This window comes from Ambystoma mexicanum, chromosome 3q (genome assembly GCF_040938575.1).
Source record: "Ambystoma mexicanum isolate Mex_15411 chromosome 3q, UKY_AmexF1_1, whole genome shotgun sequence".
In the NCBI taxonomy this organism is placed as follows: domain Eukaryota; kingdom Metazoa; phylum Chordata; class Amphibia; order Caudata; family Ambystomatidae; genus Ambystoma; species Ambystoma mexicanum.
Window position 1 is genome coordinate 436,739,197 of NC_090926.1, and position 72,089 is coordinate 436,811,285.

A 72,089-nucleotide genomic window follows, 5' to 3' on the forward strand; every position below is an offset into this window, starting at 1 on the left:
CCAGAAGGGCCTTTGACGAACTGAATGGAGGAAGGGGAGAGAATTACCAAATTCCTCTCACCTCTCTTCCTGGACAACTGCAGAACTTTGACGGGAAGGAAATTCCCGTTGAGGGGACTGCAGACTTGGACATTAAGATCGGGCGACACAAGGTGAAACACCCGGTCATAGTAGTGACTCCAGAGGGCACCCCTTGTTTACTGGGGAATGACCTCCTGAGGAGGTTGTCACCCTTAATAGATTGCGTAAACAAGGTCCTCTGGACCCATACTAGCCGACCAATAAAATTAAAACAGAGTGTCAACCATGTTAGTTTAAATGGCACCTGCCACATGGTTGAACAAAAATCTGACCAAGTAGAATTTCACTTCCAGAACAACCAAATTCCAGACGTGACAGTAATAGAGGTAGGACAACAGACTGGTGATGGGGGGTCCTCTCTATTTCTGAAAATCAACCTTCCTTCCAGTTTAAGGTGGTATTCCACACTGGAAGGAAACACCCTGAAATTCTTTACTAATCCACAATCAGAAACTCCCACTCCTATAGTCCAGAAAGATGTGAAATCAGCTCAGAGCCTGGCTGAGATTCAGCAAATTGGAGAGCAGTTGTTCATCCCTGTTCAGTTAAATGATGGAAAGGACTCTGTTCTCGCTCGAGTGTGTGTGAACAACGGTAAGAGCTTCATCAGCGAATCTATGTTCCGCCAACTCCCAAAAGATCCAGCCATTCCCACATTCAAACTGATAGACAAATGGGAAATGGACCTGGAAGCACCCAATTCCAAACATCTCCTGCCAAGGAGGTGTATGCTCAAAATCTCCATTGGCAACAGGAGCATAGTCCACAATTGTTGGGTCGTGCGAGACGTCACTGCCACTTTTTACTTAGGCAGTGACATTCTCAATCGCTTTGCCATTAGTTTGGACCTAATAAACTTCAAAGCTTGGTCCCGATTAGCGGATAATCCCATGGGCTTTGATGATCCAGAAAAAGCATTTAGGTCAGCTCAATTGCTACCTTATGCAGTTGAGATTCAGATCAAAGAGGAAGTCACCATCCCAGAAAGGACCCGGCAATTCTCCCTGGAAGTGAAAGCTAAAAGAGGACAACATTTGAAAAACCCTGATGCTTATATACAACTAAATGCTTCTCTCCAACAGCAAGGGTTGGGGGTAAACCCAACTCCATTAGTCAACATAGAACATGACACCATTCTAATAGAGGTGGATAACAGCGACTTAAAGAGTATTACTCTAGCCGCAGGCACCATTATTGGAATGGCGGTTGATGACCGACATTTTTCCATCGATTTAGGTAATGAACTGTTAGGGCCAATCCCCAAGGACTGCGTTGACAGTGACAGTGATGACAATACAACACCAGACAGGATGTTCACCCGGCATGGGGGGAACTTCCTGGTGTACACTTCCTGCCCTTATGGTAAGGAAGATGTGACTTGTGACTTCAGGAGGGATGAGGTGATTTTCCAGGTCCATGAGGGTTGCCTTTCCCACCTGAAGCCTCCAGTCCAAATCAGCACTCTGACCAGGGACTTCTCGACCCAGCTGGAGGAGGCCGCTGAGATAGCCAAACCAGAAGTCTTTCCAGGCTTCAGGCAGATGGTGGAAGAGAGAGTCAACCTAGCTGATGCCTGTGTGACTCTGGAACAAAAGCAAAAGTTGAAACAAGTTTTCTTGGATTTCCAAGATCTCTTTGCGGTAGACTCATATGACTGTGGCCGTACCGACATCCACACAACAACAATCCCCACGGACCCTGGCATGACTCCTGTGTTTGTGAAGCAATATCGCTTGCCTCTCGCATCAATGGAGTCCCTTACTGAAATAATTAAGAACCTTGAGTCCCGGGGAATAATCTGTCCAGTCCACAGCACCTTCAATAACCCAGTGCTGGGAATATTGAAGCCAAACGGCCAGTGGAGACTCTGCGCCGACCTCAGGGAGCTCAACAAACGGGTCCATACTTCCCGATGGCCTCTTCCCTACATTGACCAAGGGCTGGCCCAGATTCAGGGGTCACAGGTATTCACTGCAATAGACCTGACCAATGGATACTGGACCGTGCCTGTCAGTAGGGAGGACCAATACAAGCTGCCTTTTACCTTTGGGGGACAGCAGTACACATGGACCCGGACTCCCTTCGGATACCTTAACTCCGGTAATGAGTTCAATATTTTCCTACATAAGGTCATGCCCGACCTGGGTGCGAGGGGTAACCTGGCTTATGTAGATGATGTCCTCATCAAAAGTTCATCTGTGGAGGAACACATAGCGGAGATCCGTTATGTTCTGACACAGTTGAGGGCCGCCGGAGCAAAACTCACAGTGGTGTAGAACCCGTGTTAATTTCTTGGGGCATGAGATTACTCCTCAGGGTCTCTGTCCCCAGGAAAAGAAGGTGGAAGCACTCCAAAAACTGAAAGACCCCACAACTCTGCGGGAACTAAGGAGCTTCCTTGGACTGACTAATTACAGCAGAAAGTTCATTGAGGGCTACGCAGAGATCACCAGACCCCTGATTCATCTCCTGAAGGGGGGGGTCAAGTGGGAATGGGGTCCAGAACAAGCCGAGGCGGTATAACAACTCAAAAGAAGCCTCTCAAAAGCGCCTTGCCTAGCTTACCCTGTCAGAAACAAGGAGTTCTTCCTGGAGACGGGGTTCTCTAATACGTGCTTGACGGCAGTATTATACCAAAATCATGACAAGGTCAATAAAGTAATCTCCTATGCGAGCAAAACTTTATCCTCTGTGGAGGAAAAATTCAACGATTGTGAGAAGGCACTCCTGGCAACGGTGTGGGCATTGAAGAATTACCGCCCGTTTATCCAGGGGGGAACACATCATAGTGGAGACTCCACACCAGCCTCTGCAATATCTCCAAAGTGACAGAATCCGGGCCGGAAATGTTAGTAATTCCCAAATTACTTCCTGGATTCTGTCAATGCAAGGCTTTCCTGTGGAGGTCAGATATGGCCAAAACAAGAAGAGTCCCCTCGCGCAAGGTCTGGCTGACTTGCATGATTGTGCCAGAGAAAACTGTCTCGAGGACCAAAGTCTAAAAATAAAGGACAACATGGAGGCATACCTTAATTCCCCCCACAAAGTCTTTGAAGAAGACAAGTGTGAGGGAATGCCCACTGTGTATGTGGATGGATGCTCTTACCATGTTGACAACGACGGGGAGAAAGAACTGGTGGCCGGCGTAGGGAATGCATGGGTGAATGAGTCCCCAGAACCCTCCGCTGGATACAAAATTGGTCCCCGAAGTAGTCAGGTGGCAGAATTGATGGCTGTGCATCAGGCCATCCTCACTGCTGTCCAGCATCAACTCCACAAACTGGTCATAATCACAGATTCGGATTATGTACGGAACGGGTTCGTGGAGCACCTGGTTAATTGGAAAACCAGAGGCATGTTATGTGCTAACAACAAACCCTTGAAACTTGGGAAGTTGATCCAAAACATTGATGATCTGGTCACCTCGAAAGAAATGACCATCTATTGGAAGAAGATCAAGGGTCATTCCAAAGTAGAGGGACAAGACAAAACTGGAAATGACTTAGCTGATCAGCTGGCCAAAACCGGGGCCATCCAAGGGGATCTAATTGAGATTGAGTCCCTGTTGGGGGAAATCCAGGTCACTGCTATCACTAGGTCCCAGACAAATGCTCACAACGACCTTTCAATTGCACAATGGAGTAAGGAGACCCCTGATGCTGATTTGATTACCGCTCAGAAGGGGGATCCAATTATTGGTAAGTTTTACCAACACCTTGAGGACCCTGAGAACTTTCCCCTGACGAATACCGATTATATTGGGAAAGAGGACCTAAGAGTGTTGATGAAATGTCCAAAAATGTTCCGAATCCAAGACGGTTTGCTGGTAAGGAAATCCAAAGCTGGCCACGATCAGTGGGTGGTTCCTACCTCATTCCGAAGCCTGATGTTAAGTCACGCCCATGATGCGGCCACCGCCGGTCATAGGGGGTTTCACACAACACTGGAAATCTTAAGAGAGGTTGCATACTGGCCACACATGGGGCAGGACCTTGACCAATACTTGAAGGGGTGTCTTGTGTGTGCGTAATTTCAGCCGACGTCCCTCACACACCGCGGGCCTCTCCAAAAGCGGGGGATGACACTGCCATGGTCAGATTTGCAAATCGACTTTGTAGGCCCTGTGATTCGCTCGTCTAGAGGAAAAAAGTACATGTTGACTGTTACATGCTTGTTTACCAAGTGGGTGGAATGTCTCCCAGCCCCAAATTGCAAGGCAGAAACTGCAGCTGCCCTGATGATTAACCACATCTTTTCCCGTTTCGGTCTACCTCAAAGGATTGAGTCAGACAGGGGTAGCCACTTCACCAGTGAAGTAATGACAAAGATGTGGGAGATACTGGGGGTCAAAAGGAAGTTGCATATTGCTTACCGGCCAGCTTCTTCTGGGGCAGCAGAGATATAACCGAACCATTGTGAGCATATTAAAGAAGTTTGTGGCAGATTCTGGGCCAAGTTGGGATATCCGATTACCTCTGGTCCTAATGGCCATCAGATCTACCCCTTCATCTGCAACCAAAATGTCACCATTTGAGTTGATGACTGGGCGCAAGATGGTGCTTCCTCAGCATTTGCTCTACAGGACCCAAGAGCAGACACTAATAAATGCCTCCACAACTCATGAGTATGTGGAGAATTTAAGGAAACACCTTCAACATGCTTTTGCTTATGCTCAGCGGAATCTAGAAAGATCAGCTGATAGCATGAAGACCCACTATGACCTGAAAACTTCCAGGAAGGAATATCAGGTGGGGGACCGGGTCTATCTATACAACTTCCAAAGAAACTAGGCAAAACAGCGAAAATTCTTGCCTACATGGAAGGGACCCTTTGAGATTATAGACAAGATCTCCCCTGTGGCCTACAAGATCCTCATCCCCAAAGGCGGTTTGGCAGAGGGGGAAGACAAGTGGGTCCACATTAACCAGTTGAAGTGTTGCCATCCCAGGCACACTCTGCAACAACGGGAGGAATCCTCTGGAATCCTAGAGGGTACTGTCTCAGATTAATTCAGTTCTAACTTAAAATATCCTACATATCGCCTATCAAATTCTGAGTTTCTCAATGTGGGTGTTTTTGTTTTTGAATGCAAAAAGAAATGTGCATGTTCATATGTTTTGACTATAAATTTATATGCCACACAACTATATCAATGGTGGGGGAGAAATGTCCATGAATAGGTATTGCCGCTCTTCCTTTGTCGTCCTAGGAGAAGGAAAACCTGCAGGCTGGCCAAGGAGGACGATCCGGAGACCGGGAGCAGAGACGCAAGGGGCCCAGTGTACCGCCCAATATTCCCATCAGGACCGGCAAGGAGAACCGATCGATCCAACCGGATGGAGGAAAAGATGCTGAACTGTGCCATCTATTGGAAGAAGATAAGGAAACATCCCAGGTCTTGCGAGTTCCATCAGTGAAACAGAATGGCCATCGCAAGAGGGGGGCTTGTGGGATGTTTTTACCCATGCATCCGAGCCCTACCTCAAAAACTGTGCAGTACTGGCATTGAAAACATCATGATGGCCAGAGCTTCCCAGAAAATGCCCAGGGAAAGGCATGAAGAATAGGCTGCCACCCATTTTTGCCGATGTTATGGGCACAGAAGGGCACTGCCTTAAACCACCATTGGACTACCCACACAGTAGCCTGAAACCATTGGGAATGGCAATGCTGATTGCCAAAAGCAACCTAGAATTGTGGGGAATTAATTTTCTTAAATCCCAAAAATGGGTGCATTACCAGTACTCACCACTATCAGAAAGCCGGCGTTTTAAAACAACACCAGACTTTTTTTTTGTGTAAAACTGAATAAATGAACCCAAAGCAGGCCAAAGAAAGACTTACTGAGAGGTGGATCCAATGTAAAGTTATATTCTGAAGTGACTTGAAGGTTTATAACAAGACTGGCTGAGCTGTGGATTTCAGCAGTTTAAGTAAATTTGGTCTGAAAGACACTAAAAATCTAAATGTTTAAACGAAATGAGTGACCTACTTTTGAGTGTCACATAGGTTTCAATTGTTTAAATGTCATAGTTTTAAACATAGAATCAGCATTCTAGCTGCATATGTAAAAATGGTTAGTTTTATTTGAATGCAGAAAACTGGGTAACTAAAAGTGACATTAGCTGGGGCCTGGCTTAAGGAACTGAATTCTGCCCACCAGCTAACCCCGACAGGAGTTGAGACTTAAACAACAGCTGTGTTCCCAGGCATAGCTGCCTTTTGCTGTTCCCACCAAAAGGGATATGACACTTCTCTGATTGAATTACCAAGGGACTGCTAGAGACTAAACATAGGACCCAGGCAGAGGGTTTATTGGGGGGAGGCCATAAATGGCTTCCTCTTGAACAATGGGCCTTCCAGGACCCAGGCAGATGCTTTATTGGGGGGACCGTAAAACAGCTTCCTCTTGGCAGAAACTGGGAGGGGAAGGTCTCTGAGCTTGGCAGAACTGGAAAAACCAGAAATTCAACCTTGTGCTGGGGGGAAACCACACCCCTTTGGGGCCAGAACATAACTCTAAAAAGATGGATCATTCATAGAGCGGACTTGTGAAAATTTTATAAATGATACCATAATTCTTGTGATTTTTCTGCCCACATTTTAAGAGGTTTTTAGAACCGGTGGTATGATCTGGGGGCAAGCTAGCAGTTAAGAGGGTATTACTTAAAATGTATGCATGTTAAAAATCTGACACTTCATCAATTAATGTCCATACTCCTTGCGCACATGTGTGTAAATTTGGGTTAATGTCCGATATTGCAAAACCAGTTAAAAAGTGCAAATGTTGCCATTTCTCAATGCAAGCTCCCAGGAAGAGCAGATTTGGACAGGGTATACCTCCTATGTGATGGGTGCATGTAATTTTAAACAAATGTGTACCTGTGCAAATATGCATTTGGGTCAAAATATAGATTGTGTGTAATTTGACAGGGGTGGGTTCTCTGTATCATAAACAGACCTCATCATGATGACACTTCATTTCATTCCCCCAATCAAGGGGAAGAGGAGGAAGTGGCCAATGACAAGTGGAGAGGGGTAGGGTCTAGAAAGCTAGCCTCTCCACCCACTTTCAAAACACATAAAAGCAGACAGTCAGGACAGATAGGGACATTCAATTCCATTTTCTGCAACCCGCTCTGCCGGACCACACAACATCCAGAAGATACTAGATTCAACACTTAGACTTTAAAACTCCAAAGAACTTGATTCAGAACTCAAAGCAAGGGCCTAAACCCACAAACTGAGAACTCTTCTCAGTGGGCCTCAGCATCCAGCAAACCTAACAGCGATAGCAGCATCCAGGAGCCGTGCAGATCAGCGCTTGGTCCAGAGAAAGCTGTGCAGAAAGATCCAGAAGCAGTGCTGTACCCGGAGAAAGCAGAGCAGTATCCAGAACCAGAGGCAGAGCAGAGCTGACCCAGACCGCTGTTCGCAGAACTAGAGAGCTGACCCAGACGCTGTGCGCAGAAACCGTCCGTGGCGAGTGAAGAAAACCTGTTAACCAGATCCGTGGCGAGGCCCATTTATTTCAAAAATATATTGTGAGTACCTAGCAGAACTGTGCAGAACCAATCTCTTAGTTAAAATAATATAATTCAATCTATTTTAATCTAACCAGATCTGTCTCCTAACTGTCACCTGTCATTTGCAAAGCTGTCACCTGTCATTTCTAGTTGCTAGCTGTAACTTGTCACTTTGAACTTTTAAAATTTCAAATCTGAAAAACGACCTTTACCATATCGCTCATATCTCCGTGACCGTTTGTCTTAGAGACTTGCAGTAACTTTCCTCTGAAAGCCGGGAATCTTGGCTTTTCAACTAACCTAGATCCGCATTCCTGTTCCCTATACTTTTGCCGCAATCGTGAAAAACGCACTCGCGAATTTTACCGCGATTTGCAAATTTCTCCACCTGTGAAAACAGCAGCTTCCTTGCTTTCATTTGCCAAAAATTCTTTTAACCTGCCAATCATTCCTAGAACATTGCTAAAGTAAACCTGAACTAATTTAAACCAACTAATCCTCAACCTGAACCTCCTGAAGGGAATTAAAAGCATTTTCAGCATATTTCTCACTGCATTGTCACCATATCAAAAGCATTTTGAGCCTGTGTAAAACTCATATCTATTCTCCTCTAAGCTTGCTGGGAAACTGGAACTCTGTATTACATTGTGATTGTATACCTGAACTGTGTGCTCTTCCTTCCATCTCCTTACATTGTATATGGGGATGAATTGCCACAAAGGGAAAGTGATTACCTTGTCTTTTGTGAAACCATATCAGTTTATCTTCTATACTGCATTTCATTCATTCAACCTTGCATTTCCTTGAACCCTATAAAGCATTCTCTACCACATTATTCTTCTGTCCCTATTTACCAGTTTGCTACCTTATCCATTTCCTGTCAACTCCTTAGTGATTATAAAGAAGTGGGCTAGTGCCAGATTCTCCGTTGTTAATCTTTATCATATCAGATTAAGTGTGATATTCAATTATTAATTTATTATAAAGTGTAATATATATATATATTGTTTAAATTCTCAAATAAACCTTTTAACTTGTAAAACAGAACTACTTCTTGGCTCAGTGGGGTCAGGGGGATTCCAAGAGAGGGGTGTTATATAGGGGTAGTCATCCAGAACGCATGAACTGGACATAAAGATATATCAATAAGGGTTTCCATTCAGTATCCCAGACTAGGCAATGACTTAGCTGTAGTGTTGAATTGAATCCTCTTACAATGTCCAGGATTGATACGTAATTCACATCAAACCAGCACATTTTGTACATGAAGGTGAAACTCTTGGCCTTAAGGATACTCCATACCCCAACAAGAGGCACATGGTGTTCATTCTTGCTCTGCTCTGTCACCTTTATATCAAATTGGAAGACATGTACTGGGCAATGCTGCAGGGCCTCCCAAAGCGAGGCAGGGTAACTGCTGTTACCATTAGCAGCCTGGGAGAGGGGCAGCCCCAATCTTTTCTCAGACATGCTCCTCTCCTCCCCCCAGCTGCAGAGACATGCAGTCTCGCCAGCACAAAGCCAAGGAAGGGTGAACAGTCACCTCACCCTTCCTCCAAACAGCAAGGTGATAAGTACCAAAAGGAAACCAACAGTCAGGCAGGGCCCAGGTTCAAAGACCTGCCCCCATCAGGGAGCCAGACAGTCGGCTATCCGGCCGGGGTCTGTGACAACAGCAGCCGCCACTACTTACATAACAAAGACTGAGGGCTTCCCTGGGTCTTATAAATAAGAGCAGCATGCTCTGAGTGAACACAATCTGTTTGTGGACCCTGAACGGGGACCCAAACAAACAGGAGGTTCACTGTTTACTCAGTGTCTTCCAACCTTTTTTATTCTTTAGCAAACTTTTAAAAGTTTGTTGTATACCGCAGCGTCTTTTTCCCATTGTGAACATTGTTACTGTTCAAATCATCCAAGCCGGGTAAGCGAGCGGCAAACGCTGGAGAAACAAGAAGATAAATCTCCAGGGACGCGTGCCGTGCAAGCCGGGTAAGCGAGCGGCGAACGCTGGAGAAACAAGAAAATAAATCTCCAGGGACACGTGCCGTGCGGAAGCAGTTTCCAGCCCAGCCCGATCGAAAGGGGAAGAGGACAACTGAACAGCTTGGCGTGGACGGTGTCAATTAGAGCTACAGCTTTCAGGTGAGCCGCCACGCCGAGACTACAAGAGGGGAAAAGATAACTGCTACTGTTATTTCAACGAGTGCAATAACATCGCAATCGTTAGGAGCTAGAGGCAGCCTCTGATAAATTACGCACGCGGTCATCTCAAGGAAAGAATGTTGCGAGCTGAGCCTCTGGGCCGCGAAGCAGAGCTCGCTTGATAAACCACGCGTTTTGTTTTTTTCAGTCAATGACAGAAAGGAACTTTGCATGTTAGTAACCAGGCCGCGAGGAAGCCTTGCTTCAAACTGATGCTACGACAATACACAAAAATAAGCTTAGGGCCAAGCCAACCCCAGCAAGAACTAGTTCTTGGCCCATAACCAGTTTGTTTACAGGCTAGTAGCACACAGACACTAAGAAATTTTTTATCAGCAAATCGGGGACAACAACAGAAAGACGCAGAGCCAAGCCAGTTCCAGGGGTAAAGGCAGTTAGCTAAGCATAAGCTGGAAAATTGTGGGGAAACAGTTACCAGTTACCCAGCACGGGCAACAAACGTAGCAAGCCAATTACAACAGCCAGCCAAAATTGCTGTTAAAACTTTCTTTCCTTTTCTATGAACAGGCCAAAAAGGAACATGGGTCCCAAACGGAAAACACAGGAACCCACAACACCGGCAAAAAAAAACCCCAAATCACTGCACCTGTCAGCAGCCATCGAAGCAGCTGAGCACTACGGATGAGCATGGGTTAGGGAGAACATGTATGGCCTGCACAAGGAAGGAATACCCAGGCCACCCAGCCAAGAGGAGGGTGCAGCACCATCAAAAAGAGAAAATTAACAGAAGGCGCCAAAAAAGGTAACAAAAAATTGACAAAATGATGCCAAAACATAACTGAATTACAGCAATTAATGCTCAAAATAAGGGGGAAACAACTACCACCCACAGGGGAAACTTGGGTTCCCGAATCCTCCCATACCTCTAGAACCTGCGGCAACGGTAGTTGACACCCCGGCAACACCTGTCCCTGCAACACCACCTCCACAGGTGCCAGTAACATCTGCAACAACCACCACAATGGCACCAACAGCATCAGCAACAGACCCAGCAGGTGGTCTAAAGGCATGGGCAACCCCCATCACTGACACCATGGGCCAGACAGGGACAATCAGCAACAGCACAACAGACATAGTAATGATCTGCAATGCCCAGTTAGACTTAAAAATTAAATCCTTCTAGACTGAAATACTAAATAGATACAAAAGATGCCTAGCATGGAACATTGACATCACAATCAAAGAAGCCATATGGGCTAAAGAATTCATAGAAATCCTTTCTCTGATAGAAGCCCAACGCAAAGGGAAAGATGCTTTCAGGGATCCCAAAAAGATTGAGGAGAAAGCCATAGCCTGAAACGCCCAGGTAGAACAGAACTGGGACAACTGGCTACAGGTTTTTGCCATCTTGGCAACAATATACGAAGAAAAGTTCCCCAATGATTGCAGAAAACTATGGGCGTATATGGATATAAGTTGTGAGCCTATTATTATGGGTGAGGGTTTGGGGGTCGGCCAATACTATTGCATGCATATGGGTTCAGCAGTTATCTCTCATCCTGCCAATCAGTTCCTGCATTAATTGCTGCAAGACGTCTGCAGCCGAGACAAGTCTGAATGGCATGTGGTGGTAGCAAAACCACCTTAGCCATGTCCCAAATGCACTACCATGAGTTCCCAACATATACACCAGGAATTAATCCAACCATAGTTCTCTTTGTGTTGAGTGCTTGTCAGGGTGAGGCAGGAACGGCATCTCGGGGCTTATTGCTGTAGTGTGGTTGACGTCACAATGCATTGTATTGTGATTTTACAGTACTTGGGCTAATACTTCATCTGCCACGATTCATGGTGCTAGTTGGTAGTACTGGGCAACCCTGTCCTCCTTGCCTAACGTGCTCAACGTGAGGTGCATTTATTTTTTTAATGTGGAAGATGCTGAGTGCCACTGTCAGTCCAGAGCACTCTTTATTCCAGAAATGCAAGATCAGCGGCAAGCATATCTGCTATTTTAAAGGATGCAATTCTGAGTGATGCAGAGCACTGTTCATGTAGTTGCACAATACTGCGTGCACTTAATGCCCTTAGCATATCCAAGTCTCCCGCACAGTCCTCACAAATACCTGACACTTATTACAAGGTGTCCAGGGTGTGACAGCTCAGTTCTGTGGTTTCCTTTGTCCTATTTGTGATAACCAAACTACACAATGTTCTCTACCCCTGCTGCCAACCGTTTCCACTGGCCACCAACATGACACATTCCGCACGCTGTGTTAGCATTCGTCCTTAGGACTCCACAAAGCCTTTCTTTCCAGCTGGACCAATTACTTTCCTCTGCAGGTCCCATGCTGATGTTTGCTGGTGTATGTGTGAGTCTGCAGGGCGTGCCACAAGCCTAGGCAGCCTGCCCAGTTGACATGTCTTTGTTCCGAGACACCCGACTGCTCTAGGCACTCTCCTGTGAGTGCATGACATTTGGAATGAAGGTGGCATATCTTTCCAAATGATGTATGCTTAATTTACGACATTTTCTATTGACGCTGTGTAGGCCATAGGGCGATCTGAGATTAGCCATTTTACTCTCAATATTGGCACGCATTATTAATTATTAAAAGTATTCTAACAATTGTGTAATGTTTGTCCTTCCTAATTGTTGCTTCAATCAGTCACTAATGAGGTCATTTAGAGCTTGACACAGGAAGACTAATACATAGGGTAAAGAGGCCTGTGGGCTCGGCCATACCCTAAAGTGGATACGCTGACGAGCCAGAATGCTCCTGGCTCCTCCGACACCCCTAAACTTGTCTTCCTAAATGATACTCAGTTTAGAGGTGGGCGGAAGGAGCTGCTGAGTCACAATAGCAATACTATCATCACGTCCCTCTCAGAGGTGTAGTAGATCTCCTTCGCTCAACATATTTTCCGATCGGAGACCTTTAGGAGAGTGGGATAGGAATGGGGGTGTCCTTGCCAGCCTTGCACGGAGGCCCACCTGGCAGCCAGCAGGTTATCCACAAGGCACTAAAATGTCACTCTCTGCCTAGGGAGAAGTCTATGCCTCCCATCTGATAATAAGGCCTCATATTAGTAGGTCCTTGGTTTCAAATGAAGGAGTATTGCCAAGCTACGATTGGATGACTTCCATGCATGAATGCAATGAAATCAAAACTGCAAAGATAGCTGAAGCCTGGGTGCCCTGAAGTGGCCACTTTGCTTTGGGCGTTTTACAAATCATGAAATTAAAATATAAAATCACAAATTATGGTAGTGAAGGAATTAAATTCTCCTGTCATGACCACTATTTGGGGAGGTTTTGTGTGACACTTCCAGTGTGAACTCTTTCCTGTGGCTATTTCTGTATTGCACTCCCCATGCACCATCAGTTTCTCTCCCTGTCCCATACAGTGGTCTCTCGCTGCCCATCCAACGCCATGCCTTGGCACGTGACCTGCAGGTGAGAGTGCACATTTGAAGGGCGTTTGCATAATCTATGCCTATTAAAACTACAGCTGACTCTAGCACAAGATGGGGATTCTGGGTTCATGAACAGTACTTTGAGGTTTAGCTTGTCTACAGAAATCTCGGTCAGTACACTGATGGCTCTGTTCAGCAAAACAAGTTTTAAATAGGGAAGGGAAAAAAACAAGAGGACGAGATGGAAGCAGTCCGTTTCGACAGCACATGCAATCTGTGGTCCAATTGACAAAGCATCAGGTATCAATGGTGTAGACAGAGTAGGGCCTGAGTGGGCAAGGCCCACCAAAGTCTGTAAATGTTCGCTCAGCAGCACTGTGTTCACATATACAGATGTTAATGCAGTGGGTGTGCCCAACCACGCTAGCTTCAGGCCGCACTAGTTAGACAATCCTGGCTACGCCTCTGCTGGTGATGCCCATTTCCAAGGGCTTTACAATATTGGAGAGTGCACAGAATAATCCAGGGCGGGTGCAGGTGTCTTGGGAGGATAGCTCAGTATCAACGGCTCGCCTTGGAAACAAGAAGGCACGGCCAACACATGTTCGATCCCCGGGTCCGTGCTTAGAAACCGCTGGTTATTATGTGCGAGATAAATAACCAATTGTAAGTAAGATGCTGCGTAGAGCAAAGATATTTGAATTGGTTGTTGTTTTTTCGTTTCAAAGCCAGCATACACATCAGTGAATGTTAGAAAGCCTCTTAAACCCACTGGTCATTCAGGCATTCATACAATCGACCAAAGGCTCCAGCAGCGCTTGAAGAACACTGGAGAAGGCACTGGCACATGTTGTTCTTTTCTAATTAAGTGGGCCTGCATCTGGCTCACTTTAGCAGTTTTTTCAGACAGAGGTGAGGTGGGGTCGTAGGCAGTGCTTTAAGTGGGGTAAGAAATTGAGGGGGGGCCCTCGTTTGGGGGCGTGGCTTCCATTGTAGGAGTGGCCTAAAAGTGCACAAATCATAGTAAGGTGCGCAAACAAATATAAAAATATATTTGAGCATTTATATATTTGTTTGCGTACTACTATGGTTTGTGACTTTTCAAGCCTTCTTTTATATACATAGCAATGTTACATATTTCTATGTTTATAAAAGGTGGCTTGTAAGTGCACAAAGCATAGTAAATTACGCACACTTGTGTGCTTACCTTACTATGGTCTGTGTACTTTTCAAGTTGCCTTTTATAAACATAGACATTTGTAACATATGTCTATGTTTATAAAAGACGGCTTGAAAAGTAGGCATCTTTTATAAAGCGTTGAGGACGGACAAAACCCAAGGTGGCTTTGTCCGTCGACAAAGCTTTATAAAAGATGCCTTGAATTGTGTACGATTCAAGCAGTCTGTTATAAACATAGAAATATTTCTACGTTTATAAAAGATGGCTTAAACGTACACAGTTGAAGGCATCTTTTATAAAGCCTTGCCAAAGGAGAAAGGCGCCTCGAGCTCAGTGATCTCTGCTCTGAGCAGAGATCACAGACCCTGAGGCGTCTTTCACCCTCTGCGAACCCGCGGGCTCCGTGATCTAATCTGCATATTTGATCATGGAGCCCGCGGGTTCGCTGAGGGTCAGTGACCTGGCGAGGGAAAACTAAAGGACTCTAGCTTCCTCTGATGGCCCCTCAGATGAGGGGTCATCAGAGAAAGTTACAGTGACTGACGGAAGTGCCAGCCAGGCACAGCAACGGTGTGCCTGGCTGGCACTTCTGTCAGCTTGCCTGACGTTAAAGTGGTGGGCGCATCTCCCGTCGCGGCTGCGGCCGCGGCGGGATAATGCGTCCTGCCATGGCGTGATGAGGTCGGGGGGCCCGGCAGGGCCCCGGCTCAGCCCCACTTTTTGGAGACTGCCGGGGCCCGGCCCCGGCAGGCCCCGGCCCACTTAAAGCACTGGTCGTAGGACATCAGACCCTTATCCGTTTTCTGGGGGGTGGAGGGAGAATGAAATGGCATGAGGGTGTTGAGACAGGGTCGCTGGGTACATGTATTCTGTTTGGTGTGCTCCGAGAGGGAGGGGACCACGCAAGGATGGTGAGGTGACTGGAAGGAGGACAGTGTGTGTGATGTGGCGTTTGCTTTCTTATGCCGCTTCTCAGCTCCTGTTCCCTACACCACTGCTGAACAGAGCGTGTTGAGTGTGAAAGGGATGTGTGTGGGGCATATGTGGAATTACGTTGGAGATACTAATTATCATCAAAGGGGATATATTCCACCTCGGGGCTCTGATTGGCATCATGGTCAACTCGACCTTTCCTCTTTTTGATCGAGTGGATGGCACTCGGAGCCCATTGTTGGGAAACACCTTGGATGTTGGCAGCTACCCATCCACAATTCCACATCTTTGGGATCTGTATATAATTAGCATGCACTTCCAGGTACCAATACTGCAATACAAAAGTAAAGAAACACTGCTATAAAATAATAGTGTTGTACATTTATGTTAAGGCCTAGGTGATGTGAAGGAAAGAATAACAATGAGATTAGATTCTTTGGAAATCCATTGTGAAACAAGATCGTTGAATGAAGGTTACCGCAGGGGCAACGCGCTGGTCTTGGAATCAAAACTACTCAGAGCAACCGACATTCGAATCCTGGATCTGTGCTTAGAAACTAAACCAAATGCAATTATGGCATTAGGTGTTGTAAAACAAAAAAAAAACAAAAAAACAATAATCATAGAATCAATGTGAAAAAGTAACAAGTACAATTGTTACATTTGGGTGACTGGGAACATTCTGAATTGGGTGAATATATTATGGAGATGGGGTGCATCTTCATAACCAAGAAATATTACATTTGGACTGTATAAAACGGGTTGATGTGGCAATCCCTGTCTTCTCATTAATTCCAGGTGGGGTGGCTGACCAGCCCCACCCTTTTTAAGGCAGACAGCTGTCTGAGGTCACTTGACAGCTGAAGACTTTCCTGAAGACTTTCCTGACCCTCTATGTTCCTAACCGGAAGCTGGATGCCTCTAAAAGTGATGTTTGGTGCAAGTATTCAATTCCTTTTTTTGTGTAAGAGATGATCTTTTTCCTGAGATTCTTTTAGAGGCGGCACGCCATTGTAGCACGCTGAAGCTCTTCCTTCACTACCCTGCACAGGAACTGGGACACACGGGTGTGTTTCAAAGCTTTGTCTATCTCATACCACTCAAAACCTCTCCCTGGATTAATATCCCCATTGATGATAGTTACCCATCTATGATTCCATAAATTCTAACATTATTTTGCTAGCTTTCAAGGGTCACTTCTCTGCATTGGTTTCCCAAAAAGGTACAGTCAGCAATGGGAAAGAAGATACATAGGTTTTTGGCAAATAGGCAGTGTCTTTTAAAAGTGGGCTCACTGGGCGTGTTTGTATACCAATACAGAATATTCCTTAAAATGATGGGGTATTAATAACAATCAGACTTATTGAACATATATCTTATAGAGCAAAGCAAGCTTTGCAGCAATGGGTTGCTGTTGAACAAGGGGATACAATAGCAGAATGGAATATTGAATACAAGGAGTGTGCGGATTCAGGTGGCTACATGTGGGGAATACACACTGTCTGTGTCTATATCTGTCTCGAGGAAGCAAGGCAGATCATTTGCCATGAGATATTCTTTGGTGGAATCAGCCATTCTTGCACTGTTAAGTCCCTGGGAATGCATTAGCAATTCCCTGCAGTTCCTTCTTATGCTTAGGGCATGGGTTTGCAACCTGCAGCTCTCCAGATGTCTCATTCTGTGACTTCCATGATCTCTCACCATTGATTATGCTGGCTAGAGCTTATGAAAGTTGTAGTCCAAAAATTCATGAGAGCCAAAGATTGAAGACCACTGGCTTAATGGGTGCAATCATGGGGTCAGGGAGGCATGTGCTTATTCTCATGGATACTAATATTGTGTCAATAATCTAGACTCTGCAGTTAGTGATTCAAAGTTCAGGAATTAGGCATATTTCTTTTTCTATTTTATTTATTGTTTGCTTTTTATGTGCTACAATAAGAAAATACTGTTTCAAAGTGCCCACAGGGCAAGGGAGAGAGCAGGAGAGGGAAATGCAATAAAATACATTAAAAACACAATAAATACGAGCAGTGGGGGGATGAGGAAAACAGGACAAACCTACTATGTCTTGTGAGTATTCAGAATGTGCAAGTGCAGCAATGGAGAAGGAGGGGGGTCAGTGCTGTGGGGTCTGAGCTCAAGGGTGAGACACAGATAAAGTACTAGGAATGAGGTTTAAGTGTGAGCCACCAGGGCGGAGGGGGTAAGTGCGAGTGCAGACGACAGGAGCTGGGCGGATTGGGGAAGGGAGGTCAGGGCCTGAGGATGCATAATGGCCCAGGACACCAATCACAGCAAATGTGGGATTAGCAGATGAATGATGAAGGGAATGAGGAGGTAAAGAGGAGAGCCTTAAGGAGCTTCTGGAATTTAAGAAGATATTTCTCAAGGCGCAGGCGGAGGGGGTGGCTGTTCCATAGGCGGGAACCAGCTGAGGAAAGCGAACAACCACCTGCCCTCTGTTTAGCAAAACACTTTACAGAGAGTTAGAGCCAGAGGAGTTCGGTGGTCTAGAGGAGGAGTATTTAGTAAGATAAAGTTGAAGATAGTGTGGTCACTGGGCCCAGACAGACTTGTGGATGATGCAGAGGGATTTGAATTTAATCTGTGTAGCAACCAGGAGTCAGTGAAGACTTTTTAGTGCAGGAGAGATGCAGTTCCTGGGCTTAAAGCCAAGGATAAGGCGTGCTGCCCTATTTTGGATTAGCTGGAGGGGTAGCACAGTTGAAGATGGTAGATTCCGGAGGAGGCTGTTGCAATAGTCAAGCCTAGAGAGAACCAGGGCTTGGGTCACATTGAGCCTCTGGGGGAAAGTGAGAAAAGGGAGAATTACTTTGAAAAGGAAGAGCTGAAAGAGGTACTTCTTGGCAATGTCCTGAGTGTGAGGCAGTCAGGGATGATGGAGGGTGCGTGTGGGTCGGCAGGCAGTTTAAAAAAAAAAGCTGAGTGTCATCTGCATAACAACAGAAGTTGGAAGAGAAGGAGGAGATGAGGTGTTCAAGCAGAGCAAGGTAGACGTTAAAGAGCCAGGGGGAAAGGAAAGAACCCTGGGGGACAACACATTTGGAGAGGGAAGTAGGAGAGGAGAAGGTGCCCAAGATGACTTGGGAAGAGCGGTTAATAGGGAATGATGTCAGCCGGTCCAGTGTCCGTTCTGAGATACCAAGGATATCGTGGAGCCTTTGTATGAGGATGGAATGGTTAACTGTGTCAAAGGCAGACGAGAGATCAAGGAGGATAAGGACAGCTGGGGATTTGGAGTCCAGAGATGTGAGCAGCTTTTCACAGGTGTTGAGAAGAGCTGTTTTCGTGCCTATGGGTGCTCAGAATCCAGATTGATGGTCGTGGACCACCAAGTTCAGTGTGTGAGTTGAGCTGGGGCAAAACCAACTTCTCCAGCAGTTTATCAAGGAAGGGGGTGATGGAAATAGGGTGGTAGTTTGCAGGGTAGGTCGGGACTGATGAAGGTTTTTTTTCAGGAGTGCCGTACAAGGGAGTGGTTAAGGGAGAAGGGGAAAGATCCTGTGAGGAATGAGTGATTTCAGAAATCAGAGAGAGCAGGGTCAAGAGAGACAATGTTATCCTTGATGGTCCTGATGGCAGGGGGAAACGTGCTCATAAGAGGCCTGGTTCCCTTTGTCTTCGATTGCGGGCACACAAGGACCCGCTGGCTGCTCCTCCCTGCAGCTGGGAACCACAGGGAGGTGCTAGCCGGGCTCTGCGCTCCCTGCAGCAGCTTAGAAGCAGCCGCTGGGCGGGCCGCCAAAACCCGCACACGGGCACCGATGTATGTGGTTTCCTGTATGTGGCCACTGCCGCCTCCTCAGCACGTAAGATGCCTTACTCCAGTGACACCCAGCAGCGAAGCGGGTCACAGTACTGCGCAGCTCCACTGCAGCTGGCCTCATAAACTTTATGGCCACACCCCCTTACATATTGGCCGAGGCTGCCACATCTCCTCTTTTTTCCACTGTTGAGCTGTCACTGCCTCCTGCTCAAGCAAACAAAGGACCCTGGGCCACCCGCCACACCAGCGGCCCGACACCGCATTCAAGTTCACACAGATGGGACTCCAGCAGCCCACCACTGTTGTCGGGATCACCAGACATAGACCATAGAGCTGAGTCCATGCCGCTCATGCACGGCAGGGGTCACCGGAGTGGGTCACGTGGGCTGGAGGCACCCAGGCCTGGGGTTGCACCAGTTGCCGTGGTCACACAGCAGATTCATACACTGGGGACGGTGTTACCCAGCAGGGGCACCTTCCGAATGCAGGGCCAGTCCAAGAGGCCTTCTGCACACTGCATGGAACCAGCATGGTGCTTCCAATGATCACGCAGGAGTTAGTTCTTGGTCGACTGATGAGCTGCTGGCTGTCATCTTCTTGCTGTTAAATTTTATCCAATAGCTGTGTTTTTCGATACTGAGGCTTGACCCTCATTACTCCATCTTCTCGGGTTGAGTATATAGTCGTGGGTTAGGGTTCTTCTTGGTCTGTGGGGTCTTGTCACAGTGGTGCTGTTTTTTGGGCCGTGGGTAGCGGTCGAAGGGGTTTGCAGTGGTGGCAGTGTGTCTGCTGATCAGAGGGTTCGGGTTCTGATCCAGTCCTTGGCCAGAAGCGGCTCGTCCTTTGTATTAGCTTGGTCACATGGCTACCACCATGTGACCATTGTACAGATCCTGGGAGCTACCATGCTCCCAGGAGGGGTGGCATGAAACATATATTGGTTACAGAATGTATAATCTCGTTCAATTTTAATTGAACACATTAGACGTGTGCAGTGGATATCAATGGTTATGGGAAGAAAAAAAAGGGAAGAAAAAAAAAACCTGGATTGGAAAAGATTAATCTTGGTAATAAGAATGATCTAGTCAGTGGTCTCTTTGCGCCTATTGAAAATGGTGCCATTCCCCCAAAATGTGACCTGGGCGCATTTGAGGGGATGGGGGTGACGCCAACTGTTGGTTCTGTCGCCCATGGCGTTACGGCCGCTAAGGCCGGTCCAGCCGTGGCCCCACTCCTTGGGCAACCTCTAGTCTCTTCCACTTGCGAATCCCCACCAGTATCTTTATTTGTTTTCATTTCGTCTTTTAGTGCGAAGCTTATTTCCGCCTACACACTCTGCGCCTGCAAAAGCCCAACGCCATTAACTCTTGCCGGCACCTTGGACCTCTCCCGTCATCCCTTCCTTCCTGCCACCGACTCCTCGGCCGCTCGCTCCTTCCCACCGCCGCCTGCGCGCCCGTGACTCCCAACTGGCGCCCTGTAAAATGGTAAATGTGTCACAGCCGATAAGCCTCCGCGGCTCAGCTCTCAGAGATTCGATTTGGATAGGGTGTCCAAGTCTCGGCGCTGTCAGCCTGTCTCCCGGTGAATGAAGAAGTTTAACAAACTGGAAAATGGAAGATCACTGAAGCTTGTTGAGACGGTAACGGAGCTTTCCCCGCCTCTTTCCTCGCCCGCCTCCCCCTCCACTTCCCCCGTGACTAGACGCGCCTTCACCCCACATCTCCCAGGGCCGTTCATGACGTTGTATGAAGTTGAGACTGGCTGGCATGCTGGAAGGGGACTGCACTTCACTCGCGCACGACATCACATTGACAAGAGGGAACTTGTTTTACATGCCGAGTAGAAAAACGGTGACACTTGTGCTATTTTCTCTGCACGTCAACTCTCCGTCTGTGAAATTCCCATCTTTGTTGTGTGGTTGGCAGTTTCTTGGTGTTAGGGCGGGTTGCCATGACAGTCGCTTCTGAAAAGCTCTAGCGCGAAACGTGCCCATTTCAGCACCCCAAGTGTGTTACATACGGGAGGTGGCATATTGGAAAAGCCATGCACGCGCCCATAAGTGTTGCAGACACAAAAAAAGGCACACGCTGTCAAAACGATGGTTGACCCGGCTGGGATGTTGCAAGAATTTCCCATAAGGCATTGCATTGCCTTGGAATGGCTGGGATAGAAGCAATTGCATGTTGAACTGTGTACCAACTTTGACAGCCTTTGAGAGTCATTGGGATGTCATGAAATGTTCCCGCCTGCTTCTGCTCTATGTCACAGGTCCCTCTCCTCCCGTGCAGCAACTTTGCTCCTCTAAAAGGGGAGCTGGAGCAAGGAATGGCCTGGCCTGCCCGCGAGGATGACCAGGACCCCGCTCTCTTGGGACTCGTTCAGCTTCAGAAATACAATTAGGAGGATGATGCCTTCTAGACCAGTAGCGGGCACCGACATTCGGCCTTTGCAAATGCGTCTATACACTTTTGAACGAGCAGCTGTTTGTCAGTTGTGAATGTCAACACGTCTCCCTTAACTAATGTCAACATTTCGGCGATCAGAGCAGATCAGTGACGTTTGCATCTTAACACCCTTCTCCCCCAACAGCAATCTTTGATTTTTCTATAGACAAAATAACCGACTAAGTTAAGCGTGTTTTTCTTTGCATTCTGTTACTTGCATAATTTCATTCAGAATGTATAATGTAAAGATAAAGTCATACTCGTGTTGTTTACTGAAGTTCTACAAAGGATTTAGAAATGTGTCAAGTTGGTTTATTATGTATTTTTACCAAACAGAGATGAAAATATGTACGGTGGGTCTCTGCCTATATTGCAGACTGGGCTCAAACCCTAGCTTCACAATTTAGCAGAAGCGTGTGACCTTGAGCAAATCATTTTCTCTGCGCCGTTTCTGCCAGAATTGAGAGTCTAAAGAAGTGGTTCAGTGTATGCTTTTCGAAAAGCCAAAATCATAGTTTTAAAAGACCATTTGACGTTCCAATAATTATAATCATATGCCCATTCACAATCACATCAGAAGGATATTTGGGTCTTGTTATTATGCTCTTGAAACGTACATTCTCATGATACACTAGACCATCAAACATTAATGCCACTCCCTGTGACATCATTTTCTGTATTGTCAATCCTTGTGATGACAATACATATCCAATTTGCCCTCCCCCTTAACCGCCCCCCCCCCCACACACACCACACATATTTTGCAGCACAGGGTCTCGCCAATCCAAGAACAGTTCCTGCCCTCTTATGGAATGGCACATGAAAATATTACATGTTAAACACTTGTTTAGTGAAAAGCCTGCAATCGCAAAGCACGCATTTCTCTTGAACGTTGTGGCGATAATGAAGTGCCTACTCTTGGCTCTCTGGGGGAGGTTGTTTAGAGGCATTTGCATTAGTTCTGACTATTAGGAGGCACTTCTGCGCGACCTATAAGCTGAAACTATTGCATTGGAGAACAGCTGGAAGTGATGGGAAGTGAGAAGGGACACACACACTTTAGCCATTGTTTACTTACCCAAAGATTGAGCACCCCTGACCATGCTAAACTCTATGGATATTCAACCCATTGCCTGCCTCTTTCTCCCTAAATCACATTCTCATGGGATCTCTTTGAGTTAGGTCTATCATGCAGCAGCATCAAGCTTTTGCTGTATTATCCTCTAGTGTTATTTCAAAGTAGTCGTTTAAGAGTCAATGGCCCTCATTAGGACCCTGGCGTTAAGGGGTTAACGGCGTCGTAAAAGGTGTCGGTGCCGTTAAACCCTTGTAGCCTTACTACGAGGTCCCTTTGCAGGACCCGACCTTAACGGCTGGTCGAGACCAGCCGTTAAAGTAGGGCTGAGACCAGCCGTTAAAGTAGGGGCGGTACCGTACTTACCACCTTCCCCATTCCCATTATGCCCTATGGGGCAAAAATGGGAATGGGGAAGGGCCACGGTGGCATGGGGAATTACCGCCCGCCAACCTTGGAATGGGGTGGTAATTCCCCATTCCGCCATGGCGGACTCCGGCATCGACCATGGTGCTAATAGCACCATGGTTTTCTGCCGGAGTCCTAATGAGGGCCAATTACTTATTGCCACTGTAAATAAGCTGATGGTGCGATAAAAAAATGACTTTGCCAAGTGTGCCTTCAGCCACATGATTTAAAAGCAATATATATATCCTCACATTGGTTCCTTGCAAGCAAGTCCTGTTAAAAATAAACAATGGAAAAACCGACATTTTGGGCTCGTGTATAATGCTGGGATCCAGGTTCAGATTACCGCCCCCTAAATGATTTAGATTGTGGAAAATATATTAAATATGGAGAATGTGTACTGGGTGGTGTAGGGGTGAGTGGGAGCACTTTATGGATGGCAATACTTGGTGGGAGTTGGAAGTCACATGGGGGAACTAATCATTTGTTTTGCAATAGAGTTATATAGAATATATTACATATGCACGGTAGCTATAACATGAATTAGTGCTGCGTTTAAGAGTAGGCCTGAATCCTTGCAGGCAGTGATGGAGACACAGAACAACGAGGCCTCATCTGTCTGATCATCACATTTCGATTACCAGACGCGGAAGGGAACATGCATTTACAACCCCATATAAATGTATTCAGTTAGGCCTTTGAGCAATTAGGCAGGAATGTGTTCAGCTGAATAGGTAAAGGGCTGCAGCCCAAAATGAAGGTCATATTCTTGGGAGTCAAGGCAGAAGCCTTGGGTTGCCAAAACATGAACCAAGATTTAAGACACTGCCGTCCCCCAGCATGATGGCCATTCAATTTGAATTACCAGATGTGCAGGAAGATGGGTCTTAAATCCTTCGTGAACTGGATTGATTAGTGGGACACTAGGTTCCCTTTCTGAGAGGGGAACTGACACAGGGAGCAGAGAACATGTTCTGTGATTTGTACCAGGGAGAGCAAAGAGTGATGCCCATGCAGTGAGGAGGCATAATGGGGGCACAGACATAGCTGGAATGAGAAACAGGTTGCTTTGTTCGCGAGGGCCAGGCTGACCTCTAAGTTATTTTCAGAGTTCATGTTGACGACGAGGTGCACATAACGTGGTTAGGAGTAAAGTTAGGACAGTGCCAGTCGAGTCTATCTAATTGCCTTGTAACGCATCAAGACGGAGAAGTAATTGCCCCCATGTGTTGAAGATGGAGGAGAAGACAACGCTACCAATTGGAAGATGGGCTGTATGAAACTATTAGCATGTTTATATCCGGCAGCCAATAAGGGTGGGGGATTAACACTGTATACTAAGTGTGTCATAAATGACAAGTTGTACATTTATAAGATAATCACCATATTGGAGGAGGTCAGAACTCTGTGCCAGTGGGCTTGTAATAACCTCTTGCCCATTCCTAGTTGCCCTATAATCGGTATTCTGCATTTACCAGACACTGCCATCATATGCCAAGGCACTCACACAATTCTTAAGCTTTTGCTGTCTAATGGCTCCATTGTACCATTAAGGGAATGCCTATCTAGCCAAAACAAATGGATTCTCCAGTGTTGAATATGTTTCCATTATTTGTGACATCTCCAGAATGTTGCAGGCAGGCTGAAAAGATCTAGGTAGGACTGCTGGTTTATTCTAAATTGTCATATTAATCTACAAACATTTAAGGAGCAAAAAAGCTCAATGGAGCTGGAGAAAGATGTGTGGTTTGAAATGTGTTCATGCATTATTTCTCAAATATATTTGTATTCTTGAATTGCAGAACAGACTGTGAGAAAGAACCTTTTCCCCATCTCAACTTCCCCACAACTTCCCTTTCGCCAACACATTTTTCTTTTCTGACTATGGGCCTCATTACATGGTAGGCGGAGGACCAAGGTGCTATTAGCACCTTGGTCCATGCCGGTAAAATACCGGCACCGCCTTGGTGGAAAGGGGAATTACCGCCCTATTCCAAGGATGGCACGGCGGTAATTCCCCCTTCCCCCATTGCCCTTCCCCATTCCCATTTTTGCCCCATAGGGCTCTATGGGAATGGGGAAGGTGCTAATTACGGTGTTGCAAATTGCGGTACCGTAATTAGCACCCTGGTCCCTTTGCGGGTTGGTTTTTAACGGCTGCTAAACAGCAGGCGTTAAAGTACCTACCCGCAAAGGGACCTCGTAGTAAGGCGGTAAGGGTTAACGGTCACCGGTACCATTACCGGTGACCGTTAACCCTTACCACCTTCCGTGTAATGAGGCCCCAAATGTTTGTACTCCCACCTAGATCTTTTCAGCATCGTGGACACATTGGATGTATTGCCTTGACGTGTTCCATGACTTTGGTTTCATGATTGTGGATCAACTTTTCCAGATTACAACCATGGAACCCCGACCTTGACCAGGGATGCCCAAAAAGCTGCTGTATATATGTTGTCAAAACCCTGACCTGGTTATTCAAAAGCTGCTTAGCAGAGGGGATGGCCCACAGAGCACCTGACAGTGCATGGGATGTGATTGCTGGAGTGCTTTTGAGGTAATTCAACACATAACCTGGGGTGGATCTCCATACAAAAAAAGCCTTTACTCGCAGCAATATGCTTTTGCTGTCCATTTCATGCTGGAGCATCTATATGAGCACTCCAGTGGCCCTCCTCTCTCCTGGGGCCAGTTACCTTCACTAATGCCAAAGTGGGCTCTGGTCACTAATTTATTCCCAAGTCTTTGTCAAATTTTCATGACGGACACAGAGAAGATTCTGGTAGGAGAAATATTAGACAGGTGCTGTCATGCTTAATCAGGCTTGTGAGGTGATTCGACGGCATTCAAGACATCATCAGTGAGGGTAGGATCTTCATGTGATAATTTTGATGTCCACTGGACAGGTTCCTTCCTCCAATCTCACTGATTACCTTGAGAATCCCAGGGAATGGGAGGGAAGTGAAGAACCTAAGAGAGGAGCTATTTGACATCTGAGATACATTTCAGGATGGAAGGATGCTGTCACTCATTCCATTCTACAGGCCCTGGACCATACTGTATCCAGCCTAACCACTGAGTATTGGAGGACATGGCTGCTCCCTCTCCCCAAGATGAATGCATAGGTATAGCCTTCCTAACCTTAGAGAAATTGCTTTTAACATTTTTCACACCCCTATATCCAAGCTGAGTTTCCTGTACTAGAGTTCACCCAGATCCCAAAAGGACCAGCAAAACGGTTCTTTTTGGGGGCTCAGCACTCTACATTGAGGATTCTACCATCGGTGAAGAAAGGGACATTTAGCACTGAGGCAGTACACAGGACGGTGACTATTGCCTTCCTTTCTCACAAACGGCCTCATTTGGGGGTGTTAGGAGCCTAAAAGGGGTTCTCACCTCTCTTCGTAAATAGTTCCCCCCGAACTGAGACTTTGGTTTGACCTGACTGCTGGTTGTTGAAACTGTAAATTGTTCTGACTATCCAGATGCTGGGGCCTACAGCTTTTTTGCAAACCTCCCTGTAGGTGTTCACTGGCCCTGCAGCAGGCCCAATAAATTACTTTCAACTTAAAGTTTTGAGGCAATCTTCCCAGCCAATATCCTTCAGTGTCCACCCAGATTTCACGTAATTATCCCGGGCTGCAATTGCAGGCTGACATTACATTTACCTACATGTGACCCAATCGCCAGACCTCACACCAAACAAGACTGGTTTTCTGCTTCAAATGTTTATACATTTGCGCCACGTTCTGAACCATTTCTGTGTTAGGGCACTGTGCACAGTCATGTTTAATGGCATCTGGAGACACAAGGTTATGGATATCTCACATATTGTCTCGCCTTATTTCAATGATTTGTTCTTCTTTTATGCTTATACTGTTTGTATTTAAGATATCAGGCTCACCGTGGTTGTGTCTAGGTGTTCTGGCAAGTATACAGCCTCATCTTCACAATTCTTAGAGTACAGTTTTGCTGATATAGAAAAAAAGTAAGGCACAGCCAGGCATAGTACTAATACCAATGGACAGTGTTATGACCTAAACTTCAAATATGCATTTTCCTGTCACTTGGATTGCACTTGCAGGGTCAATTTGATGTGAGAGGGAACAGAGACAGGACAATAAGCAGTGACAAAACGCTCCACCCGGTGTTTTACTTTGTGCCATTTTGATCTGGAATCACCACAAAGAGAAGGATGTGGAATAGGAAATTCACTCTGCATTTTCCTACCTTGTGCAGGCAATATTTATGAACCTCGACCCGAATCACGTTGGTGATGGCGATGAAGAAGAATGGATCCCTATATATGTCCTTTTGATGGAAAAGGCAGGCTGATTCCACAGGGTTCCATAGTAATTAGCCACCATGACTTTCATTGGTGGTCACTGTTAATGATTGCTGCTATGTTCACCTTGCCTCTGAAGACCTTTGATAGAGACTACCAGAATCAGGGAAATATTCAGCCTTCATCTCTAACGGGGCAGCCAAAGATCTGTACCTGGACATTATTAGGCATGCACATATGACTGGTCATGCACTGTTAAGGCTGATATGGTTAGGCAAAATCACTCAAAGAAATTACATCTTTCGATAAAGGCCATAAAAGTTACGATCAGGTAAACTCAGTTACCTCAATACAATGCCTCGAGAAAAAGACCAGGTTGCACATGGTGTGTCAATCCCCATCTTGAATTGTTCAAATGTTGGAGTTTTGAGTTGGGCAATCCCACGCAATTCCCATAAAAGAATCCATAATTAAGTATGGGTGGTGTTGATATGGTTCTCGATCCCTGTGTCAATTTCAAGAAGCAATTCAGTTCAATAGAAGATCAATATTGACATACCCATGTTCCTGCGTCCAACTCTAAACATATCACGTCTGAGAGAGAGGACATTCTGTTTCTTTGTTAAATCGCTTGTCCTGTGCCATTCATATTGAACCTGTTTGCTGTTTGAAATTAATATTTTTGTGTACCTGCTCTGATCCACCAAGCCCATCTTGCACTGCAGGTGAAAGGCTCTATCTGTGTGCCGACCTTTTCAGCCCATTCTGTCCTGGAAGAGAAGCCTGTGTTGCAGTACAAATGTACTCTGGACCATCCACCCTGATTGAGGCTCTTTACCTATAAGCTTATTCAAGAGGTCTATATTGTTTTGACTTGTTCTCTGTCGCTAGATGAAATAACAATGTGTTTGTTCCACACTTCCTGCCAGTTTACTCTTGTCCCAATCACTTTGCAAAAGCTGTTATTAGAACTATTGTACCAGTTCTCAATGTATAGACCTCTGACATGCAAAAGGGCAGATTTGGCTTGGCTGTGCTTCCAACATGTGTCCTCTAGTCTAAATACCTGAGTCAAGCATTAACTTGCCCCAATTTCCTATAGGGTTGATCACCAGAAACCATCCGTTATGCATGTGACTGGTTCTATCTCCGCCCAAGTGAATCACTAGACACTCCTCATTCTCAAAGGCACATCTCCCAGTTACTGGAGAGAACTGGAGAGAACTGGAGAGAAGGCCCAGACCCATTATTTCCACAGATGGATGGCTACCAATCCCTGCACGAACCCATTCTTCCTAGGGTCAACAGTGTTCCCTTCTTTGTCAAGCCCTAAAACCACCTTTGCTACTGCTGACCTGTTTTATGTTCGAGATTACTCCAAAGGACCTGTCCCTGCAACATGTGACTTGTATTCTGTCCTTGTTCAAACACAAAACACATTGTTTCTCCGAGTGATAGATGTTATATCCATAGGTAAATACCAGAATCTATCCTTCCTACTGGTGAAAGAATGTTTTTCCTCTTTTAATCCCATGATTCCATCTTGATACATATGTGTATATTTATTTCATAATGGCATTGTAATTGTGGGGCATTACCTTCCCAGAACATCTGTCATAGATAAGTCTTGAACATGGCCAGTGCCTCCCATTTGGGAGACGTGGGTCATTTTCAGAGGCATTTGGCCTTTATCTGGTTATGGTTGGTTGAATAGGGTGCTTTCGTAGCTCGCCTTGAATCAGTAATCTTACAGTTGCTCCTCCAGTTTGTTCCTTACAGGTTCTCAATCACTGTCTAAATCCCAAGACAAAACCCTTCGTGCAGGGGACCAGGTTATCTGTCTTTGTTGAATCCCCCAAACCCATCCCTCCCACAAGTAACAATTATCCTGGGGCCACTCTACAGATAAAATCCTTTTTATACGTCACTGGCTAACCACCTGTTTGCTAATCGTTAGAGCTCACTCTTGCAATCTTCCAACATAGCAATAACTTATGCTGTATAGAGTTTACTCAACATCTTATGACAGGTTCTATTTAATCATGCAGATCCCGTGAGTATATTCTTTCAGATAGCAGATTCTTTGTTCAATCCCCCAAAGCCTTACTTTCTACAGTAATTGGTTCTTGGTCCACAGGTAAATCTCAGGAGCACATACTCCCTACAAGAGAAAAGTTGTTTTCCCCTGATCAAATTCCTGAATCCACCTTTCCTATATGGGAAATATTAATGTTATCCCTCAATGAATCCATAGAGCCACCCACCTGGAGAGGAGCTGGTAGATGCTATCTCACCAGTTCCCGCCCCTCACTGCCGGTATACTGGAACAGTCGGAGAAGAGCAATAAATGGAACACCCTGCATTGTCCATGTAACATGTACCTAAAGTTAAAGTAATCATGGATCTAAAGAAGAGGCCGTAATCATTGAGGTTGAGGGACAACCTAAAGTGCAATGTAGCATAGCCCAATGTTTTTGTCTGCTATAATCTGCAGTATACGCATTTAGAGGTAGTTCATGGTGTGGCCTATAGATAAGGGGTAGCCAATGATGTACTAATCCATACGCGTTCTATAAGTAGATATGTTCCCTTAACCAATCCCTTGATAGTGTTTGTATTTTGCCACGTAGAATGACTTCATAGGTGACACATGTTGGACTATAAGACCTCTATGTAATGAAGCTTCTATGGGAGTGTGCATGAATCAGTCCGATGTCTTTGAGTTCACCCTATGTTATTAAATGACAATAAAGTAGTGCTTTGCCATAGTCTTTTAGTCTAACCGATTATTTGGTTTGAGATCATTATTGTAATTTCATTTAGCACAAAAGACACTTCAAGGTGCTAAAGCACACATCCTCCAGAAAATAGGTCATGCATTGTTACTCAGGGCTGCCAATTACCCTGTACCAATTATTTCAATGGGTAGATGAGCAATACGCATCCTTCATATGAGTGACACAATTACCAGAATCAAATAGGTGAAATGCTGCGTTTTGTCTCTTGGACAATGGGCAGAATCTATCTATACTTCTTAGATGTGAAAGGTAGCATTTTGTCTGAGTGACAATGCCCTGAAACCCTCCACCTCTACAAGTGAAAGGTAGATTGTCCATGAACAAATCTTGAGACCCGACATCCTACATGTGACACTTCTTTAAACATAGGCAATCTCCTATATTCCATCAATAATTTTGGACAAAATCCATGGGGCTTGGTGAATCTTCTTACCAAATTCTTTCCAATGGTTACATCTTATCTCAAGAGCTCATCCATGATATGTGAAAGGCATCCCTCACTGAAAACATATCTTTCCTGTGGGAAACAACCACATGTTCACTGTACATAGCTAACTACGTTGGAACTTTTACTATGTAGTAGTTTCGTGAAGTATTACTCCGATGCCGCAACTCTAAATGTTCATCTGGCAATATTTGCCCCTCCCCCCCAACATTTCAATGGACACATACCAAAGCACTGAGAAGCCACAAGTATTTTGTAAGAAGAATAGAAGACCAAGATATTGAGAACCCCAGATGCATGTATTTGTTGTTGGAGAAGGCAAGCACCATACACCATACACACTAACGAGTTGTAGGATAAGGCCGAATCGAAGAGAACCTCACTATTCATAGGGAAACGGCAACATACTGAGATCCATAATGCATTGTGTACGTGGAACAGAAGGCCATATCACTGAAAATTGAACGTGTATTTATTTAATAGAAATGTGAAATAAAGGAACATGCCAGAATCTACTGCAGGATTCAAAAATGGTAGGGGCCAGCATAAGGGTTTGAGTGGAATGTAACTTTTGGGAGGTTTTGACCTGCCACAATAATAGCTGTTTGCTTTGGAGAAGCCCAGGTAGTATGTAAGTCTCTATGCTTGCCTTGCTGGTTATCTGGTAGCTGCAGATCTGTTCCTCTGCAAAGACCAAAGGAATCTGGTTAATTGGGAATACACTATTTATGGATGCAGCAACTTTTGACATGCATCAGGTGCCAGAGGATTGATGGAGTTCTGGAGACAGATGAGGAAGCTGAGCCACCATCAATTATGGTACAAGAGGTAAAATATAGTGCACCAGCACAAGAACAAAGAGAGCAATACGGTATGAGAAAGAAGAGATCCCTGAAAATTGTACACCTCTGATTTCCTTGGAAACAGTTGGTAATTTAGAACATAACAAATATTATGCTCCATCATCTGAATCAAGATTGAGATTCAGACACCTCTACTTTGATCGTACTATAGATTGTGGGTGAGTCCAAGAGACAGAAGAAGAATGTGCAGGCATTGACAAACCCATTTAATTGTCAAGTGCAAGCGCTGTACACAGCATGCGATTTTAAGGCGTGCCCTGTGTGCGAGCGGTAGTACAACTTTACATTCAGTTGCATCAACAGCACTGGTTCCTTAGTTATGAACAACCACACTGCATCCACTGCAATGTACACCAAGTATACCAGACCACAATGTGCAAGAGAGGTACAGACCTGTCTCAGCGCTCCCAAAAAATCATGAGTATGGAATAGTTTTATATCAGAAAAGCAACAAGCTCATTTTGCCACCTGCCATGTATGCAATAAAGGATTATTGAAATGGAATCCAGGTACACATTTTGGCTCCTTTTCCAGGTGGGCACACATGAAATGATATCATTCACAAGCTTTGCAAAAGGAAAGAGTTACAGGCAGCCTCCCAGCCCCCTTCAAGTCCAGGCGATTGGCACATGTTCACTGCTACCTCTGATCATTACACCAAAGAATCACAATTTACTATTTCCCTTTCAATGCGCCAGCCCATCTATTTCGACACTTTTGTGTGTGTCACAAAATATCCCAAAAAACATGAACAGCTCTGTTTATTCAATGTCAAATTTGTTGCGATGTTGGCAATAGATACATGGTCCTATTATCTTCTAGAAATATGTGAATACAGATGGCTGCTTGGTATCACTGATGCATGCTGTGAAATTCCGATTTGTCTGTAGGCCAAATGAACTTCAGCACCACACCTCTATGGCCATACTGTGGGATCAGTATGATTGGCCCTGAACCACTGTGGGGGAAGGAAAGTACACCAAAGCATGAACATGTGCACCAGTTCTCCGGGCACAGATTCTGTGTCCATCACCGGACGCTAGGTCCCTCTACCCCATAGCTCTCATGAGCAAAGCTCAGGCCAGTTGCTCGCATTGTGTATGGAAGGGTTGGATTACAGGTCCCAAAGGTGAGTGGATCTCTTTGAGAATGCAGAAGAGTTTGCGCATCAAATGACAAGGGATAAATTGATGTAGCTGACCTGAAGATAGATGGCACCATGCACTTCTCCTGCATTGCTCATATGCTTTACCTTGAGGGGATCCACTTTTAAACCATTGCCCTCCACTAGATGAGATGTTCACTGTGACCTGTTGGGTATTTTGTGTAGATTTGGGGCCTGGCGGTATTTTCTTACTGCCAAAAATAATTTAGCAACAATCACTCCTTGTATTCAGATTGGGTTATGTATAATAATAATACAGTGGATATGCATTATTTCAGTACACAGACATGCGTGGTTGGTATGCGTGGTTGGTATGCGTGGTTGGTGGTATTTTGGTGAACATAATTCCCCTGTTTTATTAGTGGCCCCAATATCCAGAACCCCTTATTTTTGTTTAGATTTTTTGTGTAATCATCACAGAGACCTCAGGCTTGCATTTCAGGAACACCACATTTTCACTTTTAGTGTGCCACCATGGGCAATTTCTCACTATCTTATCTACGGCAGCGAGCTATCATGTGGTATTTTTCACTAACTTATATACGGTAGTGAACTATGTCCCGGGTCTCTATTTTTGCTGACTCATGTACCTTCAGCAAAAAGGCTATAACACCCACAGTTATTTATAATTGCTCATACTGAATGACATTTGCTCATACTGAATGGCTGCAGCCAAATCTTATTTTTAGCTACCTTGAAAATGACAATTGCACTGTCTAAACATCTCCCCACATCATCAGCACTGTATTGGTAAATATAAAACACACCACCCTTCTGCTTTCAGATATTTTTGTGTATTATAAAAGTTGCATTTAAACACGATCTCACTCTTTACAGAAATAAATGAAATAGCACAGTAACAGCATTATTTGTGATACACTGAAAAGAGAGTGGAGGAGACAAGAATTCAATTTGTAACATTAAATACGTGGGTAAAGCACAGGAATCTACTTTCCTACACTGACTGAATATTTTCGTACACACTCAGCCCCCACACCTCAGCGAGATAATTACCAGGCTTATTCAGTATGTAACTTCTTTGGCTGGTCGCCTTCTGGAGGGATTCACCCAGCAAGGACAAGCATCTGCTGTCACTCAAACTGGGACTTGTTGACTGGAAAAGCCAGTCTCTGCAACCAAGTTGAATCTGCTTTAGGAATCAGGCATCCCCAGCTGTCAACCCCGTCCTTCTTCGAGCTGTGTCCAGATCGTCTGTCTTCTCCCCCTTTTCAAGATTCTACAGGAAAACTTGGTTACCGAATGCTTGTCCAAGAAGATTCTATCATGTAATCCTCCTCCCTCACTACACAATGGCTTATTTCTTTACAGTTGCAACTGTAACAAACTGATTTCCTGCTTATTCAAAGTCTTTGCTTCCTGCAGTTACTGGGCCTCATTACGACCCTGGCGGTAAGGGGTTAACGCCAGCGTTAGCTGCGCCGACCCCTTACCGCCAACTACGAGGTCCCTTAGCGCCATGGCGCTTTTAACACCTGCTTTTAGCAGGTGTTAAAATCCATGGCGCTAAGGGACCATGGAGTTAATTACGCCACCGTAATTTACGGTGGCGTAATTAACGCCTTCCCCACTCCCATTATGCCCTATGGGGCAAAAATGGGAATGGGGAAGGGTAAATGGGGATTGGGGACTTACCGCCCCGCCGACCTCGGAATGGGGCGGTAAGTCCGCCAACCACCATGGCGTAAACGTAGTTTACGCCATGGTGGTAAAGTCACGGCCCAGGCGGTAACTTACCGCCTGGGTCGTAATGAGGCCCACTGTGGACAGAGCACAGAAAGGCAAAAAAAAAAAAAAAACAAACTTGAATGTGTGTTTAAAACTGATTTTCAGAGTAGGCCTCATTTTGCAGTGAAGACACATTCTTTTATTAATGAGTTATAATTATTAGTCTTGTTAGTGAGATTAGTTTGTTAATTACCAAATGTGTCTCTTGCAACATAGGCATTTCAGGTGAGAAATGGTGTACATTTTGAAGGTACAGATGTGTGCTTTTAACTGTGAAAAATGTATTTGCATTTTATATGTAAGAATCGTTTTTGACTGAATAACCTGCCCTTACTTATATGTCCATGTTACACTGGCAACACATAGCTTGAAACAAATGCATCATAGCAGTGCACCAAACCCATGCAGTGGTGCTGCATAAAAAGGCTCAATAACACGTCTTGCTGTACCACATTATATCAATGCACCAAACCCATGCTATACATTGATCCTGTGCAGTGGTGCTGTACTCTGTGCTCCCAAAACACGCTAAACAATCCTACAGACCTATAAGATCTGTTCCCACTGTAGCCTCTCTTACAGAGCCTCAAATATGTCAGAACGGCTGCAGTCACACCTCCTTCTACCTTACAACCTGATTAAAACCACAATTCTGACTCAGTGGAATTCAATCATCCATATGCTGGAGCTTTTGGAGAACAGTGAAATGCAATGATCAACGACTGCAATATTCAGTCATCAATTGGATGGTACATCCTAACACCTACATAGCGGCACAAGCTGGAAAATTAGGTCCAAATACACCAAAAACGTTGGACACAAGTGAGGAGTTGCACTATTTCATCTCCTCACCTGCACCAAAACAAGGAACTACCCAATTATCAAATGACACCTGAATGAGTGCATCTTACAATAACTCTTTCTGGTGTCTCCCCACCCCCCTTTTGCACATTTGTGCAAATAAGCGTGTGGTACTCTGAGCATTTAAAAATGCATTGTGAATTTACAAACGACATGCGTAATACACAGAAAAAATGGTCATCCTCTGCACCTTTTGGAAACAGGTGCAGGGGGATATGCAAATCACAGCAGGGTCATTTCTTTGCCTGCCATGTTTTCTTTTTGAAGCACTAGCTTAAAAAACAAATCCTCCCCAAATGAGGATGGCATTTCTTTTTTACAATGATTTCAAAGAGACAGGCCTTTGAAGGGCCTGTCTCTGTGAAATGTGATCCCAGCAACAAAATAGTTGATGGAAGCATGTCATTCATTAGTGTTCGGAGCACGCTCAAGACACTAATATACATAGCTATATACATAAGCAAGGGGGATAGACAGTGCATCTTTGCATCACTGTACAGCCCCCCCTGAAATGCACAAGTCACCTTTGAGAATAAGGTGACCTGCACATTTCAGCAATGAGAGCAAATGAAAAAAAGTGTATCCTCTGCGCTTTTTTCATTTGCCAGAGGCATCCTTTAGTGCTGAGGGTGGATAGCTCCTGGAGGACGATTGAGATTCGAAATATTTTGCCTAAGCAACCGAGTGTAGCCAGGGAGCCCAAACAAATAGAGGAGATTCCGCGTGGCTGCCAAACTTATTAGGGGAGCTTCTTTGGGGGGTTCTTCCTGGGAACATTTTTTAAAATAATATGCTGAAATGCACTTTATACATTTTTTATGAGTCAGCAGCTGCAACCTAACTGTCACAATACTGGTCGGTGTAAATCGCTTGCATGAGGCTGCTTCCATAAACTATCTATGCCAGAAATGGTCCCCTTAAATCACATGCATGAAGCTGCTGCACCAACCAATCTATGCCAGAAAAAGGTGAGTGTAAATCGCATGCATGATGCTGCTGCCACAACATATCAATGCCAGTAATGGTCACTTTGAATCCAGAGGTTGAAGTGGGTGGGAACTAACAGGTGTAACTTACTCCTACTTTCTGGTGAAATCCACCATGGTTCCCTTACTTTATTTCACCTGCAGCACCATTCCAGGACGGTGGGCAAGGTCATCTTTATTTGTTTTGTTGATTTTGACTTTTACTTTCTTCTATTGGCATTTGAAACCTGGGCATGGCTGGTAACACTCATGTGTCAAAACTACGTGTATAAAATCTACCTGAGCCTTCTCACTGGCAATGGATTGCTTTTTTAAAACATGTTAGTACCGTGCTTGGAACATAAAGCCCATTCCCGAACCTTCACAATACCCTGCTCCACAGTGATATGTGGCAGGCTCAGCTGTCTGTAAAGGTAATGGGTTTGTGTGACTATAGTTCTGAGCATGTACCTTAGCAGATGTGAATGGTGGGGGATTTGAAAGGGGAGGGTTCATAAGCTGTATGCTTCGGTAGACAATGACTGAAGCTAATGATGGTCATTTAACTGCATTTTCTCACTTAAAGGCATTTTCTTTCACTGTGTTATGATCAGTCTTGCTTGTACTATTGTAAAACACAGTGTTGGTTGAAGTGGAGGAAAGACAGGACCCAGGCACAAGTTTGAATTTGGGTGGGCGAGGGTGAGGATTGGGTCACTGGGGTGGTTGTTAGGGTAAAAAGGGGCAGGCCAGAGGGGCACATAGTTCCACTACTTTTATTTTACTCTTTAACACATGTTTAAATAACATGCATGATACTGCTACAACCTATCTATTCCACATCGCATGCATGAAGATGCTAATTCAACCTATGTATGTCAGCAGTCTCTGCAAGGGATTTACAGTGACCAACCATACACTCACATGCATACACACACTCATGCCCAGTCACACGCGCAGACACACTCTGATCCTAACATCCACATATTGCATCCATAAATGCACAGTTACAGACCCATTTTACTAGTCTTACTTGTACACACACACAGCACAATGCATTTCATTCAAACACACATTCAAGCATACATGCATGCATATATCACAATTACAAAACACTTACACATGCACTTATCTTAGGTCTTCCCTTCTGTCTTTGCTTCAGAGGGAGGAGCACACCACAGACTGGACCACCACATGGCACCAACAAGCCCCGAAATGAATTCAGGAGTGCAGTGCCGGTGCACTCTGGAAGGACTGGAACACTTGGGGCACAGTGGCATTTTGCATGGATCAATGCCAATATAGTTGCAAAACAACCCTATGTGTCGTCGATGGCACTGCACACACTGGTGCACCACTCAAAGGATTTTTTTAAAAAATATCAGTGTGTGGTGCCAGCCCTGCGAGATGCATGTGGATTCACAGGGCAGTGGGAAGGAACCATGGAGGTGATCAGCACCCCAAACCCTCCCCTGGGCTCTGCACTGAAGAGAACATCCAGCTGGTTAGCCTGTACGCTACAACAGTAATTGAGGTGCTGACACTGTTGTAATTAGAACTATCCTGCATAAAACATGAACATTAACTGTCTGGTGGTACAGATGCAGGGCACCTGGCTATGAACCTATTTTACGCCTTCTGATGGGATAGACACATTGCTGGGATGATGGGGAATGAGGAATATCTCCTGGCATCATTTCCTGACCTGCAATTTAAAACCAAGATGACCATTTTGTGCTTGCCACTCTTTTCCCTACTTAAGGAGCCCTCCAGCCTCTTTTCCTTTGCAGTTGGGGAGCAGGTGTAAGTGGATCTAGGTCACCTGGCCTAAGCCCCGCCCACTTGGTGCCTTCCTGCTTGCCGCTCTTTTCCCTACTTAAGGAACTCTCCAGCCTCTTTTCCTTTGTAGCTGGGGAGCATGTGTAAGTGGATCTAGGTCACCTGGCCTAAGCCCCGCCCACCTGGTGCCTTCCTGCTTGCTGCTCTTTTCCCTACTTAAGGAGCCCTCCAGCCTCTTTTCCTTTGCAGCTGGGGAGCAGGTGTAAGTTGACCTAGGTCACTTGGTCTAAGCCTCGCCCACCTGGTGCCTTCCTGGTTCCCGCTCTTTTTCACCACTTAGCAAGCCCCGCCCACCTGGTGCCTCCCTGCTTGCCGCTCTTTTCCCTACTTAAGGAGCCCTCCAGCCTATATTCCTTTGCAGCTGGGGAGCAGGTGTAAGTGGATCTAGGTCACCTGGACTAAGCCCCGCCCACCTGGTGCCTTCCTGGTTGCCGCTCTTTTCCCTACTTAAGGAGCCCTCCAGCCTCTTTTTCTTTGCAGCTGGGGAGCAGGTGTAAGAGGATCTAGATCACCTGGACTAAGCCCCGCCCACCTGGTGCCATGCTGGTTGCCGCTCTTTTCCCTACTTAAGGAGCCCTCCAGCCTCTTTTCCTTTGCAGCTGGGGAGCAGGTGTAAGTGGATCTAGGTCACCGGGCCTAAGCCCCTCCCACCTGGTGCTTTCCTGGTTGCCGCTCTCTTCCCTACTTAAGGAGCTCTCCAGCCTCTTTTCCTTTGCACCTTTTTAGCCCTGACTCTTCCTTCCTGCTCTTAACTCTTAGATCAAGTGTGTCTCTCGCCCAGACATCCAAAGTGAAGGGCAGTCAAAGAAAAGAGCAATTCCTGTTTGGACCTGTTCGGACTAGGAGGACCCATGGTCCAACCCCCTGCTAAGACAGCAGGTAAGCATGCAACAACATGTGTTTACACCCTCTGTCCCCACAGGCCATCCCCACAGGCCATCCCCACCCTCTCTGGTCCACCTATGTTGTTCCCTTGTGCCCCCCGCCCCTTCCTGCACACAGGAGTCTGTCCTGATACATGCTGGTTTCACCATCACTGTCTTTGGCATGATGCTGGTGGAGTAGATGCTTTTCTTGTGTCGGATTGAGGCGCCAGGTCCTGTGTAGTGAGGATGGCAATGGATTGTGTTTTTCAAGATGTCTGCCGTGCCGTTTCCCGTTCCGGCGAATTGACGTTACTGCCGGTTTCGCTATTAGCGGTGCCCTCTATTAACGGTGCCTGCTAATAGCAGAGGCCGCTAATGCTGTATACATTGATGCCGGGCCCGTTATTTAGAGGTGGATGGCGGCGGAAGTGCTGTCTGCACTTCCCATGATACCGCTAAGGAGGCTTTTTGGGACTTTTGCAGCAAGCTGGTACTGTCGATATCGGCATGCCACAAAGCGCGTGCATGCACACTCATAATAGGCCGCTTTTAGCGGCCTCATTCCTACACAGACACAGTATTTGCTCCATGCCGGTAAAAATAGTTTTTTAACGCGAATCTCGTAATGACCCCCAATGTCTTAGCTCTTGCACTATCTGAAATGTCGTCAGGCCGAGTACGATAGTGAATCTGACATCCTTACTGTTCATGGCCTGTAAGAATGTTATTGTATCTTCCCTTGTTCCCACACATTGTGTATAGGCGCTATATAAATAAACTATCATATCATATCATATCATTTGTAAAGAGCAGATAAACAGGGATGAGAAATATGAAGGGGGTTCACATTTAGAAAAGTACATGCTAGACATGTGTAAGGATGCACTAAAGAGATATTTCAAATCCTGTAGACAACAAAAAGAAAAAGTTAATGATCAGGGAGCAAAAATCCCAGTGTGAGACTTCTCCACTGCAAAGAGTTTTCCCTGTCATTGCACAGGTATTTTCCACAACACCTAAAACAGCATCAGATGGGGCAGGGCAAGCTTTTAGAGAGTGAAAGAAATGTAATAGGGCGTGGGACAGACAATCTGCCTTGACATACACAGCAGGGTCCATTGGAAATCCATCAAGTCTACTGTAGACCAGAGGTTGATGCCCATGATCTCAACAAATGCCAAATACGTAATGTGACAGTGTCAGGGTCTTGATTGTGTCATGGGAGGACAGTAACCCCTGCCAACGTGGGTGAGTGGCCTACCAGCAATTATGCATAAGCCAATCCTATTCAAGCGACAATGGTAGTGAATTGCAGTGTCCCAGTTCCTGACTCTCCGAAGTGTGTCTTGTTTGCTACTGTTGGTACCATTGTAAATCACACAATACCTTGAAACTCTTTTCTGGACACAATTCTTTTTTGCCCTTTACAGGACCCCAAGATCCAGAATTCAGCACAACAGCAAAAAAAAACCACAACAAATGGATGAAAAAATACTGGGACATAGATGCTCCCTTTCAAATCAACCTCCACCTTACGGATACTGTAGCCTCCCAAAGCAGAGGGAAGATGAGACTCCCAGTGAATACCAACCTACCCGAACTGCCAACACTGCATGAAACCAACAAATAAAATGGTAGTGGGACAAAGGAGGGAAGGGGGTTGATGTTGTACACCCTGATTACCACGCCCAGGTGTTAAGTCTTGAATAAGATTTGCTTGAATGCTCATGCGAAGCAAGGAACCCATGGAGAGTTGAGGAACTAAGAACCACCAGGAGGTCACATCTATAAAAGACCTGCATTTACAAGACAGAATTAAACGTCTTCTTGTGAGGTCAGGAGGTGTGGTGAGAAACCAGAAGGAAGGTAGGAGGTGGAGTGGAGTGTTAGAAGCCTGCAAAGGTATTGGATTTGAGAGCCCTTAAGGTATTGACTATAAGAGTGAGTGTTACAAAGTGTGAAAGGTTGAAGTTGTGGTTGTGAGAGTGAGTTATCTAGTGGGTGATAGTAAAGAGGGTTTTGAGAACGGGGGTGGAGACGGAACTTGCACATGGAAATTGAGAGTGTGAAAGGTAAAATTGAATTGAGAGTGAAAGGTCGAGGAGACAGGTGCGGAGAGGGAGGTTTGAGACCAGATGAAGGAGTAGTAGTAGGAGTGTAGAGAGAGAGGGGAGGAGTGTAAAAAGACTGGATTAGAGAGGTTGAAGACAAAAGGGAGTAGTAAGAGGAAGGAGAGTTTAGAGAGAGAGGATAGACGCATGAGAAGACCGGAATGGACAAAGGAGGAGAGGGATTGCAGACAGGAGGGAGTGCGAGGAGGGGAAGTGTAGGGAGAGAAGGGAGGAGTGTGAGAAGTTCAGTTTGACAGAGGAGGGGAGGGAGAGACAGGAGGCATTTGAATTTGGAGGGAGTTGCAGGACATACAAGGAGAAAGAGAAGACCAGGGAAACCCATATGTTGCTAGGGAGAGAGAGGGCTAATGAGAAGGATAAAGTGTTGGAGTAGGACAAGGTTGAGACAAAATCAAAGAAAGGAGTGAACAACATAGTGTGAGAAAAGTAGTGTGTGAGGGGACATGCACAAACCTGAACATTGTTGATCACATTGTGGGCACCAGGAGATTGAAGAGTCCATAGAAAGTTCAGGAGGGAGCAAGGTAGAATAGTATTTGGCATTTTGGCTCTCTTCAACAGATTAGGATGGCTTAGACAGTAGTGGGTACCCGATCAGTGGTTTCTTTGCACAAGCAAAATGCTATTTGACCTGGACCAACAATACATATCAAAGGGCACCGGTAACAAGGGCACAGTTTCAAAGCCTTTTCCTATTGGAGACCAAAAGATCAGGAAGGGATATTGTGGCAAATTGCCCATTGTGTCAGGCAGATCCAGAAGACTTGGTGTGTGAAAACAAAATCAAAATATCGAGGCTGAGTACCCCAAAAGGAAATACACCAAACACGGGTTACAAAGGAACATACAAAGAACTTTATTTTATACTGTATCCAGTTACAAAAACAGAGCAAAATCAGATAGCTATCGGCCCTCAGTACAACACAACGAACTCCAGCGTGGTTCAGTGTGTTCAGTGAGAGACGCCGTACATTAGAATACATTCGGTTTTTATACACTTGGTGGGCACGATGTCCAGCCCCACTTCAGGTTAATATTCCACTTAATACATCACCGATCTAGGGTTCGTGCCAAGTCTCGAACAACCGCATATAACTGGTTTGCCTTTAATACATGTATCAACAAGCCTATGCAATAACTGTGTGATCTGGGATTTTTCCATACTAGTCTTCTTAAACATTAATACAATGCAGTTAAACAAGTGTTCTATGTTCAGTATTTGAATACATTGTTTTTATAGTGTACTCGTGGCTTAGTTTCTTTACACGTTTAATCCCTTACACACAAGTCAACGAAGGACAAGGTCTCAGTTCATAACCTCAACAAGTGGCCTGCAGGCAGGTTACATATTAGCTATATACAGAGGTCAAGACGGCCATGTTGTATTTTGAAATGGCATCATCCACCATTTTAACTCACACGGTGACTTTTACAAAATGAATCCTAAAATGGCGGATTGGCCAAAAATGGCAGCTTACATTGATTTAAGGTCAGGACCTTGCAACACGGATTCTTTTGCAAGCGAATTTCGAGCAGCTTGGCGTAGGCCAATATACATATATTCATTGCAATAGGAGGCACAATATAATTTCTCTTTTGACAAACTCTCCTTTTGGCCTATGCCAAGTGCTAAAACTACTTTGGATCTCCTTGCAAATAACTCCATGCATCATTGTCCATGTACCCTGAATCACTGTCGGAAATATCTATTGCCATTAGGTCATTTGCTAAAATTTCTTTCAACACATATTCTTTGGAAGTTTTATCTGGGGTATACACTTTATGTCCTATCGAACCTATCGCTTGTGTGCAACATCCCCCTAGCATCGAACACATACCATGTAGACACTGAATACAGCAACAAAGAAACAACAGGATTCCCAAAATAATTAGCAAGACCGAAAGTACCTTCCAACCCCAAGATCACAAGAAGTCCCAGAACCAAGCGCTTAGATCCCACTTTGTCTCGGGAACATGCACTTCGGAACTAAGGATGTGCAGATTCTGTATTGCCTTGAAGATAGTTGGGGAGGAATCTGGTATGAAAACACAGCAAGCGGACCCCACTAATTTACACACTCCACCAAGCTCAGCCAGAATGACATCTAATGCCATCCGGTTTTGAAGTGCTACAAGTCTTATTGTCTTCTGTGCTAAGGTCAAATTATAGAGTATGTCCGTGGTCCGGTTGGTGGTTCTCTCCAGTACTCTCCCTCGTTTTCTGATATCTTCTGAATTCGCTATCTGCCCCCAAAATGGCACAACTGATTTAGCTATATCTCCCAAGATTTGTGCTGGGGTGTCACCATTCCCGTCCCGCCATGGACGAGTCTTTGAAACTTCTCTTGTACTAGCTATAAACCCCCCAGGAAACAGGATCCCTAAATAACAGCTTCCCTTCCAATCCCTGGGCAACCATGGGAATGCTACATTAGCGCAGACAAAGTAGACAGGTTCGCCTACATACAAAGGTCTGTTTTCCCCAGTCAAATTTGCAACGTTGGCACAACCTAGAAAATCTCCAATTGACTGAGTTCCATTCCTCTGTACGCAACGCAAAAAGAAACTGAATCGGGGCTATGATTAACAGTGTAGGAAGGAGGCATGGCATCCTTATTGCCTATTGGAGCCATCCTAAAGGAAATCAAAGATTGGAAGGGATGAGACAGTCTGTCAGAAAGCCTAATAGAAGCAATGTTAGGTTTACTCCTGTTTGCAAAGAGCGAGCATACCAGGGGAGTCAAAACACGTTTCTCAAAACTATTCAAATTGGTGCCATCAAAGTTCCCTGAGATGCTATCATTCCATCAGCCAAAGAACAGTGCTCTAAGAGAAACATAGCAAGCAGCTGTCAAAGGTAAAGGATGAATATACCAATCTAGCCCCTTATCCCCGTGTTGTGGTAAACGTGAGCAGACCCAACAGTTAGACTTATTAAAAATGGCATGCGTAGCATTCATGATAAGCAGTAGAGTTTATTGTGGTACCTCTGTCTATGCTGAGAGTCCTTAGGGGATAGATTATACAAATGTACAAAGGGAGTAGGAACAATAGGTATACTTTCAGTAGGTAACAAAAGTTCTAAAGGATGAGTTTCCTCAAGGTACCACAATCCTAAGGCAGCGACTATTAAAAACCCAAATATCATTATAAAAATACAGCAATACATTTTCGGGGTCCAGGCATTTTGTCCATTGTCCCGGTTGGTCACCCCCTTATTTACAAGTCCCATACGAGCGGTAGCGGTAGCAGGCATTGTAGTCTTCAAACGGATACCCCAATGTTCATTGCTGGCGACCTCCCGGTCGAGCGACTTCTTAGTCCTTCCACAATCCTACCCAACAGAATCCCCTTTCTCAAATTTGGGCAAAAACAAGCCCTCGATGATCCTTTCCTCTTCAAATGCACAGCAAGATCGTGCAGTAAGTCTATTTTCTTGGACGCAGATTGTACCTTACCTTTCTTGGACGCAGATTGTACCTTACTTTTCCCGGTACTGATTGATCTGGAAACAATATGTCGTCACTTCCTGCTGGAAGCAACGTGTCGGAAGCAAGTGAAGATGCCGGATTTGAAATACTAGTTTCCGGATGCAAAACCTTTGGAGAATGTGGAGACAAAATGGCAGCTTCCCCAAGCCTCACGGGCTCATAGAGATTCTCCGACACACTCTCAGTGCTACTTACTGCTTTGGGATCGTTGGTTGCAGTATCAGCGAGGGGTTCTGTTTCTTCTGTAACGTGTGGCACATGGTGAGAAAGTTTCTTGACGTGGGACGCGCAGATCCAGTTCTTTCTCCCAGCGACCCGCACCGCTGTCTGGGTGACCAACAGGACTTGGAACGGCCCACGCCAGCGAGGCGCGAGGCAAGAGGAGCACTCAAACGCTTTGACGAGCACCCAGCTTCCAGGCCTTATGCTGTGGCCCGGGCGCTTGTCTCGCACAGGTAAAGCTTCTCGTACCTGGTGATCAATCAAATACAGGTTGTTAGTCAACTGGCTACAATAATCTGAAAGTAATACATTTTCAACATTTCTCAATGAATTGCATTTAGGAAGGATCCAAATATTGGCAGGTCTCCCCATTACCACCTCAAATGGAGAGAGCCTAGTCTTAGTTTGAGGAGTTGTACGCATGGATAACAACACGATCGGTAAGGCTTCCAGCCATTTTAGTTTGGTGTTGGCACACGTCTTAGCAAGCTTGGTCTTAATTATACCATTGTGTCGTTCTACTAGTCCGGCGCTCTGAGCATGTCTGGCCGAATGGAACCGTTTGTCAATTCGTAATGCCGTACATATCTGCAGAATTTCAGCAGCGACAAAATGTGGACCATTGTCCGACCAGATAACTCTTGGTAGCCTGAACCGCGGGAAGTATTCCCTTAACATGATTGTTGCAGTAGTCATAGCTGTAGCATCTTTAACAGGGAAAGCCACAACCCATTTACTAAAAGTGCAGATAACCACCAGCACATATTTGTTATTATCACATCGTTCCATTTCAATAAAGTCAAAGTGGATCACTTCGAAGGGGACAGAGGGTTGCCCAAAACTTCCCCTTGGAGTTACTGTCCCCTTTCCCACATTGTGTTGTAGGCAAATCATGCAATCCTAGACATAGCGCTGGGTAATTTTCAAAATCTTGTCATTTACCCAAACTTTCTCTAACATTTTTGTCATCTTCTGGGCACATACATGCGTAGGACCATAGGCCATGATGACCATCGTCATTACATAGGCGTCACGGAGTAGCCATTTCCCTTCCACTATATCCACCCAACATCCGTCTTCATCAAGTTTCCCCAAGCCTTCAGCCCACCTTTTGGATTCTTCTAAAGTGGCATCAGCTTGGATATCCCATACACACCCAACACCCTCATCCATTGCATAATCATTTACAGTCTCCCTTGAAACATACATCTCCGTAAGGAGATCGGTTGCAGTTTGTCTAGCTATCTGATCGGCGAAAGCATTCCCTTTCCCTATATCATCTGTAATCTTTCGATGTGCTGCACATTTCATAACTGCTAACTGATTAGGGAGCGCAAGCACTGAGAGTAGTTGTACTATTAGGGAGCCATGTTGGATTTTGGTGCCATGTGAAGTTAGGAACCCTCTCTCTGACCAAAGTCTCCCAAAGTTGTGAACCACCCCAAAGGCATACTGACTATCAGTATATATATTTACTGCAAGCCCCTTTGGAAAGTTCACAAGCTCGGGTTAATGCTATAATCTCTGCGGCCTGGGCAGATTTATGCACGATTCTCTTAGTTTCCACAACCGTGCTTAATGTAGTGATTGCATAATCAGCTGTGGATGTACCATCCGGAAGTTTGAAGCAGGAGCCATCACAAAACAGCTCTGCTTGCGGATTATCCAAAGGAGTATCTTTCAAATCAATTCTACCCTTTGTCTCTTGTTCGGTTGTATACAAACAATCATGTGGCACCTCATCGCCGCAAGTAGTATCTTGCGGGAAAGGTAGGAGTTCAGCCGGATTAAGAACACAACACCTCTTAATTTGAATGTGAGGAGCAAACAAGATCAATTCATAACTTGTCAAACGTGCAGAAGTGAGGTGTTGCATTTGAGTTTGGTTCAGTAGAACATCTACAGAGTGAGGCACCATCAGGGTTAGATCATGGCCTAGGACCATTCCCTCACTCTGTTTTACAGACGCAGCAGCAGCGACAGCTCGCAAACATCTTGGTAAAGCGCATGCTACAGGATCAAGGACGGAAGAAAAATAACCACACGGCCTATTCTTCCCTCCATTTTCCTGCGTTAATACAGCCAAAGCACATCCATCACATTCATGCACAAACAACACAAAGGCCTTTTCATAGTTTGGTGTGCCCAAAACTGGTGCAGAGCATAATGCAGTCTTAAGCAAGTCAAACGATTGCTGGTGTAACGCGTTCCATGGCAATGGCAAAGAAATGCCTGTCTTCGTTTGATCACTAGTGAAAAATTTGGGATCCACAACCTACAGTACGAAGCCATACCTATCAAGGCTCTAACTTCTTTCTGTGTATTTGGGACAGACATGCCAGAAATGTGTTTTATTCTTACAGGTGTCAATCTTCTTCCCTCCTTTGACAGGAGATAGCCTAAATAGCGACCTCCTAACAACAATATTGACATTTTTTAAGTAAAGCTTTGTGACCATGCTTAGCTAGATGGATAAGCAATAACACAGTGCCCTCCTTACAAGCACTCTCAGAGTCAGCAGCTAAAAGCAAGTCATCAACGTACTGAATCAATGTACAGGTAGGGGGCAATTCAAGGGTATCAAGTTGTTCTTTCAAAGCCCTACTATAAATGCTAGGACTCTCTGTGTACCCTTGAGGTGCACGAGTAAATGTGAACGAGCACCCCCCTAAGGTGAACGTGAACAAGTATCTACTATCCTTGTGTATAGGAATACTAAAGAAAGCATTCTTTAGATCCACCACACTAAAATAAGTAGCTGTAGCTGGAATCATGGTTAGGATTGTCGTTACATCAGGCACAATTGGAAATTGTGGAGCCACAACTTTATTAATGGCACGTAAATCAATTATGAAACTGAATGGAAGTGCATTATCGCCTTTCTTGTACACGGGTAAAATTGGACTATTACACAAACTTCCTGAAATGTCTTCAATCACCCCGCAAAGCACAAAATCGGAAACAGTGCATTTCAAAGCTCGCTCACCCTCAACCGAAATATTTTACTGGGGAATGTGTGGCGGCTCAATTCCATGTTTCAAAACTATATTGACAGGTCCAATCTGTAAAACACTGACATCATTGTCGTGGACAGCCCACATGCTCTCTGGTACATTAATGAATTCTGGAGGCAAAGGTCTAATCAAGAATTGCGAGACAGAAAATTGCTGTGGTGAAATCGTCAAGCGCACTCCATCAGAAGAACAATAAATCACTGCATTTAATTCTTTTAACAGGTTCAACCCCAGCAAGTTCTCTCCACAATTCAAAGTCAACAGAAATGGACAGTAGTCCGTAAAAGGACCCAAAGAAATAGGTACCGGCAAAGAAACCGGATAAACAACTGGTGTGCCAGAAAACCCTACAGAAACGTTAGTTTGCCCTGACAGTGGAATGTCTGGAACCCCTGAATGATCAATGGAACAATTCTGTGCTCCAGTGTCTATCAAAAACTGATGGATTTTATGTTGGTTATCTTTTAAAATTCTATGTTGATGCATTTTATGTCTACTACATAAATACTGAAGTTATTTGCTCTACCGACCAGTAGAGCCACTAGCGCCATCAAGACGAGCCCCTCGGCACTTCGGTGTATATGTGGCAGCCATGGCGGTGGCAAGTGCGCACACCTCCTCCATGGCAGCCATCTTGCGTGAGGGCTAGAACACTGTGTTAACTGATCATGTTGATCAGAGTCAAACGTTAGTGATTTAAGCAATATGCTGTCTAGACACACGTGATTTATATTCTGTAGAAGGAAAGGCGCCACCCGTCGGTGTGTGTGTCCATGGATATGCGTATGAATTTCATATAGAAATACCTAGAAGCGTGATGAGCGCATACTGATGGTTATGTGCGCCCAGAGAAAAGCTTCAGTTTCCTTTTCCATATGTAAAGAAATCTCATCACAAAATGAGAGAACCCTCGTTACAACTTGAAAGAATACTGAATGCTCAAAAGGGGGCCTACCCTCGGTGTTCGTGTGTAGCCTTACAGGAACAAGTCACTACAGAGGTATTGCCATTGCACACCATGGGGGAAATTATAGGAATGTACGAGCAACGGGGCAAAACCACAGCAAATACTGCAGTTTGTCCCATTGGCCGTACAAGAAGACTCATGGAGGTCAATATAGATGTCACTATTTTCACCGGGAAGATGCTTACAAATGTATCTCTGTGTCCTTCCTCAATTAATGTGTGCATGCAGGTGACTATTGTCAGACTATAGAACTGCATCACCATTACAGAATAGTTCCCTTGGAAGTGCTTGGGACACACGGTCAACTCTGTGCATGGCATGTTTCTAACCAGAATGATACAAAATATTGTGTTGTCTCCTGTAAGAGTATTTAGCATTATTTTTATGCAGCACCACTGCATGGGTTTGGTGCATTGCTATAATGCGGTACAGCAAGGCATGTGTTGCCAGTGTGACATGGACATGTAAATGAAAACAGGCTATTCAGTCAAAAATGATTTCTACATCTAAAATGCAAATAATTTTTTTTTCACAGTTAAAAGCATATATTTTTTTTTCTCACCTGAAATTCCTCTGTTGCAGGAGACACATTTGAGGATTAATGAACTAACCTCATTAACAATACTAACGATTCTAACTCATTAATAATATAATGTGTTCTCCAGTGCAAAATGAGATGGAAAATGCGCATCCAGATTTTTTTTTTCTTTGCTTCTATCTGCGCTCTGTCCACAGTATTTGCAGGAAGCAAAGACTCGAATAAGCAGGAAATCAGTTTGGTTACAGTTGTAACTGTATAAGCCAAGCCATCGTTAAAGAAGGAGGGTAGGACAAGATAGAATTTCATTGGTTGAACTCGTTTGGCAGGCTGTAACAGAGCTTTGCTAATGAATCTCCGGGAAGAAGAGATGAGAAGACATTTTACACAGCTGGGAGAAAGACCTGGCTGGTGGCTGGGGATTTTCCTGATTGAAAAAGCAGATCCCAGTGCACTGCTGCAGAGACTGGGAATTCCAGTCAATAAGCCTCGGTTTGAGTGACGGCAGATGCTCATCCTTGCTGGGGTGATTTAAGAAGAATTCATTGAACCACTTCCAGAAGGCGACCAGCCGAAAGATTTTACATGCTGGACAGGCCTGGTAATTATATTACATAGTGTGGGGGCAGTGTGTATGTGTGCAAAACTATTCAGTCAGCGTGGAAGAGAGGGAACTCCAGTGTTTATCAACATGTTTAATGTTGCGAATTGAATATGTTCTAGCCGCTCTCTTCTCATTTTGTTACAGATAAGGTTGTTACTGTGCAATTTCCATTTATTTCTGTAAAAAGAGTAAAATCGTGTTGAAATGAAATTATTTATAATACACAAAAAATATCTGAAAGCAGACAGATAGTGTGTTTTATTTTTCTCTTTTATTTGTGCATGTACCATTACAGTACTGATAATATGGAGAGAGGTTTAGACAGTGCAATTGTAATTTTTAAGCTAGCTAAAAATAAGACTTAGCGGTAGCTGTGTGCATGATCCCATTCAGTATATAAGTGTATGTTTTCTGAACGGAACATAATAATAATATAATGAAATAGACTGCTGCTGGAGGTACATGAGTCAGCAGAAAGAGAGGCCCTGGACATAGTTCACTGATGTAGATACGTTGGTGATAAATACCGCATGTTAGCTCGCTGTCGTAGATAAGTCAGTGAGGACAGCCTATGGTGGCACTCCAATTGAAAATGTGGTGTTCCTGAAATGTAAGCCTCTCTAGTGATCACACAAACAAACTAAGCAAAAATAAGGGGTTCTGGATATTGGGGCCACATATAAAACAAAGGAATTATGTTCACCAGAAATACCACCAATAACGCATACCAACATAATGTATACCACTAAATGTGTCTGTGTGCTGAAATAATGTATGTATACTGTAGTACTACATACCAAATCTAATCTGAATGCAAAGAGTGATTATTACTGAATTATTTTCATTTTGGCGGTAAGAAAATACTGCTAGGCCCCAAATCTGTACAAAATACCCTACATGTTTATGGTGCGTTGCAGGCCGGGAAAGTGATCATAGAGCACCTACTGGGCATGGCAAGTGTGTCTCACACTGCCATCTGTACATTAAAGGGAACCCATTTCATAATAACAGTGTGTCACCAAAAACGAATTTCAGAATGTCACAAAGGGAAACCACATTCTCAGACCTAGTGCAATATTTAGAGGCAAACTTGTTTGCACATGGGACGTGGTCATCAAACATTACCTCAGAATGGCATGACCGCATTCAGGGTGAGGTGCAGAAAGAAAAACTAGACAATATTTTTGCAGAAGGCAGCATAATTCAGGTCTGCCTTACAAGGTTATTGAATGCAGCCGATAAAAGTGCAGAGAAAGACTGTTTAATACGGCTATGCGCCAAAATATGGTTTATTTTGAATAGGTCCCTGCGAATGCAAGAAAATGATACCCAGCTAATTAACAGGTTAAAGACTGACTTAGATGGGGCAAGTAAAAAAGAGGAGATGTTAAGAACATAATTAGAAGGATGTCAGAAAGACATACAATTAAAATGCAGAGATTTTGATATTCAGTTGTCCAAAAGCAAGAAACAGTTTGAAGACAGTGAGCAAGAATTGGTACACTTAAAAGCCTTAGTGGATCACATTAGACAGGATAAAGATGAGATTGTTTCAGAAATGCAGATTTTACAAAAAGAACATTTTGAAAAAGAAAGTGATCTCCAAGGTGCATAGCAAGAAATGGTTAAAATGATTCAAGAAAGAGACAAGAGAAACAAAGAATTCAATGAATGCCAAATGCAAATGTGCGAAATGCAGGAGGTAATAAATAAAATGAGTGATGAAAACAATTATCTGCAAAATGAAGCACACAGGCTCCTTAAAAAGTGCAAAGACTTAGAACAGCAAATGTGCATTCCCAGGTCGCAGGAGAGGCGGCAGGGTACTACATTCAATGGAGTGGAGGTGAATTCTAGTTCTGCCCAAAGAGCTAGTGCTCCAGTGACTGGGCCGGTGACTGAACATGGTTGCAGCACACTTGGGGGATTTGATACTCCCATTGGGGGCAGCCACCAATCCCATACACCTGGAACCAGGATTGAGTCACCAAGTAGTGCAATTCCATGCATTGAAAAAAGTAGCCCCATAAAAATAATGAAATCTATTAAAGCTCTGATCAAACCATTTAAAAAATGAGGGGAATGCTGCATTGAGGAGCACTTAGAAGCGGTTCATGACATTTTTAAAGCACTTCAGATACCTAAGGAACAGTACAGACAATATTTTCATTTAACTTTAGATGCTCTGACGGCCAGCATCATAAGGGGATTACAACGAACAGCAGAATATGACATGGGTGGAGTTTGAAAAAGAAATTAGGCATCATTTTTGTCCTTTCCAGTCATTACAGGAGGCAAAGAAAGTTGCTTACACACTTACTGATGGGCCTGATACATCCCCTCGCCAGTTTTTATAAGACTTAAAAAGAGCATTTTCTCGCTTTGATGTATCTTTTGACCCCAATTCTAATGAATTTAAAACCGCCTACTTCTATGGGCTACAGAAAGACATCATATCCCAATTGGTTCGTGAATTTGATCGTGACAAGTCCGTTGAGTGGATTGTGCATCAAAGCAAAAAACTATATGAGGTACTCTATTGTCAGGGTAGAGAAAGTGATAAAATGAAAGATACTAGACCTAAATCTAAAGAACCCTCAGCAACAGTGATGGAAATCAGGTCAGCCAAAATGGCCCTTGAGTCTGCTCAAAGTCCAGGTAAAAATAATTTGGCACCTGAACAAAGGGTTAATCAACAAAGGTCATCACACTCTGCACCAATGTTTCAATCACATGATCCTAATAATAGGGAGAGCTACATCAGTCCTAGGTATTTAGGAGATAGGCCCCGAGCCGGCTATCGGCCTGATATGTCAGGTATGAACTATAATCAGAGACAAAATCAAGATCAAAGAAATGATGGTCCGTACCAGACATTGGGGACACAGAGCAAATTTGATCCAAAAACCATGATATATGGTAATCAAGATAGACCCCGATATGTGGATCGATTTGCTGATAATGGGAATCAACATAGGGGTCAGTACCCACAAGATGAGAGACAGGACATGAGACAGAACATGAATTATACTCCACGTCAGTACAATGATTCCCCACCAGGGGACTACAAACAAAGGATGGGTGCACCCCGCTCCCCTCCACAAATGAATCAAGAGTTCAGAAACTATCCCAATAGAAATCACTCACCTGAGAGGTATCAGAATAGATCCAATCAGGGAGATAGCAACCAATATCGATCTAGGCCACACAGGGAGGATTCTAGAGAAATTGAAAGGTTCCAGTGCCTTGAGGCCCAAGTGAAAATGTTAGCTGAACAAATAGGGAAGCTTTGTACAGCACAAAAACAGTCATCAAGGGAGGGGGCTGATGGCCATAGCAATGACCGGGGGCTTCTTCTGAAAAGTGACTAAGTACCCATGATACCTACAGTGCGGAAAAGACAGAGTGCTCTGATGTAATTTCGCATAATCACTCTGAGATGTCTAATGATTTAAAAGTGAAAATGCCAGTAAATGAACATGTAACAGAAAGTGAAAATACTTCTAAAAGAGAGGTACAGATTAACCTACAGCTAAATCAAACATTGGAGATTTGTACAAATGAAATAAGAAAACCTGAAACTCCAAGAGAACAAAGAGACAGATTTAAGAAAAATGACTCATGCATGGGGAATACCAGTAAACAGGGAGTAAGTGGGGATGCTATGATTTCTTCCCTGGGCAGTCAAAACAATGACCAAACACAGGCAGAAAAAGGAAATACTCCAAAGGAGGGTACATGCCAATCACCTGAAGAATTCTTTGAGCCACATATTTTTGAAGAGGCTGAAAGGGCTGGTACCTCACTAAATGATCACAAATGCACAGAATTAAACAATGACAGATTGCTGAATGATGTCGTTACACATGTTCAGTTGGAGGGTTGTAATGTGGCCTCTGATGATACCTGGATGGATAGGCGAACAGTGGCCACACTCCAAAAAACCTCTGAACATGGAGAAATGAATAAAGTCTCGCGCAGAAATGGGTAAAAAGGAGGGAAAAATGTCTTTCCATTTACCAATGTGCTTAGCCAAAAGTGAAAAAGGCCTGAGAAAGGTGAGTCCTGAAATCAGTAAGAATTCACACTTCTTATGTGTATTAGAGGAAGTTGAGGACAGGTATTATGTTCCCATCACTGTAGAAGAAAAAGGCCAAACATTTGCAATGATTGACACTGCCGCACAGGCCACAATTATGTCCAAGGAGCTGGTAAAGAGTATCAATGAAGGGAGATCCCCACAGAATCAGATCACAGTGAAGGAAAATCAAGGTCCAGTGCATAACTTTAATGGGGAGGAGGTGCCCATCATAGGTGTAACTGAGGTTGACATAAAGATAGGAAAGCACAGAATGAAACAAGAGGTATTGATCACATCTATTTGTGAAATTCCATTTATGATGGGGACAGATTGCCTGAAAAGATTGTCTCCTCTCATAGATGGGGTTACTGGAGTGCTGTGGTCCTTAACCAAAAAACCATTGAGACCTAAGAATCTAAAATCACAAAACAGCAACATAAATGAATGTCACACCGTTGCCAAAACAAATGATGCTGTGGAGGTATATCTCCAGAATAGTTGCATACCTAGTGTCACTGTTATATTAATGTGTCAAGACAAAATGCAGAGCGACAATGAAAAACTACCTGTACAAATATACTTGGACCCAAGGAAAAATTGGCAGACCGCCATAGATGAGCACACATTACGTTTTTATTTAAAAGAAAAGATATGCAAACAAAATATTACTCCTAAAGCAGATTCATAAAAACACATTACCACTCTTGCTGAAATACACATGGAATATGAGCAACCATGGGTTCATGTTGGTATAAATGACTGTTTTAAAACAATAAAACTCAAAACAACAGAAGGTAAAGTTATTGTAAGTTATTCCTGTAGCTAGATCCCTAGCCAACAACTAAATCTCCCTATCTGTGAATAATCTCTGGCCATTAAGTAGGGTCCCTAGTTAGTGCTGTTGGGCCGACTACAAAAGGTGTCGAGATCTTCTCCCTGTACTCTCTAAAAACACTTTCCTGGTGTCTGGTATGTGCACACAGGTTGGAGGTCGATTCTTGAATTTTAATATGTCGCCCCCAATTCGTGTGTCTTATCGTTAAAAAACAACAAGTGCTAATCCCAGAGTATCTGGCTGAATGGCCAGATAACAATGGGGAAAAATTTTTCGTTAAAAGCTGTGTGGAAAGTGAAGATATTAATTCTTCATAACTCCCAAAGGTTTCAGATTTGAACCGCAAATTGTGTGGATAACAAATTAAGTTTCCTTGAGACAATCCCTTTGTTTTTCTTTGGAAAGGGAGTGTGGGTCTGGGTTACCCTCCAGGCCTCTTGTATGGTCAACCGGTTTCAGCGGGATTCTTGAGTTGCCGCTTTCTTCAGGACGAATACTTCAAGTTGAGGTATCCTGAACAGTGTCTTCAACACTGTTAGATGGTAGAGGGTGTCCAAGGTTTGATAGGGTAATTACTTCCTAGTCCTGTATGGACAACAAAACAAGAAAAAATGGGGACTATAATCAGTCTCATGTACCAACAGTTTCTACTTTAAAAACAGAGAATTCTAAGGTACTTCTATCAGTACCACCTCTGTATGGGGAATCATACCTCTGTGTTGTAGTTCAAGGGTAGCGGCTTGATTTTTCGGTGGTGTCCAATTTATAGCCAAAATGCTAGCAAGGTTGGTCTTATTTCATCCTTTCTTCTGGATATTATCCCTATGATTTGAAAGAAAAAGGTGTTTGTAAGAGCCTGCTATCATCTATATTGCATCTATATAAATATTATTTCAAACATTTTTCATGGGTCCATCGCTTTTTAAGAGTGAGGTAGGCTTTTGTTTAAGTTGTTGTTATCCTTAATTGTTTTAGTTATTTTCAAATTGGGTTTTAGCAATGACCTCTGCTCTTATGTCAGAGATTAGAGGTCCTGCAAGGATGCCGTTTCCCGAATCTGGCTTTTCTGCATTGGTGTTGGCGCATCTTACCTCCATTCATCGGTTTATTCCTTCCCGGATCGAATCGTATCCACTACTGCGTTGCCCTGTGTCTGTTGTTCTTTTATGGTCATGTGCACGGTCACGTGGCCGAGATATCCGCTCACGTGATCGCGTGCACGTGAGATATCTGATCACGTGATCACGTGCACGCAATCGCGTCCAGTGCGCGAGATCGAATAGACATGCCCGATGCGAAGCCGTCACTCTTGGCGGGGACGTAATCACATCGGGAACGCGGGATCGGTTCACCATCGTGTATGCTTTGATGCCGTATCTCCAAAATGGGGTCATATGGATCATGTCGTCCTCTGTTTCTCCTATAGAGAAGGAACATGACCGTTGTAGATATCTATCACACTCTCTTTGTTTCTGAGTGCAACACCTATGAAAGTTTTTGCATTAAGGACAAAAGTTAGCACAAAAACATTGTGGGAACCTGTCAAAGACTGATTATTCGTAGTTGAGGCTTAGGTGCAAAAATGGGGGGGGACCATGATATCTAAAGGCGAGTTCTCTATTGATCGCCTGGCCTATGGGTCTTATTGACTGCTAGGTCTCTGAAATTCATTGTGGCCATGAAGTCTCTGTTTGATGTCTCTAAAGGAGATGGGACTTGGCAGAGGGGCGGCAGGGCCTTGTGGGGTATGGTCCCACAGATGATATTCTAGGCAATAATCTATGCCCTATAAAGAGTCATAGTTGGCTAACCCTGTTCATCCAAGGGTCGCCAGAGCCTGCCAGCAGATCTCATCATTGAGGCCAATCAAGTGGCTGCGTGTTCTGTATATCCACTGTTGTTCTCTTTTTAATAGGAGTGCTGTGATGTTTCCACCTCTTGTCGGTGCTTTTACTTTTTCTATTATGGTCCACATAATGTCCTCTGCGGTGTGATGGTTTTCAATGAAATGCTCCACTAGGGGAGCCGTCCTTTTTCGTGTCCTAATGTTGGAGCGGTGTTCTCCTATTCGTAGTTTTATTGTCCGGGTCGTCATCCCAATATATTTCTTGTTGCAGGGACATTGTATAAGGTACACAACATTAGTGGAGTTGCAGTTAGTCAGAGTTCTTTGTTCCCAGGGATATTTCCAGCCTACGTCTATGACCGTAGTACGTTTTGTATATTTGCAAATGGTACAAGTTCCACATGGTGTATGGCCCTGAGCTTTCGGTGTGTCCCATAATGTGTTTGTGTCCGTGGCAGGCAGTGGTTCTTTATAAGTGTGCACTAAAGAGTCTCTTAAGTTTTTTCTTCTCCTTATGGCGAACAGTGGTTCCGGCAATTGTTTCTCATCCACATTGAGTATGTGCCATGCTTTTCGGATTTCCTTTTTCAGGCGGTTGATTATAGGGGAATGGCTGAACACTGCAGTGATGGTCGTGTCATTCCTTGATCTTTTCCCATGTTGGTTAAGAGTTGTTTCTCTTTGTATATTCCTTGCTCGTTTTCTTGCCTGTTTGACAATCCTATACGGATAATTCCTCTCTAGTAGGTTGTTCGAGAGCCTAGTTGCTTGGATGTCATATTCGGCTCCAGAGGTACAATTCCTCCTAAATCGGAGGAACTGTCCAAAGGGTAGGTTTTCTTTCAAAGATCTCTGATGGAAACTGTTATAATCCAGCAGGGAATTTCTATCTGTTGGTTTTTGAAAAACCGTTGTTTCCAGTATGTTGCCTCTCCTGGTGATCAACAAGTCGAGAAACGTTGCATTCGTTTTACTTGCCTCATGTGTGAATTTGAGAAAGGGATTCAGTCCGTTGAGCCATTCCATGAAATTATTTACAGTTATTTCGTCCCCATTGAACAATAGAAAAACATCATCGATGTATCGTCGCCAGCTGATTATATTGGCGGAAAAAGGATTGGTTTCTGTATAAATGTGGGTATCTTCAAAATTGGCCACATACAGGTTAGCCAAAGTTGGGGCGAATGTCGCTCCCATGGCAGTTCCTGCTATCTGTTCATAAAAGTTGTCTCCGATAATGAAAAAATTTTTTGTTAAAGCTATTTCCGCCAGTTGCATGATTAGCGCAATAGGCATGTCGAGAGGTTTAACTCGTAGTATGCTTTCAATAACCCTTAATGTTTCTTCTTGTGGGATTTTGGAATATAATGACTCAATGTCCATAGTTATCATGTAAGTGTCTTCTTTGGTTAGGACAAGATTGTTTAAGTATACTAGAATGGCCGTGGTGTCCTTCACATACGAGCGCATTTTGCTGACCTCTTCTTTTAGAAAGAAGTCAGCAAATTGTGAGAGGGGTTCTAAGATTGAACCAATCCCTGACACGATAGGGCGACCAGGAGTTGGGAGGACGCCTTTGTGTATTTTTGGTAGTGCGTAAAAGGCCGGGCATCTCGGAAATTTAGGCGCTAGGAAGGCTGCTTCTTTGCTGCTTATGTGTCCCTCTGCTTCAGCCTCTTCAATGATCGGATCAATGAGGCTCCTAAGTCTGTTAGTTGGATCACTGCCAAGTCTTCTATACGTGGTTCGGTCATTTATTAATGTATTCACCATCCTGTCATAGTCAGTTCTATCCATGATAACAATCGCACCCCCCTTGTCAGCCGGTTTAATGATTATGTCTTCGTTCTTCTTTAGTTCTTTTAGGGCTATGTCTTCCTGTCTGGTCATGTTATGGTAAGTGCCCAAATTGTCTTCTGCTTCTATTTCGTCAAGTTTCTTGAGACAATTTGGGCACTTACCATAACATGACCAGACAGGAAGACATAGCCCTAAAAGAACTAAAGAAGAACGAAGACATAATCATTAAACCGGCTGACAAGGGGGGTGCGATTGTTATCATGGATAGAACTGACTATGACAGGATGGTGAATACATTAATAAATGACCGAACCACGTATAGAAGACTTGGCAGTGATCCAACTAACAGACTTAGGAGCCTCATTGATCCGATCATTGAAGAGGCTGAAGCAGAGGGACACATAAGCAGCAAAGAAGCAGCCTTCCTAGCGCCTAAATTTCCGAGATGCCCGGCCTTTTACGCACTACCAAAAATACACAAAGGCGTCCTCCCAACTCCTGGTCGCCCTATCGTGTCAGGGATTGGTTCAATCTTAGAACCCCTCTCACAATTTGCTGACTTCTTTCTAAAAGAAGAGGTCAGCAAAATGCGCTCGTATGTGAAGGACACCACGGCCATTCTAGTATACTTAAACAATCTTGTCCTAACCAAAGAAGACACTTACATGATAACTATGGACATTGAGTCATTATATTCCAAAATCCCACAAGAAGAAACATTAAGGGTTATTGAAAGCATACTACGAGTTAAACCTCTCGACATGCCTATTGCGCTAATCATGCAACTGGCGGAAATAGCTTTAACAAAAAAATTTTTCATTATCGGAGACAACTTTTATGAACAGATAGCAGGAACTGCCATGGGAGCGACATTCGCCCCAACTTTGGCTAACCTGTATGTGGCCAATTTTGAAGATACCCACATTTATACAGAAACCAATCCTTTTTCCGCCAATATAATCAGCTGGCGACGATACATCGATGATGTTTTTCTATTGTTCAATGGGGACGAAATAACTGTAAATAATTTCATGGAATGGCTCAACGGACTGAATCCCTTTCTCAAATTCACACATGAGGCAAGTAAAACGAATGCAACGTTTCTCGACTTGTTGATCACCAGGAGAGGCAACATACTGGAAACAACGGTTTTTCAAAAACCAACAGATAGAAATTCCCTGCTGGATTATAACAGTTTCCATCAGAGATCTTTGAAAGAAAACCTACCCTTTGGACAGTTCCTCCGATTTAGGAGGAATTGTACCTCTGGAGCCGAATATGACATCCAAGCAACTAGGCTCTCGAACAACCTACTAGAGAGGAATTATCCGTATAGGATTGTCAAACAGGCAAGAAAACGAGCAAGGAATATACAAAGAGAAACAACTCTTAACCAACATGGGAAAAGATCAAGGAATGACACGACCATCACTGCAGTGTTCAGCCATTCCCCTATAATCAACCGCCTGAAAAAGGAAATCCGAAAAGCATGGCACATACTCAATGTGGATGAGAAACAATTGCCGGAACCACTGTTCGCCATAAGGAGAAGAAAAAACTTAAGAGACTCTTTAGTGCACACTTATAAAGAACCACTGCCTGCCACGGACACAAACACATTATGGGACACACCGAAAGCTCAGGGCCATACACCATGTGGAACTTGTACCATTTGCAAATATACAAAACGTACTACGGTCATAGACGTAGGCTGGAAATATCCCTGGGAACAAAGAACTCTGACTAACTGCAACTCCACTAATGTTGTGTACCTTATACAATGTCCCTGCAACAAGAAATATATTGGGATGACGACCCGGACAATAAAACTACGAATAGGAGAACACCGCTCCAACATTAGGACACGAAAAAGGACGGCTCCCCTAGTGGAGCATTTCATTGAAAACCATCACACCGCAGAGGACATTATGTGGACCATAATAGAAAAAGTAAAAGCACCGACAAGAGGTGGAAACATCACAGCACTCCTATTAAAAAGAGAACAACAGTGGATATACAGAACACGCAGCCACTTGATTGGCCTCAATGATGAGATCTGCTGGCAGGCTCTGGCGACCCTTGGATGAACAGGGTTAGCCAACTATGACTCTTTATAGGGCATAGATTATTGCCTAGAATATCATCTGTGGGACCATACCCCACAAGGCCCTGCCGCCCCTCTGCCAAGTCCCATCTCCTTTAGAGACATCAAACAGAGACTTCATGGCCACAATGAATTTCAGAGACCTAGCAGTCAATAAGACCCATAGGCCAGGCGATCAATAGAGAACTCGCCTTTAGCGATCATGGTCCCCCCCCATTTTTGCACCTAAGCCTCAACTACGAATAATCAGTCTTTGACAGGTTCCCACAATGTTTTTGTGCTAACTTTTGTCCTTAATGCAAAAACTTTCATAGGTGTTGCACTCAGAAACAAAGAGAGTGTGATAGATATCTACAACGGTCATGTTCCTTCTCTATAGGAGAAACAGAGGACGACATGATCCATATGACCCCATTTTGGAGATACGGCATCAAAGCATACACGATGGTGAACTGATCCCGCGTTCCCGATGTGATTACGTCCCCGCCAAGAGTGACGGCTTCGCATCGGGCATGTCTATTCGATCTCGCGCACTGGACGCGATTGCGTGCACGTGATCACGTGATCAGATATCTCACGTGCACGCGATCACGTGAGCGGATATCTCGGCCACGTGACCGTGCACATGACCATAAAAGAACAACAGACACAGGGCAACGCAGTAGTGGATACGATTCGATCCGGGAAGGAATAAACCGATGAATGGAGGTAAGATGCGCCAACACCAATGCAGAAAAGCCAGATTCGGGAAACGGCATCCTTGCAGGACCTCTAATCTCTGACATAAGAGCAGAGGTCATTGCTAAAACCCAATTTGAAAATAACTAAAACAATTAAGGATAACAACAACTTAAACAAAAGCCTACCTCACTCTTAAAAAGCGATGGACCCATGAAAAATGTTTGAAATAATATTTATATAGATGCAATATAGATGATAGCAGGCTCTTACAAACACCTTTTTCTTTCAAATCATAGGGATAATATCCAGAAGAAAGGATGAAATAAGACCAACCTTGCTAGCATTTTGGCTATAAATTGGACACCACCGAAAAATCAAGCCGCTACCCTTGAACTACAACACAGAGGTATGATTCCCCATACAGAGGTGGTACTGATAGAAGTACCTTAGAATTCTCTGTTTTTAAAGTAGAAACTGTTGGTACATGAGACTGATTATAGTCCCCATTTTTTCTTGTTTTGTTGTCCATACAGGACTAGGAAGTAATTACCCTATCAAACCTTGGACACCCTCTACCATCTAACAGTGTTGAAGACACTGTTCAGGATACCTCAACTTGAAGTATTCGTCCTGAAGAAAGCGGCAACTCAAGAATCCCGCTGAAACCGGTTGACCATACAAGAGGCCTGGAGGGTAACCCAGACCCACACTCCCTTTCCAAAGAAAAGCAAAGGGATTGTCTCAAGGAAACTTAATTTGTTATCCACACAATTTGCGGTTCAAATCTGAAACCTTTGGGAGTTATGAAGAATTAATATCTTCACTTTCCACACAGCTTTTAACGAAAATTTTTTCCCCATTGTTATCTGGCCATTCAGCCAGATACTCTGGGATTAGCACTTGTTGTTTTTTAACGATAAGACACACGAATTGGGGGCGACATATTAAAATTCAAGAATCGACCTCCAACCTGTGTGCACATACCAGACACCAGGAAAGTGTTTTTAGAGAGTACAGGGAGAAGATCTCGACACCTTTTGTAGTCGGCCCAACAGCACTAACTAGGGACCCTACTTAATGGCCAGAGATTATTCACAGATAGGGAGATTTAGTTGTTGGCTAGGGATCTAGCTACAGGAATAACTTACAATAACTTTACCTTCTGTTGTTTTGAGTGTTATAAACGATTGGCATAAACAGGAGGGAACCGCCCTATAACTCCTCTTTGTGGTTACTTAAAACAATAAAAGCCACTTTAGCGCTTGAACAGGAGAGGAGCTTCATTAATGAGAAATTGTTGCAAAAAATAATGGAGAGGGAGGAAATCCCGAAATTTAGGATTAAAAACCAATATGTTTCTGGGTTGGACAGTCCAGACTTTGAAAACCGAATTGCAGGCAGATGCATGCTTAAAATTAGCATTGGGCAGAAAACAATTTACCATAATGTATGGATAGTGAGTGGAGCACTAAATGATTTTTACATGGGCAATGACATCATGCACAGAATGTGTATGGTGTTAGATTTCCTTAATCAAAAAATATGGTCACGAATTTTTTCGTGACCATATTTTGGTCCGGCACCTGAATTTGAAGACAAATGAAGGGCTTATCATTGTCTGGTTCCTTATGCAATCGAACTACAAATGAGGAAAGATACTATTATTCCTGCATTTACAAAACAGTTTGCAATAACACTGAAATGCAAAAATGGACAGCCGATGAAAGACTCAGATGCATTTGTGTGCCTGAATGAATCCATAAAACAGCAAGGCATGGATTATGAATAAATTCCATTGGTAGATATTGGTGAAGGGCCTGTAAGAATTATGGTAAATAATAAGGGTTGTCAAGATATTCACTTAGAGGAAAACTCCCCATTAGGAATGGCCATACAAAAGTCACATTATACTGCAGATCTAAATAACATGGTGATTGGAAATATCCCTGAAAATTATGTAGATGCCAAGGGTGCGTTGCCAGAATACCTGGACTCTCAGCCCAAAGGAATATTTCAAATTCATTTTATGTACCCTTACGATTCAAGTGAGACAGTGTGCTGTTATCAAGAGAGTTGTATAACATTTGATTTATGTGAAAATGAAATGAAAAATCAGCCCATTGAAATGGAAGCTGACATGACAAAACATTTAAAAGTGGCAGCTTTACAAAGAGACACAGCCACACAGCTAGAGGAAAGCGCCGAGATTCCACTACCAGAACATTTTCCGGAATTTTCCAAAATGGTAGAAGAGCAGATCTCCTTAGCGGATGCGTGTGACAACGATGAGGATAGAAACGAATTGAGGAAGATATTTATGGAATTTAAAGATGTATTTGCAAAAGATGCCTATGATTGTGGGTTAACTAATTTACATGTGGCCAAACTTCCGGAAGGTTGTAGCAGAAGTCCAGTATTTGTACGCCAGTATAGACTACCGCTGGCATGTTTAGAATCATTGGCAGAGATTATTAAAAATTTAGAATCGCGAGGAATCATCAGGCCTATCCATAGCACATCCAACACGGCCATTTTAGGTGTGTTAAAGCCAAATGGTCAATGGCTGATTTGTGCAGATTTGAGGGAGTTAAATAAAAGAGTACCAGTGTCCAGATGGCCACTGCCATTCATTGATCAGGGCCTAGGTCAGGTACATGGTTCAAAAGTGTTTACCACATTAGATCTCACCTCTGGATATTGGTGCATGCCATTGGCAGAGGAGATACAGAATTAATTTTCCTTTACATTTGACAGGACTCAATACGCATGGGTTAGAACTCCGTTCGGTTACTTTAATAGTGGGAGTGAATTTGGAATATTTTTGAGGAAGGCCATGCCTGATGCAGCAGAAAGAGGAACCATAGTTTATGTGGATGATGTCCTGATAAAAAAGGAAAGCTTAAAAAACCATTTTGATGAAATAAGGCATGTGCTTGGCCAATTGCAGAAAGCAGGCGCCAAAGTGTCTTTACAAAAAGCACAATGGTGCAAGAAAAAAGTGAATTTTCTAGGCCATGAAGTAATTGAACATGGACTAAATCCACAAAAGAAGAAAATAGAGGCCATACAAAAACTAAAAGACCCTAAAAATGTGAAAGGGGTGAAAAGTGTATTAGGAATGACAGGCTATAACAGAAAGTTCATTGAAAATTATGCTGAAATCACTCAACCATTGACTAAACTGCTAAAATTAAATACACCCTGGAAATGGGAGAAAGAGCAGTCTGAGGCAGTAGCCAAATTGAAGGAATGTCTTGTAAAGGCACCATGTTTAGCATACCCCATAAAGGATAGGGATTTCTTTATAGAAATAGGTTTCTCTGATTATTGTATGTCAGCAGTGTTATCACAAAAACATGATGTGAATCACAAAACCATTGCCTATGCACGTAAAGCATTTTCCCAAGTTGAAATGAAATTCAATGAATGTGAAAAGGCCCTATTAACCACTGTGTGGGCGCTACAACATTTCCGCCCCATTGTTCAGGGAGAAAAGGTGATTATTGAAACAAATCATCAACCTTTGCAATTCTTAGAGAGTAAAAGAACTAGGTCAGGTAATCTAGCGCAGTCCAGAATCACTTCATGGACGCTAGCATTACAAGGTTTTCCTGTAGAAGTGAGATATGGCCAAAATAAAAAGAGCCCAATTGCTCAAAGTTTAGCAGATTCACACGACTGTGCAGCTGAACAAGCATCAAACGAAATGGAAATAGAACCTAATTTACAGGAGTTTGAACAATCACCACACAAAGCTTTTGATGAAAAAACATGCAAGGACTTGCCAACTGTATATGTCGATGGTTGTGCTTTTCATATTGAAAATGACAGTAATAAACAATTAGTGTCAGGAATAGGAAATGTCTGGTTGAAATGTGAAGGTATCCCCGGCATAGGGATGAGAATTGGAGCTAGGAGCAGTCAAGTAGCGGAATTGGCAGCCATTTTTAAAGCAATTGCTACTGCAATTGATAATACATTCAGTGAAATTGTCCTGGTGACTGATTCTGACTATGCACGAAACAGCTTTGTGGAATATCTACCTGGCTGGAAAGTGAGAGGCATGATTACATACAACAAAAAGCCACTTAAGCATGGAAAAATGATACAAGCAATAGACAAATTAGTGTCAGAAAATAATTTGACAACATACTGGAGAAAACATTTGTGGGCATTTAAAAACTGCAGGAGAGGATAAAGAGGGGAATGATAAGGCAGACCACCTGGCTAAAATTGGGGCTGTGATGGGAGAATTGCTACCTATTGAACATTTACTGGGTGAAATACAGATTGATGCAGTAACACGTTCTAAAGCACCAAAGGAGACAGAACAATCAGTGGTACAATGGAGTTGCAACACTCCAGACCAAGATTTGATTGAGGCACAAAAGTGTGAAATGCTGAGAGTGCTGAAATAATGTATGTATACTGTAGTACTATATACCAAATCTAATTTGAATGCAAAGAGTGATTATTACTGAATTATTTTCATTTTGGCAGTAAGAAAATACCCAAAAGGCCCAAATATATACAAAATACCCTACACTCCTAACTGTTACATGCATGTGCAATGATTGCCTAGCAATCCCTCTATCTCACGGAATGTCACTCCTCTCCCATTCTTCTGCCTCCAAAGGTGTGGCATTGCATCCTTCTCTCGGAGCAACATCCCACTCACAATCTAATTATGTTCAAGTCATTCCTGGACCATGGGCATTTAACCTACAACAGTGTATACCCTGTACATCATACAGTATCGCAGTCCCTGTTTATGGACATAGTTAATGTTTGGCACCACCATCATCTCAACTTGGCCCCACTTCCACATGTTAACCCAGTTGTGCAAAATTAGGCTAAGTTATACAAAACACATCAGGTCAAAATCACAATTCATGCCTCTTGGGCTCAGGCAGTCTAGTAGATCAATCCACACAATTTCCCTTTGCAGCAATCTCTTGTGAACATCACCCCCTCTGGCTCCTACTTTCACTTGTTCCAAGATGATGCATTTCATTTGAGCAATCGAGTGTCGAGCCTCAACAAAGTGCATTGCCACTGGTGATATCAGATTTTTTGTATGAATATTAGACTATGTTCAGTCCAGAGACGTCTTTATGGGAGGGCAAAAGGGGCACTTGCCCTGGGGCCCCACCTTGGAGGGGGGCCCCAAAAAGCTGCTCTATCTAAAGAAGTAACTAACATAGTTCACCAGACGTAAAAGGCACCTTTTATGGCATGCTGCTGAGACTATAAGCCTATTTTGTATTTGTTTTGTACAGGTACATTCTGCTCTGCTTTCTGTGTTCACTGTGGCATTCATAGTTTTTGCAGTCACTGCAGCACAACTCCTGTAGCATTCCTCCTGTAGTGGAAGAAGTTCTGTAGAGAAGACACTGGACCAGACATCACAGGCCTCTGGCAAGCATATTTGTCTTATTTGACACACAAAAACGTTGTCCTTTTGTACAATTCAAATGTTTTTCTACACATCTATAAACATTTTCACAAGCCTGTGTTTCGGGTGTATTTAAAGCTGTTAAATGCAAAATAGAAAACCGGATAACATCTATTAGGATCACATCAATTAAAATAAATAAATCTAGAATAATTCCCAGATTGCATATTATGCTTCCCTAACTTTTTGTTTTTAGAAATTGTCATGTTGGATTATGTGAATTGTGTACTTTGCAGGCCAGTTCTATCAAATGGGATTATTTTAGTTCATGGTAAGAACTGGAAAAGAAAATGGTAAAGTGCAGACATTGCGGAGTGCGTACAAATCCCATCCTCACCTCTTAACCAATGTGTGATCCTGGTAATCTCATTTAATCTCGTATTGCCTAACCTGTCAACATGACATGTCCCTAAAACTTTGGAAATTGTCTCTCTTCAGAGGGATTTTGTTCTCAGTGTGTCATCTTAAAAACAGCCTCACTCATGGTTTCATTGGCTCTAGTGTTGCTTCTGCTTTAATAATAGAGAGCGTTGATGTATTGTACACCAGAGCTAGTTTGCTCTCTAATGGCAACAATTATTGATATCCATGTCCCTCTTCTAATCTCAATATGCCAGAATATGGACTGTTCCTGGCAGCTTCTAATCTTCATCCATTAGCTATGTTATGGTATCTGTATCTTTCTCCTTGCTTTCAATTGGTTTTCTGTATCCATGCGTGAGCACTTTTGCATTCTGTTGGGTAGCTAATCTGAGTCATTTGTCTATTCTGGATTATTTGCACCTTTTTCATGCAATCTGTTTTCTAGGTTTAGACTATGCCTGCTTAATCCTCCTCGTGCCTGGTGTTGATAAAAAGTGTGATCTACCTATACTAAGACTTGTTGTTGACTTCTAATGTTGGTCTTGAAATGCTACTTGTTTATCATTCAGATTATAGCAATAATTATCAGGGTAGTGGGACAGAAACGGATTACCCATGATTATTTTGATTGCTGCAAAGCAGCACATCAAGCTATGAGTTATGAGTATGATGAGGGCGGCACGACCAGATATTTGGCATCTTTTAATTCCTTTGGTTCAGTGGAGGGGGGGCCCAAAGTTGTCCATGCCCCGGGTCCCAAAAGTTTTTAAGATTGCCCTGGTTCAGTCCATCTTATTTTTGCTTTCCTCATGGTTATTCCCACGTAATAGAACCCACAGGGACATTTTAAAGCATATACTACATCAGTCGAATCACATGTGCAGGAGTGGCTCAGTCAGTGTCAGGGGTTTCCCTGTGCATGAATGTGAGATGGTATTCCCTGCTAAGATGTTACTGCAGTGCTGGTTGAGTCCCCCTGTGTCCTGTCGATTTCGTCTCACTCGGGTGTGAATCCGCTCTGATCAAGCTGTTTCTCAGAGCTCTGCTTTTTCTATAAGCGAAGATGGGCATTTGTCAGAAAAGTGGTTGTGTCTCAGGGTCCATATGCAGCATAGGCCAGTTGTGTTGGATGATCTTCCTGATCTTCTTGCTCTGCACCGAGTGGGTGGTGACGTATACCATACATTCATCCTTCTGTCATGGCCACTGGTCATTGGCCAGTTACTTCACATCCTGCAGGGTCCCAATGGACCCAGTCTTGGCACCTTTGGCACCAAGCTCACAATAAAGTGTGCTTTGCACACAGACTGTTGAAGGCACGTGCATTTGGACAGGGCTGGGCCCTAGCAATTCATGAAAGGCACGTGCAGAAGGCAGGAGGAGTGGCAAGGTGGGGCCTCAGGGCACGGCCTAAAGGGAGTGGCCGGGGCCCGGCTATATAAGCTGGCCCCACCGCATTCTGGCGCTTTGTGTTAGTGTGCTAGAGCAGCGTAATGCTTACCGCCATTCAGAAGACCTTACCTGTTTCAGCATGTGTATCCTCAGACTCTGGAAGCCTCTAGCTGCTTACCTCAAGTCAGCCATACCATCGCTTCACTTCTGCAGCTATGCATGCATCTTACCTGAGTCAGTCACACCATCGCTGGAAGCACTGCCATCACTTCACTTCTACAGCTACGCGCGCACTTTACCCGAGTCAGCCACACCATCACTGGAAGCACTGCCGTTGCTTCCTTCCTGCAGTCACACGCATATCTTACCTGGATCTGCAGCCCCTCACGGGTGCATCCCGGCATCCTTACCAGTCCCAAACTTCCATCAACACGGGATCTTCTTCCGACATACCATCTTCGAGGATCTTCATCTCCGCCGCCTGTAGGAATTCGGAAAACGCCCATCAAGCACCGATCAGCTGCACCTGCAAAGGGAAAGGAAACTCAAGGTTAGCTCTTGCCTAGACTTTCATACTATAAGCAGTGAGCTTCAAGTGGAGGCCACATACCTTCGGTAGCTCCTCCGGAGTAGACTTTTTCATCACACGTTCATGGGTCATCTTCATAAGGAAGAGAGAAAGGACAATATAGGGTTATGGACAATAATCATGGAGGAAGATTAATACAAGCAATACGAACAATAATCATAGTTACAAAACGTACCTTCAAGACGGAATGGTCGCAGCCGGTCAGGACCTTCACGCCAAGGACCAGTGATGCAACTAGGTCCATCTACAGCGCCCCTGCTGGAAGAAAGCAGGACGGAGAGCTTATCCTTCAATTAAAACAGGTGAGCCTGCACGGGCAAACTCTTGCTCACAACCTTCTGGCAAGAAAGGTTTGAGGGAAATCCCAACGTCACCATGCCATTTTCATCGTCTCTCATCCTCTCTCAGGAGCAGAACCGGTATGCGGGGTCCTCAATAACGCAGTGTCTGGGGGAGAGAGGTAATCCACTGGAGCCAGGTCCAGGGAGGGCTCCAACCGCACCCCAACACCCCTGCAGAGACCAGGTGAGCGTAACACCTGCTTATTCACTTTTGGTGTGAACAGTGTTTGTCAATTCGTGCCACCTTGTTTGAAATTTCGGAAATAGATGTACGATCATAGCCCCTCTCATGCAATTTATTCCTTAGAGACTCAGATTGTCTTATGTATTCCTCCTGTTCTGAAGGAACTGGCTGAGTGGCACGCTATCAATCGTATGTCGTGGGTGGAAACTAGTTGCTAACAGGACACTATTCCTGTCAGTTGTCATAGAAAAGATCCTGGTTTGAAGACTCTGCTCTTTGATGTAGATTTCTACATCCAGGAAGTTGATCTTATGTTTGCTGGTCCCAGTGGTGAATTTTATTCTGGGATTCATCCCATTGATCATGGTAAAGAATTTGTGAAGTTCAGTAGCAGGGCCCGTCCAGATGCCAAAGATGTCATTGATATACCTCACATACATGGCCAGATGTCATAACCACCAGATGTCATAACCACCATGCAGAAGTGAGGATGTGTTCCGTTTCCAAGAAAAACATAAACTTATTGGCATATGCAGGCACCATAGCGGCACCCATACTCGTTCCAGATAACTGTAGGGAATATTTGTCTTGGAACTTAAAAAAATTATTCATAAGTACCAATTTTAATAGTGTTAGTACAAAAGTTGTATCATGCTGACAGTTCTCAGAATTCAATAGAAGCCATTCCACGGCTTCAAGGCTGGCTTCATGTGCAATGTTTGTATATAAGGACGTATGGCCATCGTGAACAAGATATCTCTTCCACTAACAAAATCCACATTCTTCAATTTCTGTAAAAGGTGTGTTGTGTCTTTTAAATATGTGCTTGTGTTCTGGATAATGGGACAGCCTGGTGGATCCACTAATATTTTGTGGATCTTTGGGAGAATATAGATCACTGGCATAATGTGATGATCTTTTTCCAGGAGTTTGCGTGTTTTTTTTTTCTGAGATTACTCCCTCTGATTCTTCCTTGTCAAGTATTACTTTGATGAGGGCTCTCACATTCTCCGTTGGATTAAACTCAATTTCTTTATATGTCTCTTGGTCTCGTAGCTGGCGTTCCACTTCAGCTACATATAAGCTCTTATCCATCAATACCAAATCAACTCCCTTATCCCTGGGCTTGGAGATAATCTGATTGTTGTCCAGTAGATTCTTCAGTGTTTGCCTCTCTCTAGCCGTAATGTTCCCTTGGCCCTTACTCTTCAAGGGAATCTTCTTAAATTGGTCAAGCACAGTTCTTTCGAACACAGTTAAGAAGTGATTCTGTACAGGGGGATTAAACCTGCTCTTGGGAGCTGATTTCAAGTATTTAGAGGGTCCGTGTATGATCTGTGTTTCCACAATAGTGTTGAAGAAGACTTTAAGTTTGAACTTCCGCATTAACTTAAAAAAGTCCATCTTTTCTCGTAGCAGGTTACTGCTGTACTGGGGCACACATGATAGGCCTTTTCTTAACACTTGTAATTCGAAACGGGATAGTCTCTATGATGAAATATTCACTACTATATATTTTTCCCCGTTGGTTTCTTCCTCTCTGATTTTTTTTCTTTTTTCCACGTCTGGTGGGTCCCTTTCTAAAAAATCACTGATCCAGATGCTGTCTGTTCCCCTATAGATGTGGAAGGTATTGTCACTCCGGTGTCGGTAGTTACTTCAAGCTGCGCACTTGAGGCTTCTGATGAAGATATGTCAGGATTCACAGGTGTCGTCTTAGGTGTACGTGGCTGGTATGGTCTAATTATCTTTTGCCCGTAATACTCCTGCCAGGTGTAGACTATGTCTAATTTATAGTCCTGAGTATCTCGTCTGAACTTTCTGACTTTTTTTACTTCCAGCTCTTGTTTGTTTTTAGCTAGTTTTTCATTTGTCTCAACCAGAATCTGTTTCAGTTGGTCTGCACTGATGCTCTTACTCAGTGTACTCTTGATAGTATTGATTTCATCACCTAGTGTTGTCAAATTATGGGCTAGTTCTTCAATCGTCAGAAGGATTAAATCTAAGGAACATTTATTTAGGATCTGTCTCCATATCTTTACAAATGTGGGGTTCTCTTTGCATAAGGTTGGTTCCAAATTCACTCCCAACCCCCGTGGGATCCTCTGAGCCTTGTGGTATTGAGCAAGAGTTTGTGCATGTAGTTTACAACTGATTTCTTTCCATATCTTCCACTCCAATTGTTTGATGAGTGGCTCTGGTTTATCTGCAGTAATTAGCTCACCCCTTGTAATTTTGATGAGGCCTAATATCCTCTTTGCCTCTTCTTCGCTGAAACCCAGTGTTTAGCCCTATTGTTAGAGGTTGCATCTATCCTAGATAATGCCATATTCTGAAAGTGTTTGAAATTACCTTCTTAGCTAGTAAGTTCAAACTCTGATGCAATTGGTAAGTATCGTAGATGGGTGTGCTCCCCCTGGGTTGTGGCCGCCAAAACAATTACACTAGAGGGATGTGGAGTGGGGGGCACAACATAGTAAAGCAACTGCTACTTGTCATTTGACATACTGTCAAGTTAATAAACATTCAAAGACTCAACATTCACAGAATCATTTCACAAAGTTTTCAGGTGACATGGGTAGATCTCGAGGCCACCT